Source organism: Pecten maximus, chromosome 19 (assembly GCF_902652985.1).
Source record: "Pecten maximus chromosome 19, xPecMax1.1, whole genome shotgun sequence".
NCBI lineage: Eukaryota > Metazoa > Mollusca > Bivalvia > Pectinida > Pectinidae > Pecten > Pecten maximus.
This window is the reverse complement of record NC_047033.1, coordinates 6,401,077-6,473,165: the sequence shown is the minus strand read 5'-3', so window position 1 is coordinate 6,473,165 and position 72,089 is coordinate 6,401,077. Positions and strand designations below refer to the sequence as shown.

General features: G+C 35.2%; 1 protein-coding gene across 1 annotated transcript; it reads left to right on the top strand.

Annotated features, from left to right (window-relative positions):
- The first annotated feature begins 15,295 nt into the window (after positions 1–15,295).
- LOC117317971 (cardioacceleratory peptide receptor-like) lies at positions 15,296–61,958 on the top strand. Its single transcript, XM_033872941.1, has 6 exons — positions 15,296–16,190; positions 28,639–28,780; positions 37,330–37,679; positions 42,044–42,185; positions 53,492–53,596; positions 60,142–61,958. Exons 1-6 carry the CDS (start codon positions 16,080–16,082, stop codon positions 60,414–60,416), a joined length of 1,125 nt encoding a protein of 374 aa, XP_033728832.1. The 5' UTR covers positions 15,296–16,079; the 3' UTR covers positions 60,417–61,958.
- The last annotated feature ends 10,131 nt before the right edge of the window (positions 61,959–72,089 follow it).

Below are 72,089 nucleotides of genomic sequence, written 5' to 3'. Positions count from 1 at the left end.
ACTTAAAACATAGTTGTGATATCATATATTGTTATAGCACGAAGTATAGTTGAAACATGTCTACTATTATCACCTACAGCTGTGGAATAGTTGGACTTTACTATGAAATAGTAACAAACTATTCAACAGTAATCCAAGAACTATTCCACAGTTGAAGATGATAAAAGTAGATCTGTCTCAACTCTATTCCACATTTTTCGGTGTTTCTCCAAAACATAGTGATATTGTAAAAAGTTTATTTACATAGATATCAGTTTATAATTTTAGAAATAACACTAAAACCATTCTTATAATAAAGACATATATACTATTGATAAAACATCAAGGAATATTAATCAGTGTACATTTACAAACATACGTATGGAAGTGCTTCCTGCATTTTCTATTTGTTGTTCACATTTAATCAGTATTTCAAACTATAATATTAAAAAAAAAAAAAAATCAAAATCAAATTCGTTCTCAGAACGTTTCGCACAGGATTATATAGAATTTTAGTTGGCCATTTCTCACCTGATTCCGATTCCTTTATAAGTTTTACTTATATCAATGAAAAGTAGGAACTCAGTATAAATCTTACAGTTGTACGTTGCGATTCCATTTTTCTTTTGAATAAGATATTAAAAGGTGATACCCACTCGTGTGTATTTTGTCAAATCCCTTGTAAGGATACTGGACAGTAATCAGTCCTAAATTTTTCACATGAAGAGTTTTGTAATATTTCATATGGAATTGCCCAATGTAAATGGAATTCTGTACTATAGGAATCAAATATAAATTCTATCATTAAAATTGCGAAATTAACATATAAAAATATTTGATTCCTAGAAATAGTTTGTTTGAAAACGTTTTCCTGAGTCATAGTCTGATTTGACACTTTTAAAATTGTTAGATGAATATCAATTGCATATAAATTCATGAAAGATAATGATTTCATTATTTAGTCAGGATATCCTCTGAATTTGTTTTTAATCAATACAGGTATACTTGGTAGGAATTATCACTATTACATGTAGTTATGATTTCTTGAGCAATATAGTATTTGAGCAATTCCTCTCGTTTTACTTTCATTTTTATGGATATTTTACAAGTATCCATGTAATCCGACGGGTGTAAATAGTTACGCCCATCAGTACTCCTTCTAGAATGTTTACCCGATCAAAAACATTGGCAGATTAGCCACAGGTATTGTGTTGGATCTACATAAAAACTAACAAATCTTCTATAGCTCAGTAAATACCAGTAGTGTCGCATGTTATCATGGACAACTGAATATTCTTCCGTTAATATAGTATACCAATCATCTCAATTGTTTATTTGCAGTTGTAATCAGTGCTGAAAAACAATAAAAAGGACTTTCTCTGTTTTTTCGAGAATGTTTCTATACGAAACCAAAGTCGGTCTGTTCAAGATAGCATGTTTTCATACGGTACGAAACAAACTGCATTGAAGCAATTATTTTTAATACGGCAAAATCAACTAAAACAAATAAAAACATAAAAAAATTCTTCATTATCTTGACTTGTGTTGAGAATATCAAATTCCTTTCAAACAGAAACCCTTGTTGACGCTATAACGTCATGGAGGAGATCGCCAATACGGCAAAATCAACTAAAACAAATAAAACATAAAAAAACATTCTTCATTCATCTTGACTTGTGTTGAGAATATCAAATTCCTTTCAAACAGAAACCCTTGTTGACGCTATAACGTCATGTAGGAGATCGCACAAAGTAATTAACGGAGCCTGACGGGCTTTATTTGTACCATGATGACAAAATACTCTCGCTGTATCAATATAAAACACGCACATATATAAGTACGTATATCAAGTCCAACAACCAGGAACTTTTCCCAAAAATACTAGATAAAGAGCATTAATACAAGCGATAACGGTTCCTTTATATGGAAGTGGTTCAGTGGAAGCTATGTCGAAAAAATATAACCAATACCTAGCCCTTGAGGACGCATTTTGCCCCCTCTGTGGTTCTGTCGAAAATTACTTTAAAGTCATCTGACAATTGCGCTATACGAAAACTATATCAAAAACATATTTCATTATACTTCATGCGCCTGGATTGGCCACAGTTTATGCATTGTTATGGTGGATGGGAAAGGGCATTATCAGAATAAATGTATTGAGATGGAATGAAATATTATTGCGTGGGAACGAAATATGTTTATGGAAATGTTTACATTGTATACATAGAGATTACCCCCGAGCTGAGAGACTGGAAATAGGTAAAACATTGATCTCAATATGCCGCTCCCCGGGAACACACGTAAAAAACCCCGGAGATGACTGTATTAGAGCAACGCGATCAAGAGAAAAGCGTAAAACAGGAGCAAACTCCATAACTGACGTTTGAAATGGAAGCTGTAAACTCTGTTTACAAATATGAGACGAACACACAGTGCGTTGAAATGTCGGTGGTGTCAGGACGAGTACTGTATCCAAAGATTAGATAAGGAAGAATACATGTATGAAGTACTACTATGGTCACTGTGGAAAAGAAAAGTCTTACTAAACTCGAGATTAGACAGAAATGCGAGGAAATTAATGAGCAGATCACAGAAAAGTACGAGAGGGTCTGCAGTCGCTCACAAGGAGTGTTTGCTCTAAATGCGACAACATATCCGCAGCATCATCAAGCAACACTATATATTTACATTTACACTGCAGCCCCACTATATAACTTTACCAAGCCCACTTGAAGGTTACGAGTCCATAACTTCCAAATCTCTATTATGACGTCATTATTATAGTGACGTCATAATTGTAACGTCGGCGATAACGAAAGATGGCTGTTGAAAAGGCTGTTCCGTCTTTGACGATAATATTGTGTTCATTCATCGTAGAAGCCAAATTCCTGGATGTAATCTTTAAAAGTCGTTGTCAAATGTAAATATAAGTATTGAACTGCTTTCAGTTGAAAGTTATGGGCTGATGAATGCCAACTGGACAAAAGCAAATTCAACATGAAGCGCTTCATTAAATTTGCCTTTGTCCAGTTGGCATTCATCAGGCCATAACTTCCAAGTGAAAGCAGTTCAATGCTTAAATAATCCCAAAAATATTCACTGACCGCCAAGACAAGAGCTGTTGCATTTGGTTTTAAAGAACAACCCCAAGCGGATAGCAAAGATATACAGATGGCTGATTAGGACGAAATTAAAGGCGTGCTTGCAACACGTAAGCTGCTGTATAACAGAACTGTCACAGAGGTCATAAGACTCAGAAACTACGAGATAACTAACAAACCTCGAGGAAAAGCTTGTCCCCTAATTGTATCTATTGATCTCCAGAAGGCAAAAACAAAATGTACTTTAAAAACATCAGTGAGCTTAAAGGCAAGGACATCAAGATAAATAACGACCTAACGATAAGAGAAAAACAAACTTAAGAGAAGAAGCAAAAGTAAAGAAAAGTAGAGAATCGGTGGAATGTATCTATCGAGTACGGGGACCACCGTGAAATCCGAAAATAGTATGACTTGTAGCGATAAAGGATATTAATGGAGTTTAATGATAAATAAGGAACCATGAAAATGGCGAAAAATTAATAAATAACTAAATAAATAAATAGATAAATAATAATAAAAAAAAACATCAATAAGATAAGGTGCGTGTTCACGAACCCAGATACACTTTTTCATAAAAAAGAGTAACTTGAATATATCCTCGGAGAATTGATCCAGAAAACCAAAAAAAGGGGGTGGAGGAGAGTGGGGTTTTAAATGTTAATATAGCACAGCATTTAAAAGATATGAAATATCCGTTGGAGAAAAATAAATAAACAATTACTGCATTATTTAACCTAATGGAGAACGTAGGGCAAAAAGCTACATCACATGTATTGATAATATGTGATTTTAATCGTAAGAATATAAACTTGAATCCCTTAAAGAGAAGCGAAGCTCTTGAAAGAAAAGTTTATTGAATCAATTTGGAGCTCATTCCGATTTCAACATGTCTTCGGTCCAACATGGATTCTAAGCGGAAACGAGCCTCATATATTGGTCACGATTTCCACAAATGAACAAGTGGACCGGGCGAAAGTGATCATGTTGCTATACTTTTCGAAGAGAGTATGAAAAAAACAAAGCAATCAAGTAAGATTCTGAAAAAAGGAAGTTTCCACCAAATCCGACTGATTTGTCAATTATTCAATTATTTGAAAGAAGGTTTTAAAAACTGCAAAAGGTGAAGAATAAAGGAACAAAGTGAAAATAGTGAGAAAATGCAAAAGAAACAATGAACGGTATACCGCTCATGAGGAAAAGAGTAATTTTGGAAATCTGCGGCCTCCAAAACTAAAACAAAAACTGGAATATCGGTTATTCATGTCAGGGGAGGAGAAATCACTGAAATAGCCGAAACAGATCAAGAAAATGTGTTGGTTAAGATCGTTTCTAGTGTATTTCTTACTGAGTCACAAACTGGTGTTCTCACTCTACAGGATTATGTTATATAATGAGGATTCACAAATACTAAGATAACAGAAGGAGGCTAAATTGAACCGAAAAAAAGTCCATCAATATGATGTCTTTCAACATCATGTCCATCAACATGATGTCCATCAGGCATTCGGCATTTCTGTGTGCAGCAATGTTTTACATAAGCTTGAGTATCGTTACACCCTTGACCTATTTCATCATTTATAAGAAATCAACTTTCAATGAGTATAAAATCAACAGTAATAATCGCTTTATTGGGTGAGAAATCTACAGTTATAGTCGCTTTGATGAGTACGAATTCAATAGTCGCTTTAATTAGAATAAAATATCCATCTAGAGTCTCTATATGAGTATGAACTCCACATGTATAATCGTCTTAATGAGTACGAAATCTACAGTTATAATCGCTCAAAGGTGTATGATATCAACAATAATCGTCGCTTTAATGAGCATGAAATCTACAGTTATAGCCGTTTTAACGAGTATGGAATCTTCTGTTATATTCGCTTTAAGGTGGGTATTATCAACAGTTATAGTCGCTTTCATGAGTATTAATTCTATGGTTATAGTCACTTTAATCAGTATGAAATCTTCGCTTATAATCATTTAAGGAGTACGAGATCAACAGTTAAAATATCTTAAAAGGTGTATGATACCAGCAGTTATATTCACTTTAATTAGTATGTAATCTACATTTATAGTCGCTTCAATGAGTACGAAATCTACAGTTAAAGTTGCTCTAACGTTTATGCTATTCTACTCCATTTGCACTAAAACTGATATAAACGAATCGATCGAAGATTACGAACAAGGTATAAAAATACATTTGCTTGACTCACAATAGGTAATCAAAAGCACGATTAACGTATTTCAGTACAAATTGTAAAAATGTCCGCCGATATTCGAGGCTAGATAGATGAAATGTCTACAAGTGCCGGAGTAAGAAATTTAATTGAAGTCAACATGTGCCATGAAAAAAAAACCCAACAAAACTTTGCGCTGGACAACTTCGACCTGGTCAATCGAAGATGTTTGGTAACGTTACCCGATATGACAATAGTATTCTGACTCCACGCATGACAAATCTACTTGTACCAAAGGCTTCGAAAATCTGATCGGTGAAACATGAAAGATTTGAAAAAAAGTACGCTTTTGGCATGAAACCATGTTGCTCAATGCTAATAGGCGTATTTATGAAATTTGAAAAAATGTACGTTAACAAGGTTTTCGAAAACATAACATAGATCGATGATTAAGATTCTGGCCTGAAATTAGAAACTTCATATGCGAATGATATAACCTCCTTTAAAACACTTGGAGAGATACCATCGTTTAATGAACGGTTAAAAACTTTACATAACGGCAGACATAACTCATTATCACACTCCTTCAACGCTACATCAGAAATGTTGTCTTAGCCACAAGCATTTTTGGATCTATTTGTGTGGGTGCTTTCTGAACATCAGTGCATTTCAAAGCAATTGCATTAGCGGACATTTCAGTTACATATATTTGTGGACAAACCGTCGTCTGTACAGAACACACTTTTGAAGAAAGCGTTAAACATTTCTGTCGATTCATATTGCTGGAAGACGACGAACTTTCAGCGAGACATACTCGGTAGAGTCACGTCGTTAACATTATCAAGATTAAGTTTATCTATTGGTATTAGATTTATTCTTTATAAGATATAATAATACCTTAACCTTAAAATGTATATATACTTAAAGGGTAGCATGAATGATTTTTGATATTTTAACTGTGAACTCATTCACTTTAACAACAGTACTAATAGACAACTACTTCTACAATAGTGTTATCTGTGTCGAGATATACGTCAGCAAAATTGAATAATTTTAAACGCCTTTTAACAGCCAATCAACACTGTAGCTGGTCCTCCTCGTACAAAGACAGACTCTGAACAGTGACGTCACAAGTTTTTAGTGTCGCCTAACGCCAGTATGGCGAGAATCGGCCATACAAGTGGCTGGCAATGACAGAAGTTGTTTTGTCTTTTTGGTTCGTTGCAATTTCCGTATGATAATGTGTAAAAACATTTTTCTCTAAATTCAGTATTTTCTATCTTTTCATAATACAATAGGTATGTGTTCGTAATGTAACTATTATATATTGTATTCATATATATCCGAATGTCTGTAGAGTGTTGGAATCGAGAGAAATGTGCACATCAATCAGACAAGGATGCTGATACCTTATCCGGAATGGATAAAAAAACCCAACACGCACGGAATATTAGCGCGTGCTATATTGGAACATCAAAGAATATCGACATAATAACGAACTCCTGATTACAACTGAAAATCGATAAAACGCAAAATATGAACAAAAAATAAGCACGGACATCCTTGATAAAGTACAAAGAGAATATGATCAAGTGCTCCGGCAGAGTGTCAAACCGTAAATAACCCAGTTATATATTATATATATATGGTAACAGTTGGAATAATGTACAAAAACAAACGTTATCTGTTTAGCCACATGTGCGAAACAAGTTATAACAACTTATATCAATCACTCTTGTCAGCCCGAAAGGAAGCGGACAGATGACCTAATCGTATCCCGGCCGCTTAGGTGAAAGGCGAATGTGTTATCAGCGTGCCAAGTGACCATCCGATCGGGATCTTCATTTGGAGGAAATGGATGTTGATGAATTTGTACAACAGTATATCTAGTAATGCGAATGATAATATAACCCATGACGGAACAAGGAACGATTATACCTGCTGTGCGTCGCTGCATTTCGTAAGAGGCGACTAATTTTGAGCCCACTGCAGGGTCGGAGTTTGTTTCTTTTCTTCAGTTGATATTGACAAACCTATGGATAAAGTCTACTGTATTCCATTGCATGTGATCGTAGACGATGACTAAAAGTATGCCCCTGAGTAAACTGGGATTTTCTTCCATTTCTTCTAATAAGTTAAATTGAAGAGACCAAAATAGATATTCTTCCCTTATGGTGACACTTTGGATCATAAATCTTTCCTATCATTTCTCACTACTCTGTCTTTTTGTTCGTTGTTTTCTTACACTAGGTGTTTACTTGACACCATTCCTCATATGGCCGGACTGTTTCGTTGAAATCCTCACAAAATAAAAACTTACAGGCTTAAAGATAAAATCACTATGCAAATCTTCCAGAAATGGACATTTAGAAATCCCGTTCATGTGAAAAAGAACTACATGTATGTCTAGTTTATGTAACGTTATTTCGATTTAGTACTTGGTCCTTATGCACCATGGCATTATTTGTAAAAGGAGGCTAAATTTGGAACATTTTTTCTCTTCTTTTAAAAACAACTTTCTTCATCACAATGTCCCTCTTAACACTGTATTTCTTTTGGCCTGTATCTGAACGTTCAGCCCTGAAAGAAAGGCTTGAGTTCTGTCCCTGGCCGAGATCCCCAGTGTATCTAAGATGATAGCTACAAATGTACTACTCTTTGCGCTTACCAGATTTTTGGATGTGGGACGAATATGTCACACATTATCAGTATAATAAAACCAGATGGGGTCTAAGCTTGGTGTTTTTGGAAGTTTGTGTCCGAATAGGGTGTCCAGCTGGGTGTCTTCAACAAAATGCTTTAGTGAGGTAGTACTATGACAAGGTTAGCAACACGGTTTTACTGTAGCCTCCAAAACCACACTCACCACAAGTATGCATCTCTGACGCAGACGCGGCATCCTTGAATTACCATAGACGTAGGACGTAGGACGTTAAAAAACACTTACCAATCAAGTCGCCATCCGTCCTTAAATGACTATAGGTGTTGATTAGACGTTAAACAGCACTAACCATTCCACTTCATACTTATAGGAAACAACCTATCTGGTGATGACGTTCACAATTTAATTATTTGTGCTGCCAAAGCGAACTAGAGGTGATTTCCTGTTGCTATCCCAGTGTTGCAAGCAATCAACATGTAATATCAATACAATTACATGGTCGCTTTGAGTATAGTAAATCTTCTTTCTCATGTTGACAAGATGTAGATTAGGATAGCGGTGGTTAGCCATGGATATTCTTTACAATTTGTCATTGAGTAAATCCTGACAGCTCTGATGATTCAATTTATTAGAGGTTATGGACATAGAGCAGCACGCCATGGTTGACTAATCCTATAAATATATATATAAGCAACGGCATGTAATCTGATAAGCTTGACCAGACAAACATTGTAAGGAAGTATTGAGCTCCTGGGCCTATCCATTACCAGCGACATCCGTCATTGTCCACGAGCGGTATATAATTAAATAACACGTACAAGAAAATAGCCTGTGCACCAATAGGTTAAAATGAGTGATAAGAGAGAAACATAAGAGCCTTATTCGATATATAAGAGAATGAACTGTTACAAAACTATTTTTTTCAAATAATTTGGTCCGGGCGATAACTTTTTAACCGTTTCAGACATATTGATGAATGTTACTGTATCTAAAAACAATTTATTTCAACTTATAATTGTCACTGTTTGCTTGCACAAATGAATATGCAAAAAGGTTCTTACTCTACGAAGAAGCTGAAGAACCCACGAGGTTATGTTGGTGACTTCGTTATCACTTGTGGTTTCGACCTTGGAGTAAGTGAAACTACAGTTATACTATTGTACCACGCGATAACTGTTTTATTTTCGTTTTGCGTCCGTGCGCGGAATGATCAGAGAAGATGATAAAAAGATTGTAAAAAAAATAGTAATTCTTATGCAATACGGCAGATGATGACTACCTCATCGAACAACCTATGGTAATCCATTCGCATGCCTGCTATCAAGAGCAATACGGGTAAAGTGTATTTCCCCATGGCACAACTACGATAGCAAAGGACAATTGAAGACTCAATCTGTTGATAAGGGGAACTCTCCTATGTATGTATGAAACGTTACACCAAGGGTCTTTATATCATGCTAAATCATCCCGATGCTCGTAAATATATCTATCGCAATCTTTGATATTTTGGGTAAGAAAAAAACAAAAATTCTTAGTAGTTGCAGTAAAGCAAATAAGGGCGATTTTTTTTTACCTCACACTATTGATTAATCGGCAGTAAATAATGTCGAAACAAATGCAAATCCACGAGTATTCAGAAATGAAAAAAGAACTTTATATCTCGAAAAATCTAGAGTTACCCAGGAACATGTGTTAGGAATAAGTGTAAGGGTAAAATAAAAAATAAAATAAAATATCGAAACATGAGATCATATCTGTTTTCGTTTCTTCAATGGATCCTACGTAATGGAAAAAAAAACAAAACAAAAGAAAGCCCTTTGATCCTATCAGGCGACATCATTCCCGACCAAGAGCCCATACGAAGTGACACAGGTCTCTAATCTATAGTGCATGGCATCAGAACAACTGAGATTCATCACGAGTTTAATGATGTTAGATAACGAAAACGCGAGTTGGAAATATATCAATATATCCCATTTCCTCTCCATCCTGTTTACACTTTCGTTCCTGTGATGTTTGATTTCTAACTGGCGCAACCGCATTTGACCACAGCTGTAGAGCGGGCGTTGAACCCGAAATAGCACAACGATTGTTTTTTCTGGTGCCTTTAGGACCCAATGATTGGAAGACACAAGGGAGATAGCCACCACAATAAGTCACCTCTAATGAATTTCACGAATTCCACGAAGTGTCATTAGCTGTAAAAGAAAGAGTTCATTACCAATTAGCATGAAGAACTGTCTAACACTGACTTGAAAATGAACGCCAATACCAAATTGACAACGCATATCGACACTGTTTAGTAATGCGACAATCAGAGTATCTCCCCACTGGGGCCTCGATATGTAGCGACGTTTAATTATAATTTTACATTTTTACACAAAAGTTCAATAATCAAATACCCTTAATACTACGCATGCTTTTACGATGCTGTAACATATCTAACTATGCTATTAAAAAGATAGGGCCACGTTGGCCGAGTGGTTAAGGTGTCCTGACACTTTATCACTGGCCCTCCATCTCCGGGCTACGAGTTTGAAACCCACATGGGGCAGTAGCCCGGTACTGACCGTAGGCCGGTGGTTTTTCTCCAGGTACTCCGGCTTTCCTCCACCTCCAAAACCAGGCACGTCCTTAAATGACCCTGGCTGTTAATTGGACGTTAAAAAAAGAAAAAAATTGCGTTATTAAGTCTTCCTTTGATATTTCAATATGAAACACGAGTGCTTATCAACTGAACCGTCTCTTGGTTATATCTTACTTCACCCACGCCTGCCGCAGAACAAAATTTGCCAATTTTGTAACTAGCGACCTCTTGCTCTGAAGGCCACCATCATTTTTTTTTTTTTTTTTTTTTTAAATATAGTCTAAATACAGCATACATGTCTAAATATATTTATGTAATTTTAAGAGGAATGATTACATAATACACACACTCTATGTCGGTACAATACATTTATTTAAGATATACATACACTTAACATATACACGCACTTACAATACCTATTCAGAACAAACATTAATCCTATACCCTATTTCACTTCTGAAAAAATACAATAGCTTAATAATCAAATTCATATATAATATATCATAGTGATATTTCCACCCAAGACCCAACGAAATGTGCACATTGGTATGAGTATTTAGTAAAGGGGACTTCCGCTTTGAGTGGTAGTAAGTCAAGATATCGTTAATATATTCAGGAAAGTCTTCACACCAATTAGACCCTCCAAACATCCTACCACTAGGCCAAAGGAACATTCCCGCTAGCCTGATCTAGTAAGGTGACCGTATACTGTCCACTTTTACACTTCTCCCTCTTTCACAACGTCTCTGCCCCTGAAGACAACCACAACCCAGGTTCTTAAGCTCCGCGGCAGCCACTCAATCTCCTAAATCTTCCATTTGGAACTGTCAATGGCACCAAATCTGTAATAAGAAGGAGTAATTAAAAATATCCTACTCGTGCCGAGCTTCAAAATAATGACGCTCTCAAGAGAACCATCCTATCACTTGGATAAATTGAAATCACCACTAGCCTGAACTAGTAAGGCGCTTTATACTTTCCACTTTTACATAAATGTATAAATATGACTTAATATGTAATACATCGGAATACACCCAAGCGTACAGTATAGAATAATAATCGATGAAAACGCACAAGTACATGGTACAATGTACGTTTGAAAATGAATTAAGTATTACGTGTACACACAGTAGGAGGGGTTTGTTTTGTTTTGCTTTTAACAGCCCAGGTCATGTGAGGACGCCCTTCCCTTTGTGTGGGATGCATGCGTAGGGTGAGTGGAATTTGTGTGTTTCTGGAGACTGGTATGTTCGTATATGTCTCCGTCCAATAGCTCGGAACTAATGCCGCTTTTAAAATGCTACCTCTCTGAAGCATACTGCCGGAGATACCTAGCAGGACATCCCACCCGGTCGCAATATACGGTTTACGGGCGAACTAGTCGCTCCACTCACAAATGCTGAGCGTTTAGCAGGAGTATTAACTACCATTTTATGGACTCTTGTACATTTTTTGTATTTTTCGGCCAGGCGACAGAATCCAAAAAAAGATGAGAAAATATCTCAAATTTAATCGCCACTTACGATAATGCTATGGACACAACAGGTTTGTGGTGTAATGATTATAAAAGTTCATTGTAAAGCCCGTTTCGTTCTTGTAGTGGTCAATGCCTAGGGTCAATGTTGGGATATCCAAAAGGGATATTAGGAAAATTATAATATTTGTGAAAAGTAATTACTTTAGAATATATATATGGAAAGGTAAACTCTCCGGTTTGCATCATTCTTTTTTTAGTATTGAATTAATTCATTTTCATCCCAAAAGTTCAACGAAACGGGGGATATTGATTTGAGTTTGGCCATCCGGTACCCGTCTGTCACGCTTCGTTTCCTTGCAATAACTACAAAAAATGTGAACGGGGTTCGGCCAACAGCAAATGCCATTTTTATGGCCCTTCCTTAAATAAAAACGTTTTCTGAATATGGCAGATTAGAAGAGCTTCTTATAAAATTGGTTTATTTTATCCCGTAATATATGTTCAATAAAACATCTACTTTCTGTGCAAGGGTTTACTTTTTTCTTCGAGGTTCAAGCGACACATTATAGCACAGCAGAATTTCTCATTCTGTCGAGCTCTAATGATATGCTCACCCTTTACCTCACAAATGTTATACCTACTGTATGTCAGGAAATCGAGGAATATAAATTCCAAGAAATAGCTTGTTTGTGCAAGTGTTTGAATTAATACAGACGGCAGACACCGCTGGTGGATATTTATGTCTCCGACCTTTATCGCAACCTGTTTGTCATTTTTAAGAATATTTTCGGGTTATACACATGTACTTAACTCTCCTTTTGAAATCCGATATTAAAAATCTTGTTACATTTGTTACTTTATTTGTCATTTACACCACAATCCTGATTTTGACATTTCTTTAAAGTGCCACCTAGCATCTCTGAGGAGTCCTAGAAGGACGCAACATCTGTAAAGTGTCACCTAGCATCACTGAGGAGTCCTAGAAGGACGCAACTTCAGTATAGTGTCATCTAGCATCGCTGAGGAGTCCTAGAAGGATGCAACCTATGAAAAGTGTCACCTTACATCGCTGAGGAGTCCTAGAAGGACGCAACCTATGTAAAGTGTCACCTAGCATCGCTGAGGAGTCCTAGAAGGACGCAACTTCAGTATAGTGTCATCTAGCATCGCTGAGGAGTCCTAGAAGGACGCAACCTCTGTATAGTGTCACCTAGCATCGCTGAGGAGTCATAGAAGGACGCAACCTCTGTAAAGGGTCACCTAGCATCTCTGAGGAGTCCTAGAAGGACGCAACTTCAGTATAGTGTCACCTAGCAACGCTGAGGAGTCCTAGAAGGAAGCAACCTCTGTAATGTGTCACCTAGCATCGCTGAGGAGTCCTAGAAGGACGCAACCTCTGTATAGTGTCACCTAGCATCGCTGAGGAGTCCTAGAAGGACGCAACCTCTGTAAAGGGTCACCTAGCATCGCTGAGGCGTCCTGGAAGGACGCATCCTATCTAAAGTGCCACCTAACATCGCTGAGGAGTCCTAGAAGGACGCAACCTCTGTATAGTGTCACCTAGCATCGCTGAGGAGTCCTAGAAGGATGCAACCTATGAAAAGTGTCACCTTGCATCGCTGAGGAGTCCGAGAAGGACGCAACCTATGTAAAGTGTCACCTAGCATCGCTGAGGAGTCCTAGAAGGACGCAACTTCAGTATAGTGTCATCTAGCATCGCTGAGGAGTCCTAGAAGGACACAACCTCTGTATAGTGTCACCTAGCATCGCTGAGGAGTCATAGAAGGACGCAACCTCTGTAAAGGGTCACCTAGCATCTCTGAGGAGTCCTAGAAGGACGCAACTTCAGTATAGTGTCACCTAGCAACGCTGAGGAGTCCTAGAAGGAAGCAACCTCTGTAATGTGTCACCTAGCATCGCTGAGGAGTCCTAGAAGGACGCAACCTCTGTATAGTGTCATCTAGCATCGCTGAGGAGTCCTAGAAGGACGCAACCTCTGTAAAGGGTCACCTAGCATCGCTGAGGATTCCTAGAAGGACGCATCCTCTCTAAAGTGCCACCTAGCATCGCTGAGGAGTCCTAGAAGGACGCAACCTCTGTATAGTGTCACCTAGCATCTCTGAGTAGTCCTAGAAGGACGCAACCTCTGTATAGTGTCACCTAGCATCTCTGAGGAGTCCTAGAAGGACGCAACCTCTGTAAAGGGTCACCTAGCATCACTGAGGATTCCTAGAAGGACGCAACCTCTGTAATGTGTCACCTAGTATCACTGAGGAGTCCTAGAAGGACACAACCTCTCTAAAGTGCCACCTAGCATCGCTGAGGAGTCCCAGAAGGACGCAACCTCTGTAAAGGGTCACCTAGCATCTCTGAGTAGTCCTAGAAGGACGCAACCTCTGTATAGCGTCACCTAGCATCGCCGAGGAGTCCTAGAACAACGAAACAGCTGTATGATGTCCCTTACACAACTGACCAGCCCTAGAAGGACTAAACAGCTTTATAATGTCCCTAACATCACTGACGAGTCCATGAATGGCTAAACAGCTGCATGATGTCCCTTACATCACTTACGAGTCCAAGAAGGACTAAATAGCTGTGCAGTATCCCTGAGCACCATCGCCGAGTGATGCAGTTTTATTCCTTTTGACTCTACTGTATCAAACTCGCAGTTTATTTTGATATGTACTAATACCTTGTGCGTCTTTTGTACAACCTTAAAAAAAGAAGAACAAATCGTTAAAATAACAAATGGTGTACACTGTAGAGGCAAATTTCGGGGACTTAAGTCCACTAGCAGCGGGCTGAAATTAGCAGCAGATTCGTAATTCGGTATTGGATATTCAAATAACGAATCCGTTGCCAGCAGCGTGAATAACGGGTCCGCTGCTAACTTGAGCCTGCTTCACCAAGTAGTCTCGACTTATGGTTCAAAGGAAAATAGACGTGAATAGTACATTTACATTACCTAAAATTACGTCCTTGACCGTATATCAACCTCTGTTTATGCTGAAAACTGAGAACATCTATTATCAGTACTTATACGTTGTTATTCCAATGAAGGTTCACCTCCTATCACTGGACTTATCACCGATATCCATAGACCGGTTAGTGAGTAAGGGATAAGCCGTGTGAGATCGAAAGTGAGCGAGGGATTAGCCTTGTGAGATCGATAGAACTGAGGCTGTATAATATTCACCTGTTGATGGGAAAGTCTCACTGTATCCTGACACACAGCTGTGATGATTGGCCGTCTTCCATTGATCAGTTACCCATGCTTCCTGCTGGATGTTCAATACTTGCAATTAAACGTTTTCGTCAGTGAAGGTGTTTTCGATTAACAGAAAGTTATATGGATTGATCAATTTGATTTTGGAATTGATGTGCTTATATGGATTACTTCTGAAAAAAATGTGTAAATATATGGCTTATGAATTCTAGAGTGATGCTTCATGTTGGGCGGTAAAAGAGAACATTTTAATTTGCATGTCTTCGCCTTTGATAGTTCATTATTTCATGAAAAACATTGTCCGTTATTTCACGAGCATTGTACAATTGTATAAAAGGACAACCTGTAGTTATGGAAAATGACACATTTCCATAATGACGACATCATCTTGGAAAGGAATCCTCTATCTGTGCGAGAATACAAGTTCAAGATATTTAAACCTCGGCTTTTATAGCATAAAGATATACAACAATGTCAGTTCTTATTCACATTTTTAAGAAACCATATGGATTTTAGGAGGATTTCCGACCTTGCTTGTAATTTGGAGATATGGTCTTGCAGCAAATTTGTGTTTTAAAACTTTTATTACCTTACGCTTTTTGGATGAATGCATAACGAAAACGGAAGACATTCGTTACAGACTTGTTCTGAGATAATTTATCGGATATTGGTAGACGAAATACAGGCTCTATCAACGGAAAAGGACAGAAGACACAAGTCGGCGATTGATTTTCATATATATATATATCTTTTATTTTTCCACGTTAAAAGATAGATTGTTTTCGCTCATCATTAAAAAGATATTGTTGGCGGAGGATACTTTCCGAACGGATAAATGGTTTACCTCTGGTGAAATAAATACTTTTCGAAATGACCTCGACAATGAATCAGTCTGATCACACAGACAATACTGGCATGGATGTCACCACGAACATGACAGGGGATAGTCCAAATGGTCGCGAGACTTACTCTGACCACAAGGTATGTAAACTAATGCTTATCAATATTTCATAGAAATCCCGCAATTCTATTCGTTGCTTCCAATCTCGGCTAATAGGCACACCTCGGCATTTGTGTCAGAGCTGTACCTCTTAATCCGATTAACGACGTAAGTAAAAGGCCAACAACAAAGCCCTGCTATGCTGGTCCTTGATCAATGATAAAATATCCCTCCACAACAATATACCTCTATGAATTAGTCTGGTTCCGTAGAATATAATTTAGAAAAATATTCTTATTAATCTGCCGTATCGAAATAATTTAATTTGCCTATGTATAAATACATACATAAAGATGATGCCACCTACATGCTAATGATTGGAAATTATAATCTAGACAACTCGTTTAATACGTGATTGTGCTCAATGTTTTCGTGCGGGTCTTTCTGTGATCGAAATTTGATCGATTTTGGATCGAATTTCCTTGTATATCAAATTCTGGGGCATTCTAGAATATAAAGAAATTTATGACCAGTTTTCTACATCATTTACATATCCTTTTAGCTCTATCTATATTATACCACCCGCCAGATTGAATTGGTTACATATGATTACATATTATTTTATACAACTCTTTTGCATTTTTCACATCTAAAACATCAAGGTATTTTTCAAAACACAGTTCTTCTTTCGGTACAGGTAGTTTTTGAACAGTCTTCAACATCAGATTTCCATTTTTGTATAACTCTTTCACATTATTTTTTAAAACATAATTACATACCCATAAAGGATCAATATTATGATAAAACATTTTGTCAGGTAGCTGACATTATCAGAGAGCCACATAAGACATATTTAATGGTGTAAACCTTAAAACCCCCGGACAATACACAGGAGCGTACGGTACTGATATAACAGAACATGAAAATATTCCTCAAACACTTCCTGGAGTTATGTCGCCCTGGAATTTGTCATTCAGTCAATACCAAATCAAGACTTTATTGTTCTGAAGCGAAAATCAATCTGCTCTCGTGTTATTCAGCTAAAGTCTATTAAATCAGGAATCTGGGATGTTCAGAACAAGAGCGAAATAATGAATTGGTGTTGTAAAGTCGCAACCAAATCAATTTGTATGTTGGGTAGTCAATATATATAACACACACGAATTAGCGTTGTATGAAAAAGTTACGTAGTGTAACTCCTTATAAACTGTCAACTATACAATGAAACTTTCGTAGAAATTAATAGCGTTCTTTAACGAAATACGTCACTGGTCATGACATTATGCGTCACTTCCGGCAAAAAAGTCGTAGATCATAAAAGAACGATGACATGATGGTCCCTGATGATCTTGAGGTTTATGGGTAGGGATCATATTACGACCGTTCGTTATATCGCCAGGTACTTCAAGTCAATGATCTACCGGAAAACGATGAGCGGACAATTAAACCATAAACATACGAAGCGAATATAGATGGACATGGTAACTTAATGTGATTGATAGTTTCTATGGAGGGCTAGAATGGTTATGACAGGTTGATTATTGGTTTTATTTACTTTATTACTGTTTGACGTCCTTTCAACAGCTAAGGTCACATAAGGACGGCCTCCCGTGCGTTCGACATGCATGTATGTCGTGAGTGCAGGTTGTGTGGTATGTATGTTTTTGGAGGCTGCGGTGTTAAGTCTATTTGTTATAGTCCGGAACTTTTCCGATTTATAGTGCTACCCCACTGAAGCGTACTGGTTTTCAAGTGTTATCAGACTGAACAATTTCGAGTCTTTGTATTACTGTTAAATATTCAAGGTGGACCTACCACATGTTGAGGTGATTGAGATGGAGACTAGTAAGAATATTGGTTGCATTTGTTTTTAATTTCTTTTGTTCTTTTCAAATCCACGGTTTATGCGCGCAAGAACAATAAACGTTAACGTATATACAGTATATTGCAGGCTTGCAATGTCATGAATTATTTGAGTATTATCTGAGTATTTCTCCTGACTAATGCAAATGATTGCGGTTTAACATAGAACATCTATTATTTCCAATAAAAAGGTTCAATATTGCCAAAAATAAATAAAAAATAAAAGATAAAAAAAAGATAAAAAAAAAAGATAAAAAAAAAAAAAATAAAAAATAAAATAATAATGAGTTTTGGCTGAGTATAGAATATCAATCTTCTTAACAAAGACTTTAATCAGTAAATTAGAGGATTTGTTCCAGTACAAATGCGGTATAGGTTTGTCCAGAACATGTTATTACATTTACTGGTAGCTAAAGAGTGCTTCTGTAATGAGAACTCTTATTGCCCTACATTCTTTAAAACTTTCAACTCTTGCGTTGGCCATATTGTGTTCGTGATGCTTGCCAACTTCAGACAACGTGATCCCTTACTGTCTTCAGAATGTTGATTAATTAATAAGAATTTGAATTTACCTGTTTATTATCATTGATGCAGTCGTGGTGCGTGTTAGCGGGAATGTCGCTGCAATGTATTAATACATTTTTAATAAACCTCAGATGAAATTTACATAGCGTTTTAAAGTTCTGCTGAAACCGTTGAAATAAATCAAAATCCACAACAAAAAGTATGGGACTTTTTGTATCGTGTTGCAAGATGATATATAATAAACAATCACATTCTCTTAAGGAAGACATACTGCGAAATACTTAAAACTTCACTTAACATATCAGGATTTTGGTATAAATATTGATCCTAAAATTAATTTATATCAATTGTATCTGAATAAGGATATGTTGTGTCCTTTAAAATCCACGTGCCTTTTACTATCCTTAAGGATCGTTTGAAAACAGGTGTTGTTTACGCCCTATGTAGAACAGCACGTGCTCTCTACGGTTCTTACTGTACATTTACCTGTTATGGTCCGTTGCACAGCATGTACCCTGCCGACGTTCTTTAAAGTACATATGTCGTTTACAGTTCTTTAAGATACACGTGCTCTTTAAGGTCCATTAAGGTACATGTAACCTTCACGATTCTTAAAGTACATGTGTTCTTTACAGTCCTTTAAAGTGCATGTGATCATTACGATCCTAGGTGTTAAGAATTCTAAATAAAATAGAGAGTTAAATACAGTAGAACCAAAATGAATTAAGTTGCAGAAAACAGATATTTCATCCCTCTAGGACTGGCAGTAATAGGTAACAAGGAAATACTTTGGATGGGGAAGTGAATAAAGATAAATAATTTCAATAAATTTCATAATATGAGTATACAAACTCAGTGTAAAAGAATACAGATACAGTATTGATCATTTAGAATAAAAGTATTAACCAATCAAACCAAAGGATTAACCACTCAGAATTAAAGGAAAAGTCACTCAGAATTAATGGATTAACCACTCAGAATTAAAGGATTAGCCACTCAGAATTAAATGATTAGCCACTCAGAATTAAAGGATAAGCCACTCAGAATTAAAGGATTAGCCAATCAGAATTAAAGGATTAGCCACTCAGAATTGAAGGATTAGCCACTCAGAATTAAAGGATTAGCCACTCAGAATTAAAGGATTAGTTACTCAGCATTAAGGGATAAATCACTCAGAATAAAAGGATTAATCACTCAAACCAAAGGATTAATCACTCAAACCAAAGGATTAATCACTCAAACCAAATGATAAATCACCCAGAATAAAAGGTTTAAACACTCAGAATAAAAGGTTTAACCACTCAGAATAAAATGATTAGCCACTCTAAATAAAATGATTAACCACTCTAAATAAAAGGATAAAGATATGTTTGAATTTTGTTAGGATGCTTTCACGATGCCAATATTTCTATCAAATTCATCAGGAAGCAAGTGTAGAGAAGAAATGTTTAAATGCATGGTGACATATCCATGTGTTACTATTTTGGTGTATAGGCATGGTAACATATCCCTGTGTTACAATTTTGGTGTAAAGGTATGGTAACATGTCAAAGCCTCTTTTTCATGTGAGAGAGGATATTGACTGCTCAGAAAGACAAGTGACAGCGGATCTCAGTGGTGGCTGGATATTTAGCCATCTTCCACCCTCGCTCCATATCACATAAAGGATATGTATAATATGTCACTGAGGCTACCTGATGTTCCATCTCTGAAAACAGTGTTAATAAATTATATATTATATTTAACGTGATAAATTTAAATAAAACGTCATGATCATCATCATCGTGATCATGATCATGATAATGATCATCATCAAATGAATTGACATATGTTATATCAATATACAAATTTACATGCTTAACATCACTCTTATTAGCCTCAAATATATATCTAGAGAGAAACCGGGTAAAGTCAAAATGGGAAATTTGGTGGCTACAACGGAACCACAAGGTATTACGGAATAGGATAGTCTGAATAGAACTCACATCGCTCAAGGAAATATATAGGGTGGGGGACAGAAACCGTTGAAATAAATCTAAATCCACACCACAAAGTATGGGACTTTTTTGTATCGTGTTACAAGATGATATATAATAAACAATAACATTCTCTTAAGGAAGACATACTGCGAAATACTTAAAACTTCACTTAACATATCAGGATTTTGGTGTAAATATTGATCCTAAAATTGATTTATATCAATTGTATCTGAAGAAGGATATGTTGTGTCCTTTAAAATCCACGTGCCTTTTACGATCCTTAAGGATCATTTGAAAACAGGTGTTGTTTACTGTCCTATGTAGAACAGCACGTGCCCTCTACGGTTCTTACTGTACATTTACCTGTTATGGTCCGTTGCACAGTATGTACCCTGCCGACGTTCTTTAAAGTACATATGTCGTTTACGGTTATTTAAGATACACGTGCTCTTTAAGAACCTTTAAGGTACATGTAACCTTCACGATTCTTAAAGTACATGTGTTCGTCTTCTCTTATTGGTGAGACCTCCGTCAAAAATGACGATTACGGTCACTTGATGGTTGGATGCTGTTAAAAGAAAAAAAAGTGAGGGGATTTGGGTACAGTGAGAGTTTTTTTTTTTTTATTAATTTTTTTTAGTGGAAACTATAAGATAAAAACATGAGGGTGTGTTTACGGTGTATGTTTGAGATCATCAAGGGCTGCATTGTGTATATGTGCCTTGAAGATCTCTAGTGTAGTGCATTGTACTGCTGCCACCGGGAGGAGGTTCCATTGTGTTATTGTGTGTGGGAAAAAGGAGTATTTGTATGTGTCATTGGTGGCAGATAGGTGTCTGAAGGTGTAGGGGTGTGTTTGCCTTGTCCTAGGGTCTGCTGGGTGCATGATGCCGTGTGGGTCTATTGCGACATGATGGTGAATGATTTTGTATAATAGTATAAGTCTGGTCTTGAGTCTGCGTGTTTGAAGTGTGGACCAGTTGAGTTTGTCCATCATGTCTTGTACTGAACTTGTGTTGTGGTATCTGTTTTGTACGTATCGTGCTGCTCTGCGTTGAATTTTTTCTATTTGGTTGATTTGGTTTGTGTTGTGCGGGTCCCATATGGAAGAGCAGTATTCCAGTTTGGGTCTCACTAGGGCTTTGTATGCGTGTTCTTTTATATGTTGTGAGTTTATTTTCAGGTTGCGTTTTAGGAAGCCTAGTGATCTGTTGGCGTTTGCAGTGATGTTGTTGATGTGTGTGTCCCATTTGAGATTTTTCTGTAATGTGAGTCCTAGATATTTGCTGGCGTCGACTTGTTGCAGTGTGTGGTCGTGCAGTTGGTAGTTGTATGTTGTTTTGGAGCGTTTGTTTGAAGTGGATATGATGTTGCATTTGTTTGGGTGAAATTTCATGAGCCAGTCTTGTTCCCACTGTCCTGCTGAGTTTATGTCTTGTTGTAATTTGTGTGCGTCGTCTATGTTGTGGATTGTCTTGTAGATGATGCTATCGTCGGCGAAGAGTCTGAGAGTGCTGTGTTTGATGTAGTCTGGTAGGTCGTTGATGTATATGAGGAAGAGTATGGGGCCCAAGCAGGTTCCTTGAGGTACTCCTGAAGTGACTTGGACTTTGTCCGATTGTTTCCCTTCAAGTAATACTGTTTGGGTGCGGTGTGTTAGAAAGTCTGTAATCCATGTCAGTGTGTTCCCTGTAATCCCTAGTATTTGAGTTTGTACTGGAGGCGTTTGTGTGGGACTTTGTCAAATGCTTTGGCAAAGTCCATTATGACAATGTCTGTCTGTTTGTTTGTATTGTTATTTAGTGTTAGGTCGTGTATGAATGTGGCGAGTTGTGTTTCGCATGATCTTGAGGAGCGGAAGCCGTGTTCTACGTTGTAGAGTATGTTATCGTCATCTAGATGTTTCATTGTTGCGCTTGTGATGATGTGTTCCATGATTTTGCATGCGATGCAAGTGAGTGAGATTGGGCGGTAGTTAGTGGGGTTGTGTTTGTCTCCTTTCTTGTATATTGGGTTTACATTTGCGTGTTTCCAGTCGTGTGGTAGTGTCCCTGTGCTGAGTGAAGTGTTGAAGATTTTTGTGAGTATGGGTGCTATGGGGTCTTTGAGCTGTTTAAGAATTTTGCCGTGTATTTGGTCATGTCCTGTCGCTTTGTGGGGATTTATGTTTCCTAGTAATTTGTCTACTCCGTTGCGTGTAATGTGGATTTGTGGCATGGTGGGGTGTGGCGATGGTCCTTTGTCTGGTATATTGTTGTTCTGTTCTGTTGTGAATGCGGCTTGAAATTCATGATTGAGGATGTTTGCTTTTATGGTTGGGTCTGTAGTGAGATGTCCGTCTTTGCGAAGGGATGTGATGTCAGTATTTTCTTTTCTTGTGGTTTTGATGTAAGAGAATAGTTTTTTGGGGTTGTATTTTCGGTTAGAGTGTGGGGAGTCTGGTTCGTTTATGGGTATGTCTTTGATCATTTTTTCTATGTAGTTTAGGTATGCGTTGCGTGTTTGTTTCTGTACTTCTGCTTTTATGGTTTTGTATTTTTGTGTGAGATGGTGGTTAGTGCGGCTTTTGGAGTGTAGACGTTTGGACTGCTTTATGAGGCAGCGTATGGGGTGTGTCATCCATGGAAGTCGGTGTTTGTAGGTCAGGAGTTTTTGAGGTATGTTTTTGCTTACTGATTCGTGGAGTGTTGATTTAAATGTGTTCCACATGTCATTTGCTGTTTTGTCAGTCTGTTCGTTAAGTGTAATATCAAGTTTGGCGAGGTCTTCTTTTATGTTGTCCCAATTGGCTTTGTGGTAGGTGTTCTTTACAGTCGTTTAAAGTGCATGTGATCATTACGATCCTTCAAAGAACATGTGTCAGTTATGATCTTTATAGTACATTTGACCTTTACGATCCTTTAAAGTACATGTGACCTTTACAGCCCTTCCTTTAGAGTACACTTGCCCTTTGCGGTCCTTTAAAGTACATGTGACCTTTACGTCCCTTTAAAGTACACGTGATCATTCGGGTCCTTTAGAGTACACTTGCCCTTGGCAGTCCTTTAAAGTACATGTGACCTTTACGTCCCTTTAAAGTACACGTGATCATTCGGGTCCTTTAGAGTACACTTGCCCTTTGCAGTCCTTTAAAGTACATGTTACCTACGTATCATATATGTTATGAATACAAATTCGTTATGAATACAATAACCAATAACAAATAAGATAATCATATATTGATAAATTCAATAACTTGATAAATAAATGGTATAATCTTTAACATTCCTTTTGGCGAAAATTCGGTACTGTATTGTGTGTGTGTATAATCAAAGGACAATAAAGGACATTCTAGGTGTTAAGAATTCTAAATACAAATAGAGAGTTAAATACAGTAGAACCAAAATGAATTAACTTGCAGAAAACAGATATTTCATCCCTCTAGGACTGGCAGTAATAGGTAACAAGGAAATACTTTGGATGGGGAAGTGAATAAAGATCAATAATTTCAATAAATTTCATAATATGAGTAAAAAAACTCCGTATAAGAGATTTAATATACAGTATTGATCACTCAGAATAAAAGGATTAACCAATCAAACCAAAGGATTAACCACTCAGAATTAAAGGATAAGTCACTCAGAATTAAAGGATTAGCCACTAAGAATTAAAGGATTAGCCACTAAGAATTAAGGGATAAATCACTCAGAATTAAAGGATTAGCCACTAAGAATTAAAGGATAAATCACTCAGAATTAAAGGATTAGCCACTCAGAATTAAAGGATTAACCACTCAGAATTAAAGGATTAGCCACTCAGAATTAAAGGATTAGTTACTCAGAATTAAGGGATAAATCACTCAGAAAAAAAGGATTAATCACTCAAACCAAATGATAAATCACTCAAACCAAATGATAAATCACTCAAACAAAATGATAAATCCCCCAGAATAAAAGGTTTAACCACCCAGAATAAAAGGTTTAACCACTCAGAATAAAATGATTAACCACTCGGAATAAAATGATTAACCACTCTAAATAAAAGGATAAAGATATGTTTGAATTTTGTTAGGATGCTTTCACGATGCCCATATTTTTATCAAATTCAGCAGGAAGCAAGTGTAGAGAAGAAATGTTTAAATGCATGGTAACATATCCGTGTGTTATTATTTTGGTGTATAGGTATGGTAACATATCCCTGTGTTACTATTTTGGTGTATAGGTATGGCAACATATCTCAGTGTTACTATTTTGGTGTAAAGGTATGGTAACATATCCCTGTGTTACTATTTTGGTGTATAGGTATGGTAACATATCTCAGTGTTACTATTTTGGTGTATAGGTATGGTAACATATCTCAGTGTTACTATTTTGGTGTATAGGTATGGTAACATATCCCTGTGTTACTATTTTGGTGTATAGGTCAGGTAACATATCCCTGTGTTACTATTTTGGTGTATAGGTATGGTAACATATCAATGTGTTACTATTTTGGTGTATAGGTATGGTAACATATCCCTGTGGTACTATTTTGGTGTATAGGTATGGTAACATATCCCTGCGTTACTATTTTGGTGTATAGGTATGGTAACATATCCCTGTGTTACTATGTTGGTGTATAGGTATGGTAACTGTCCCGGTGTTACTATTTTGGTGTATAGGTATGGTAACATATCCCTGTGTTACTATTGTGGTATATAAGTATGGTAACATATCCCTGTGTTACTATTTTGGGGTATAGGTATGGTAACATATCCCTGTGTTACTATTTTGGGGTATAGGTATGGTCACATATCCCTGTGTTACTATTGTGGTATATAAGTATGGTAACATATCCCTGTGTTACTATTTTGGGGTATAGGTATGGTAACATATCCCTGTGTTACTATTTTGGGGTATAAGTATGGTAACATATCCCAGTGTTACTATTTTGGTGTATAGGTATGGTAACATATCCCTGTGGTACTATTTTGGTGTATAGGTATGGTAACATATCCCTGTGGTACTATTTTGGTGTATAGGTATGGTAACATATCCCTGTATTACTATTTTGGTGTTTGGGTATGGTAACATATCCCAGTGTTACTATTTTGGTGTATAGGTATGGTAACATATCCCTGTGTTACTATTTTGGTGTATAGGTATGGTAACATATCCCAGTGGTTCTATTTTGGTGTATAGGTATGGTAACATATCCCAGTGTTACTATTTTGGTGTATAGGTATGGTAACATATCCCAGTGTTACTATTTTGGTGTATAGGTATGGTAACATATCCCTGTGGTACTATTTTGGTGTATAGGTATGGTAACACATCCCAGTGTTACTATTTTGGTGTATAGGTATGGTAACATATCCCAATATTACTATTTTTTTGTATAGGTATGGTAACATACCCCTGTGTTACTATTTTGGTGTATAGGTATGGTAACATATCCCAGTGGTACTATTTTGTTGTATAGGTATGGTAACATATCACGGTACTACTAACTTGGTGTAAAAATATAAAAATATAAAAAAAAAAGATATTCCAGTGCTGCTGTTTCGGTGTATACCGCTTAATTATTAAAATTGATATAGGAAATTATGATAAAAATAACAATATAAAATAAACCTTCATCACACATCGTTACAGATGTTAATTTTTTTTGTCAAAGAGTTTATGGTTCTAATAGGCCCATACATAGAGAACCAGTATTTTTATGTTTGGAGTGAGAGTAATGTGTTTGTGAATACCCCGCTTAGGTCCTAACAGCAATGTAATGAATAAAGAATTGACCGATTATTTGGGACTGCAACGGAATAACAGGCTACTTTATTGGTTTGTTTACATTACAATCAGATTTAAGGACAACAAGAGCCATTATGTCGCGTTATTTCAGTCCTTCTTTCTCTTGTTTTATTTAAGTCAACACAAATGTACGGTTCTGATCTGTACCAAAGAATAAACCACAGTGCTTCACAGCTCCTATAACAGAATTATTCTTGTTAGGCGGCAGACAACGCACTTACGAATCTAATAACGTTCCTTTGATTTTGATTATTGCTGATGCGATGATTTTACTTCCTTTCCATTGGCAGGATAATGTTTACTGACAGCAAATATTCAAGCTTAATTTATGTTACAACAATTACGAATCAAGTTATATCAACTGATATTAATAACGCTTGTTAGCCCGGATGGAAGCTCACGAGGGGTCATTCTGTGAGAGAAAACCGGAATACTCAGAGAAAACCCACGTGATCGGGCAGGTGACACCATTTCAAAAGATTTAAATCCGATCGGGGATTCGAACCCCAGCCGCCTAGGTGAAAGGCAAGTTTGTTACTTCTGTCCATTGAACCACCCATACACATAATAGTACAGCCTTGATGTTTTATAATTCAAATATTTGTTATGCTTACCCATATTAACCTCGGCATATCTGTTCATGCTGTTTCAAAAGCAAAACACAAGTTCAATGCTCTATGAGACACAGTGGTCTATTGGTAGGATAATGGCTTGATGGTCAATAAGACGGTTGTTCATATCCAGGTAAGGTCATTGTGTAATTTTAACACCATTATTTACTCCGTTTCTCAGCGAATGAGTAGGTGGTAGGACAGTGTTTGATATATTGTGTGCAAGCCGTTATAGTCGAATAGAAGCTCGAGATGGACCCTCTCCAGACAGTTGAGGTGATGACCGGTAGTTTAAGGCCCGATGACCGTGGATAATAAATTGTGAGCTAGCAGATGCTTATGTTACTTATATGAAACATCATATATAAATAATAATTAAAGTTATGATGGTTTGGTATTTTCTCTTAAACCCCAGACAAAATAGCAAGTTTAATTGTAGTCCAGCCACGGTTCTTCAAACATTTTTATATTACACTTTTACATTTTAATGTCTTGCCTGTGTCATTAAATGGAAACTGTTAATTGATCAATGACTGACCGTTTCTAATAAGACACTATCATGGTTCTCGTGATAGTACATTCCTTCGTTTGTATTAAGTGTATGTCGCCAAAATGAAACTTAATGGGAAATGTGTATTTCCCCCAAGTAGTCAAAGTTATAATCTTTAAAATAATACGGCGATTTTACTCTCTAGGGAAACCAAAGTGCTTCATGTATGTATCATACAAATTCTCAATTCGACCCGAAGTATCATTTATTAACGCAAAGGCATTTGTGACGGTATTTGTGTGAAAAACGTCCTGTTTCTGTACATTTTAACGTTGCTTTCATTACTGGTAGACACAGAAACTCATATAATCCCCATTCGGGCATAGATTGTGTTAATAGAAATGCACGTTGCTGATGTCTGAACGAATCAATGTCCCTTTAACATTGTGAGGTTTCCACTGTATCGACATTACAATGCAAGATCTTGATATTGTAGGTGGTAACTGATATATCTAGTGATTTCTATGTAACCATACATGAGTTCTAACATTTTCCAAAGCATGGTTTTTGTATCCCTGCGCATGCATTCTTCAACTAAATTAAAGCATGTCTTACAGGTTAAAGGCAAACCTCCTCCACCATGTCTATCACCGCTTAAAATCTCAGAAGGATTTAATTATCAATACAAATGGAGATCGAGTTAAATCGAGAGCAGCACAAATGAAACAACTGTTTAGTCATTTCAGGACTATTCAGTGATGCTGCTGGCGAAAAGGGGTTGATTTATTAGAGGCGACTAAAATGGGCTGAACGAAATGTCGAAATCCTGGCTGGGAGGGGCAATAGCCTGATTTATTTTCAAATTAATGTAAAGTTGTCAAATGAGGACGTATATCCTTTCGAAACATGTGGTCTTAATTTTGGCCTACTTTTCTTTTAAAGTCTTCATTAAAAAGTTATATTGTATTCCCGTCGTCTTAACAATTTGGAGAGAGAATGATTTATAGTTATGTTTGTGCATTGCGTTATGGTAGTATTCTTTATCGTTAAGAAAGATACTTGCACCCACCGTGGCACGAGCAATGACAAATTACCAGCTTGAGGCCATAATATTAATCACATTGGTAAATGAAACGTTCAAAGCGAATTTCGGATAAGTGGATCAAGGCGCTCGTTCCCGTATTATTGATGTTTTCCAAATATTGTTTATTCCGTAAAATATGTACCTAATTCCATTGTATATCCTCTTTCAGCTTCTTTGGAACATAGCCACGGGTATTGTCTGTGTAGAGTTCGTGCTTGCCTTCGTTCTAAACGCTATTGTAATAGGACTCCTGATGAGGAACAAGAAGAGGAACCGAATGTCCTTCTTTGTTCTCCATTTAGCAATCTCAGGTAAGACTAATGTACCTTGTCAGCAAACTAATCCTTTAAGATTAAGGTAAATTTTTCAAATGGAATGTCTCCCGTTTGGGTGACATGGAATATTTGTCTGTCACTCAAATTGTATTCATATCGACTGTATACTACCATTAAGTAACAGTTCAATGCTTATATTTATATTCATAAAGATTTGTTATTTACTGTAGGTTATGATGCGTTTAAATTTGCCGCTAACCATATCAACAGCTTAGAATTTCAGGAGAAATAATATAGTACCTAATGTCGTTATTAACAGCAAACACGTTAAATCATTTTTGCTCAAAGTTTGCTTTATTATATATTTCGTATAAGTTTGCTGATATCGTAAAATTGTTCTTAATTGCATGATTACTGATTGTTTAAAATTAAAGCCGTTTTTCTGCGCAGTGATACGATATCATTTAGAAGTGGTGCGGTATTGAATGGGTATTGCACCGGTAAGACTCGATTCCTCGGAAACACTTATGTTACCATCAAATGGATTTATGTTATTTTCAGAAGAATATTAGCTCTTAATTTCTAATTGATAGTCGTATTGACAGTAGGTGAATACTATTCCAAGGATATTTTGTTCGAAACAGATTCCAGTCTAACCGGTCACATCAGTGTCGCTAATTATAACTAGCAGACGATGTTGAACTTCACAGGGGCTCGAATTAGGAGTAAGGTAGGCCTTTGACATCAGTGAATAACCATAACACTAAAATCCTGTATACATAAAAATCCGGAAACCAGGTCGATAATCCCCATTTTCCCAAGATTTTTTTCTTATGTTTTTTTACCATGTTTTTATTATTATAAATGCTAGACTTTTCATGTTGCAGTATCTTGCATTTCTCAAAATTCCGAAACGAGCCCCTGTGTGTGTGACGACATGGACAATTTGGTAACGTCGTATAGATCAAGAATAGCGCTTATAATAAGTTTGTGATGACTTCCTTTTTAAAAATAACATTTTACTGTCAAAACTTGTGAAGTTGCCTTCTTTCTTGTGGTGGCTTATGTAAATGAATGCTAACATTCGAAAGCTCTCTTGGCCGAAAGTAACTGGAGGTCATTGTTTTAACCTACAGCACCTCGAGCTGACACTGACCGAATCACTGTTAATTGTAGTATACAGTCTCATAAATACCATATGGTTTACTACCGACGTATTAAGCAAATGCGATACAGAATGTAAATACAGCCGCATAACTACAATTTGGTTAACTAACGATATATAGGCAAATGCGATATAGAATGTAAATACAGGCTCATAACTACAATTTTGTTTGCTAACGACATATAGGCAAAGGCGACAAGGAACGTAAATACAGCCTCATAACAACAATTTGGTTTACTACCGACGTATTAAGCAAATGCGATACAGAATGTAAATATAGTCTCATAATTACAATTTGGTTTGCTAACGACATAATGGCAAATTCGACAAGGAATGTAAATACAGCTTCATAACTACAATTTGGATTAACTAAGGATATATAGGCAAATGCGACATAGAATGTAAATATAGTCTGTAGATTCAATTTGGTTAACTAACGATACATGTATATAGGAAAATGCGACATAGAATGTAAATATAGTCCCATAACTACAACTTGGTTAACTAACGATACATAGGCCAATGCGACATAGAATGTAAATACAGATGTTCTACACGTTAGCCTATACGTGTACTTATTCGGTTTACACTGGAACACATTAAGTGTAACATATATCGATTCCCTGAAAACTAAACGGAGATGTATTGGCCAATATATTTTTATCACTATAACAATTACTTAAACAATAACATTAACTGTCTGATAAATGCAACATGTGTCTGGCACCTTTATCCGTTACGAAACACTAACATCACTTTACAATTAACAGTATCACATGAATTCGATATTTTGCCTTTGCGAGTCGATACTTACTGCAAAAAGAACCGAAACCTGTCGCATGTATACCGCCGATTAGTTACGCTGAATTGCACATTTGGCAATATAAATACTCGTAAAATAGATATCCTGTAAGTCAGAAACCTTGAAAAAAAAATACTAGTTAACGATTATGTTGCAACTAAAACAATGACACAATGTGTTGTTCTAGATCAAAGAGCAGCGAAAGCTACAATGAAACAGGCCGTGACATCAACTGCATGGACAAATCCAGCTGTGTTTTCGGTTTGTTATGACAAGTTTTGGTACTATGCTCAAGAGTTTTACAATGCATATAAATGACACGTTTCCCATTATATGTCTGGGTTGATAATCTAATTGTTTCTTTTATGTTTTCTATAAATTTGGGTGTCAGTTCGCGTTCGGAATAAAGATACAACGACTGAAGTTCAAACTCCGGCGAGAAGGAACAGCCGTGAGATCTATACTCCCCATATACTAGACAGAACATTTTATCCCTAATGGTTACGTATTCTTTACAAGACAACACGACTACAAGGCGGTGTATTTGATAGAATCCCCATGTACCCCCACACACTGAATGCAAGGACATCGAGATAACCACTGGCAAACCATGTCATATATCACGTATTACACTCCTGTTTGTACAAATTAGAGTTTTTATCCTGAGATAATATAATATCGCTTACAGCATGAAACTATAAACATAAGTAATGTTTTAGCAAATGGTGTTATGGTCCTATAACATGCATTGCTATTTATGAAAAGATTGCAAAGCCATGTTTGATTTTATCAATTTTATCAGCAAACTGTATTGGATGTTAAGGATTTAAACGTCATTTGTTCAATAGGCTATTGCTTAAATAATACAATATTACAAAATACCATGACAGCTATACTGACACTAATAAGATGCATAACAAAATACCATGGCAGCTATACTGATATATACAAGATGTATTACAAAATACCATGGCAGCTATACTGATATATACAAGATGTATTACAAAATACCATGACAGCTATACTGATACTAACAAGATGTATTACAAAATACCGTGACAGCTAACTGATACGTGCAAGATGCATTACAAAATACCATGACAGCTATAGTGATGCGTACAAGATGTATTACAAAATACCATGACAGTTATACTGATACGTACAAGATGTATTACAAAATACCATGACAACTGTAATGATACATACAATGTATACTACAAAATAACATCGGAAAGACATATCAATGTACTAGACAATCTACGATTAGTATTAAGGATTAAGCTCAAAGACTGTTAATTATTTAGGTAATTAACCATAGCGCTAATGTGTAGTTGAACCAGCGTCTGACATTCCCTTCGTGAATTTAAAATTAAATAGACACCTATGACGTATGAGTTTTCTGTTGATAAGGTTTTTGTCAGAATTACGGCCATTCCTACCTTAATAGATCATGTTTTATCACATGATTTGACGTTGTTGCTCCGAGCACTCTAAAACATACATACGGAAACAGATCCAATCAATACGTCGGCGGACGCAAGGATATAGATCCATAAGTCTTTATCAAGGATTCGGAAATACCACGTGGGATCTTACTGAAGCTATTGTGTATAGACAGTGGCGAATTTTAAGGAAGGCCTAACACACACACACACCTGCATATTAATTATATTTGATATAGTATTATCAAAATGTATCATAAAGGTGTTCCTAAATCAATGAAGCTAGTAGCCGAACACGTGGAAGTGTGCAGAAGAGCAATACATATACTTGAAAATGAATCAGCGTCTCATCAAATCAGGATATTGGGATAAGTTTAAAAGAAATCTCAAATAAAACCAAAGCAAATAGATTCAAAACTGTATTAGTTAACGAACCAGTAGCGATTTACTATTGATACAAATATTACGGTGCCGCTAATGCTAAATCTGTCTCAAGATCAGCTACTTCATCACCCCAATGAAATCGACCAAAGCAAGATTATAAGTTTCAGTTATCACGTATTTTCCAAGTAATTTGAATTTGTACAAGCCTAATGACTAAATAGCCCGTCGTTAGAGGAATATAACAAAATATCATTACGCAAAAATACAAATATGGATGGGTTTAGAAATTATTCTAAAAACATTTGGCAGTTGTGGGTAAGAATTATGTATAAACTGAGTTCTGCGGTAATTTTCAAGTGCGACTCCAACTGCCAGGACGGCAGCTATCTTTATCGTATCGGAGTTAGTTGTGACCCTAATGAGAGTTCTACAGTGTATTAATGGTGAAGCTACATTTTACTGATAGTTCTGTTTGATCGTTAAAAACATTTATTTTTTATATAGCTGCTAACGGTGGATTCGTTTTAACCGCCTGATACAAAGAGACTTGGCACACAATCTACGGTCCCTGTCTCGATTTGTTTGCGTTCGAGTTGATAAATCTAATCAGGCTTCGGTTTCATCAAGGTTCCTTCAATGGAACTCATTAACGTAAAAAAGGTATACAGGAAAGCATTTTTAGATTTAATGATAACGTCTAAGCTATAGATATTTCTATGGATAACATAACGTTAACGAATTATTTCCTTAAGTAAAGGAATAATGACGAAACTGGGCCAAGGTAAAATTCACGGACAAATGAAACAGAATAGATTTTGGTAGACTTATTGAGTCCGGTTTCAGTAGATATTGAAAGATATAATATTATCATTTTAAGATTGAAAATTGTGCTCAGTATCAATTATCAATGACATTAACAAGCATCTCTATAGAGATATTAGACATAGCATGCAGACTTGTGTATACGTAAAAGAGCTTATTTTCTGCAACACAATTATCAATGAATGGAAGGAAATAAAATGGTATTAAAATGCAGCAACAATTCAGATTTGACGAATTTCCCAGCAAAATGATTAAGGCAAAAACTTAAGACAGATGTCCCGGAAGGATAAACAAACTATACTTTGTCATATTGATGAGTAAGCTTCCACTTAGATGTGAAAAAAGTAAATAAAAAATAATAATGATGATAAAAAAACCAACACAAAACCAAATTTCACAAACATTAACGTTCTACCAGCTTTAAAACATATCATACTAGTCCAAATACATGTAAATGTCCAACTTCAATACTGGAATAGAATTTGAAAATAACAAAAAAAAAATAGAAAAAAAGTGACATGACGTTTGTTTTTTAAAATTAAAATTACATATTACAATAACCTATACTATTGTGACAGAGACGATTCCATGGCGATTAACATCTTAGTTGCTATGAACAGTGGTATCAATATCTGTTACTCAAGTCTGAGGCAGTCACTGGTCACTTGACTGAACTTCCTTCTCGCTCTTACGGGCGAAATCGGTCAGTCATAAAACGAACGTTGACAACATGCTTCCGGTAGGCGAGTAAGAAGCGGAATGTATATACATGTAAACATTATGGTAAAAAAAAAACCATCCAGATCAAAAGATTGGAAAACTGGTAAATGGTTTAATTTCATAATTCATCTTGATTGCCTTGGCATTAGCATTTACTAATAAAATGATATATCTAAATGTGGCTTATCATGTAATGTTTTCCTTTGATTTTGGTACGACCTGAATATCATATATATTATATAACTCAATTTTAATAACAACTTTTCCTTTTATTTCAACCTTATCGAAAAAGGTGCTATTGTTCAGAAAGTGCATGCTTTTAACTTGGTTCAAACCTCAAGTCATTTCTATCATGTATATAAATTTCTCTAACATTTATAAATGGCCAGGATTTAGTGCGAACAACGATACCAGTGTCAAATAGATATTGGATGTCTGACATTTACAAATGGTCAATTGGGCGCTACCAAACAGATATTTGATTAATGTTTTTTTTTTTACAATTTCATCGTGTGCCTTTTCGTTTGTCTTATACTTGTCAAATTAAAGAAAAAAATGAGGTAGTTTAGGTAATATCAACGCACGTGTAACACACTACATATCCTTTTGTAGCATCGCATGACCTATCCGTTGACAAATGGTTATAGACACGCATCAACATAAAGAAACGAATACTATTCCATGACGATGAGATTGGTTATATATGTACCGTCAGTATTAATTGTTAGATACAACTCAGCCCGCTGATAACTAGTGGTCTAGACCCAGATCATCTCGTTTGTAACCTGACAAGAATTTCCCATTGCCATCAGCGCCATTTGTGTTATCCGCTGGTATTATCCTTTCCAGACGGAAGTTAAATAATGACGGCTGAACATGTAGACTTTTTATTATTTGGGGAATAATATGTTTGTTTTATAATGCTAAAATATTTAGGGTTTAATGGGTTATGTATTTCGTATTTCGTATTTCGTATTATTTATTTAAGGATTAAATACACCACATATGTACTGAAAGAAAATCTGAAGAGCGTCATGGCTGTGGCGTAAAACCCTAATATAGGCTCATTGGCATCGCTTTATACATTTCCATTTCGTTATCGATCAAATTCTTTGTCAATCCATGGATTGTACAAAACGAACAGGATTGAGAAAACATCAATTAAATTTAAGGTATCGTTCAAATTTTATTAATAAAATAGTGAACATTATTAGACAAAATCAATTGAATGTATTTTGTTTCTTTGGTAAAAAAGAATAACCAGTATGTTATCTAAATCTCAAGCATTGTGAAAAGATCGTGTCGAAAAGTGAAATGTAGTGTATCTGAATTTACATTAATTATATATCAATGTAGAAACAGATAATGAGGCTACATAAAAACAAACAATTAGCAAATTTTCCGCCAAAACGAGATATTCATGACATTATTAAAGAGGCTTGCCCGCAGAGAGATCAGAAAAATTGGCTAATAGAAAAAGATTTTTTATACATGACAGATTGTTGGAATTGTTGAGTTTTTCATTTTATTTTCCTTATAAAACGCTGAAAAGTGATAGTAAAACCTCCCTTTTTAAATATTATTTTATATAATCGCAACCCGCAATAAGTCCCCGCTATAAAGTGGAGTCTAATTTGATTGACACATCAAAGAAACAAGCACGTGCACAGTGCCGCACAGTGCCGCAGAGTGATAACTTCAAAGGCAGCGGCGATTTACAAAGAAGATTTGCCGTTATATTCCATACATTTCCCTCTCAGGTTGAGTTTTAAAACGTCTTTTAAATACATATTCTGTAATTGTTTTCAAGAAATAAAGTCGGAAAGCCTCTAATTTTGTCACATAGAAACGTGTACTGAAGTTTATTTAGTGATCGGAGATGTGCCGTTTACCGGTCCGTCTGCGGGTAAGCCTCTTTAACCGTTAAGCACGAGATAAATGACAGCAAATAGAAAAAATTAACTGTTTACAACACAGTCGTAAAGACGTGTAATGTGAATGTTGTAAGTCGACATCTAGATGATGCCATTTCTATTTAATGTTTCATTCGTTAAATGTCTTTTTCATTTGAGGACATCGCTAATTGATCAAGAATGACGTGAGATACAGTCGTAGAAGTTTACACACTTCTCAAGCTGAATGAGTACTTGATGGGCAAATACAGTAATATACTACCCTGAAATGACTGTAAAAACAAAATGGAGACATATTAGAATTATAATTTTTCCCTCGAAGCTAATCGTTTTGCCATTACGTGGAAATAAATACGTCATCGCAAAGTAAATCTACTGAGGAAAGAAGCTGCAGTCACGATTATGACCAGTTCTTGTGAAGATAATATCCCAACCTAATAGTGATGTTGACATAACACGCAATGTGTTGTTGATATGACCTCTAATTTAAAATAAGATTTAAATATGGGGGACGCGATGGCCAAGTGGTTAAGGTGTATCGACACTTTATCACTAGCCCTCCACCTCTGGGTTGCGAGTTCGAAACCCACGTGGGGGCAGTTGCCTGATACGGACTGTAGACCAGTGGGTTTTTTTCCAGATACTCCGGCTTTCGTATACCTCCAAAATCTGGCACGCCCTTAAATGACCCTGGCTGTTAATATGACGTTTGACAAAACTAAACTAAATGAACTACTCTTAAACATGTAATATATATTCTTATAGATCATTGTATGTGGTTACACCTTATTATTGGAAATTACTTATAATTATATCTTTTCCGAGTCAAATATTTGTTGATATGGCCTCGTTGCAAGCTGATTGGTTAAAACGATAATTTGAGATGACGTTTAAATGAGAGGCTTATCAAATATAATGGAAGAAAAATATAATAGTATTAATAGTAAGGAAGAGCTATTAAAACCAATTATATGACAGCTTCCCTCCTTGATAAAATATCAAACATGGTACACAAATTCACCAAATTATATATGTATATAGATTTATCACCTTACTTCAAATAAACGGATTTGTGTTATTTTAACTTAACATTTGGGTTCATTACTATCTTTGGTGGTTTGAATGTCAGCATCCTGGTCCTCTTTTTGGGAACGTGACGTGAGATATGATGACATAACATCCTACGTTGATTCCGGCTTATTGATTTTAATTTTGAGCTTAAGTATATTAAAATCCACCATTATACCATTACTGTTGCTTATGTCAATATTTCCTCATGGCATGCTCAGTTGTAAAAGCATAATATTAATTAAGACTTTATTTCATTGGTTTTACAGACTTTTTAATGGCGGTATTCTACATCTTCCCTGCTGTGATAGACAGACTCCTAGATGCTTGGCTCGCTGGTCTGGTTATGTGTAAACTCATCAAGTACCTGAGTTTGGTCGTGTGTTTCGCCTCGACCTATATGTTAGTTGTTTTAAGTGTTGATAGACTATATGCCATCGCTCGGCCACTGTCCGCCACCAGGAGAGGAATAGTCTACAAGTGGACACTGGTCAGTTTCGCATGGGTTATCGCCGCTATTCTTGGAGTTTATGATCCTGTATACGCGCAAATTCTCACCGGAATACCAACGCCGCAACACGACATACCATTCTGTGAAATAACCTACCCGGAAAACATGGTAAGATGCATTACAAGTAATTTTCACTTAGATGAAAAATAATACGTTCTGAGAAACACCAAGAAGAACAAACAGATATTACGTCTGAAATTCATTCAACAATTGATGGGTACTGCATGTTCAACGCTCCCACCCACCAACACTATAAAACCTTCGACCTTGATGTAAGGCAAAGCTCTTTGAAGAGGAAGAAATTCCAGAAAGAAATATGTTAATTAATACCACTTCCTGGCATGTGGTGAAAACAACAAATTTACTATAGATATTGTTTTATTTAAAAGGGAATGTTGTAACAACAATATCATCAAGTTACCAGGTAAAATTACCATTTGAGAGCTTATCGCAATTTTGATCTTCAAGGGAAGACAAAGCTTTTCTGGATAAAGGTTTACAATCGTAAATACATTATTCTAACAGCTTGATTGTTTTTGTGGGTAATGTAAAGTAGTGACCAGTTTTCTTATAAACATTTGGTATAAAACTGAAAAAAAATCAATTCTAACGGATAACAAATGAGACAACAGTCAGAACATTTACGTCGTGTTTTGTAACGGTAAAAAGGCAGTTCTTGGATCTGTGTTCCCTACGGTTTCCTATCCCATTTTTAATTGTTTTTCGTGACTGATATTTCAGGAGCACACAATTATTTTATGTCACCAATTATATTCTGGATACAGTAAAGTGCATCATGATATCGAATGCGAAATTGAAAGAATTGCTTATACGAAAAAAAAAAAAAAAATAAAAAAAAAAATAAAATAAAATAATAAAAACAAAAACAAACACTGTATCAATAATAATGCTACTCTTAACAAATATATCAGTATTTGGAACCAATTCATAACCTTTTCTACTGAACTGTGAGCATAGACATCATACTGATTTAAGGCGGATGCTATAGGCAGTCTTTATATGACAATGAAACAAACATAATGATGTTTTGATAATTCAATATGAGAAAAAAACTCCCGGTAAATGATGCCGAATTTAACAGGCTGTCCAATTTTGGGAAGGATTCAAAGATTGTTTTTGAACTAAACAACAGCGGATAAATTCGCCACATTAATTCTTATTATAAAGTTAGAAACTCTGTCTCTTTTAAGTGTACTTAAAAAGTGATTTTGTAACTAAAACTACACACCTATTTTCCTTGCCAGTTAACAGTCAAAATTAATGACCTGTCCACAGTCAAAAACACCTCATTTACATTAACATAGAGTCAGGTAACAAAAAATAACCATTGTATGGTGAATATTGGAGGTAGAATAGCGTGTCTAGATGGCACACTGCACGATGTATATCGTTCTAGTCGTCCTTTTATAAAAAAAATATATTGATTGTGACGAGGAAATACAAAAGAAAACTTTATAACTGACTGCATTAAAATGTGTGACATAATGTTGCGAATATTTTTAGGCCTTAATCCCCTTGCTTGCTTTTTTTCATGGATTTTCATGGAAATATATATTGTAAAAAAGTATGCCTTTCTTTTTTTCAATTTTGAGTACAAACTACCATTACATTGAATGATTGTGATAATTTACTTGTTTAATAAAAAGTATATAAAAGGGCCTGATCAGTGTCATTAAAATGTTTGGTTTTAATTGAGAATATTGATCGTCAGTCCAAAAAGGAGCTTTTACGAACTTAAGGTAAGATAGATTAAGGCGTTTAACCTCAAGTCGTTTTGTTTATTTCCTCTGAGTTATTCCTTTGTGAATTCTCTCTGACATACTCTTTACACTGTACAAGTAAAGTGATTAATCACTGTTCATTAGTTAATGACTTGCTATCTTACAAAGGGTATTGGTTGTTTTAATCAATATTGATCTTGACAAGCAAGATATCGTCAAAAGAAAAAAGTAATAATAGTACGGCCACCGATAATATTTTACTAAGATGGATTACTCACAAAATGATTCAAATTGATGTCTCAGTGGAGTGCGTTACGTAAGATGTAATCAAAAATACCCTTTGTTCTAAAATATCTTATCCGGCTTAATACACGTCGCATTAAACAAAACAGGATTTTGGTGCTTGATGATAATAGTTAAAAAAGGAAGCAAAAAGATAATGAACAGTTTTATTCGGCTGGCTTTTAATTACCTTTACTTCATTTACCATATTTTCTGGAAAATCCTATGCTTGCGTCAAAATATAAGACCCACACTGAAATATGTACGTTATGGAAAAAGCATTAAAATACACTTAGTTAGTGCATATGTTTTGATATAGTATATATATCAATCTGGTACTGTTAAAGCAGCATTATTAATTTATAGGCAACGAGAAATATTGTTGAACTAAAGATATGCCCAACATATACAGATAATCAAAAATGAATTATTTGCGAAGAAATACACAAAACAAAAAGACATTTCTGCCTTCATAAGCTTTCTCAGTCTTGCCATTAATATAATAATTCGATCTTCAACTGAGGGGAAAATTCAACCCATTGAATACAAAAACTTCTACACTACTAGTGGATGTCAAACTTCGTATACGTGTTTACGCGAGCTTTCGTCAATCCACATCATTGATATGCTTCTTCGATTTCATGATGTAATATCCGTTCCAATTTCAAACATTTTCCTTGGAGCAAGACAGATGACATGATTGATACATATTACTATTTAAACCACGCCGTCATTCAAAACGTTTTACTACAAACTGATACAATAAGTGTGTACGTGTATATTGAGAACCGAGATCGGTAGTAGAAGTTAACTTACGCCAACTAATATAAATGATTTTGATACTGGATCATTGCCAATAACACGTTCGTCTTTGTCTTTGTACAGTCTATATATTTTAGGATGAAAGTTATAGGTTACTTTCTTGTATTTTTAACGCCAGGGACCTTTCAGGTTTTAGTCGTCAATGAGAAAAGTTCTGGGGGACTGAGGCTGATCCGGCCAATCACAGCTATCCCAAGTTATTCAAAACTTTGATCAGCCATACGAGCTGTATATTTTGATAAGATTAATATAAAAACTTATAAAATACACACCAGCACCAATGCTGCTCTTGAAATTGAATTTGCTATATTTATGGAAATTGTGCTTAATTTCATTTCACAATTTCCCGACCCTGACGTTTTCAGGGACTTTGGCCCTTTGATTTTTGTTTTTACGAAATACCGGTGGCATATTTCAATTCCCATCCTTTTGATCGTATTATGTTTGTTACATGTAGAAGAATATTCCCCTTTTGAGTTCTAGAAATTATAATTTAATAGTCATCATAACATCATAAATGCTTAATTCACAAATCCTTTATTATATGAACGGTAATCTATTCCCATGCGTGATTCCTCTCTTCTTACAAGAAGCTCATTCAACGAACGCCTTATATTTCGCAATAAGTAAGGTCCACTACGCTGCATGTGTTCCTAAGATAATCTTTATTCTGGTATAATACGATAATAAATCATAGATTTATAAGTGGAGTACTTCTTTATATTAAATGGTAATATAATATTTCATCAAAACAATGTTGCCCGAGTTATGGCGAGTGTTGAGAAGCAGAAGACGATTTCTCTATCGTATCCCCTGGTCGTACTCACAATGCTTTGTCAATGATCTCCATACAAATCTAAACTTTAATCATATTGTAGCGTCGTTTTAACGATTCTGAGTTAGGAATACGAGTTTTTAGAAGTATGTCGGTATTCTTTATTGATTTGTTAAGTTCTGAATAAACAGCTTTCCAAACTTTTGCGATACAATTCCAGTTTACAAACCATAATAGTTGAATATGGTAAAAATGCAAAATAACTTCGTTTCTGCACAAAATTTTGTTTTAAGAGTTATTGATCTATATTAAGGTATATGTAAATGTCATATGCATAGAAATTCTAGGACGTAGTAATTCATGGCACATTGGGTGCACATTCTTGTTTATCTTAACACAACTCTGAGATGATGAATTGGGTTCATGACATTTATCTTAAGTCTGTTTCATTTCATTACCATCCTGTGTGCAAATGTTTGAAAAAAACACCAGATCTACCAACGAAAAGAAATAATTCACTAACGCTGACACAGTTATATTACATGTTTCCTTTTTAATACAAAGAAATCTGTATATAATGAACGATTGAAGTTGTCCTGTAATTAATTATTTAGCTTTATCATTTTCAGAAGACAATGCTTTTACTTTTACCTTAAAACAATATGACTCTTTTATTGGTAATGATAGTCATCGCGTCCATTCAACGATTTAAATTTAGATTGTTTTCAGAAAAAGCTGATGATTATGCCTTTCTTCATGAAACCATATGGTTCCATCATTGTTACTGATTTTAACCGCTTCCAATCAACGATTCAAATTGTCTTGAAATTGATTCATTTTTTCATTTTCAGAAAAAGCCAATGATTTTGTTTTTTGCCATAATAAATATGGTTCTGCCAGTGATGCTGATTGGTCTCTGTTATTCGACGATAGTGGCAATGATATGGAGGCGAGGAAGAAAAGGGATACCTTTAACGAAGCACGAACACACAAGTTAGTATTTCCCACGTACCTCCCGTCATAAAGCATGTCATCATGTTCTAATATTCAGTTAGCTGGTAAAGATGTAGTCATATAATTTTATATAACTTGCTTTGTGACAATGTGTGTATATGAATCATGGAAATGACATTTTTGAGTCTTGGCGGAAAGCTTTCTTAAAATTAAACAAATCGTTTGAACACAGTACGAAGAAAATATGTTGTTAACTTTTGCAACCGTGGTTGGTAAGATAATATATTTCTAGAGAATCTACGTAAAGACACCAGTATTGTTAACAAAATTAAAAGAAACAACCCAACATATTTGTTTAATAACTTTACAGTTTTTTTTAGTTAATTGATATATTCAAAATCCACAATTTCCGTCTCAAATAAGCAATGGTTGTCAAGCACAGCGTATAATGACACAGATTTAGTAGTGACGTGGTCACATGTTCTGCATGAACTGCACGCTTCAGCCATTTGCTGTTAGCTTATCTCGTGGGGAGGTTAAATATACCCTCATTTCCGCAATATTCAAGTTGACGTGTGCAGAGATCATCGGGTAACAGGAGAACACGCTAAAATTGCGTTGATCAGTCCTTTGAAAATGACGCCGTCTAGTCGTCGTTCCGGTAACGTCACAATAAGACGACGTCATAATTATGGTACCGATTCCCGTGTTCATTGATCCGTTGAACCTTTTTTTTCACTGCATATACGCTAATTTATTCGCAGGACGAGTTTACTAAGCTAAAGAAGGGGGATATGTTAATATTGTGATATGACTCCATTAGCATGTTCACAGCAGTGTGCATATCATATATTTCTGCATGTAGTATATGTAAGGTTCTTAATCATGACCAGCCAAATTATGATTTTATACAAAATGACAAGTAACTTTGTTGTGTTGTTTAATGCATTAAATGTACATTTAGTTTCAATCAGAGCAAGAAATATTTAGGTTGATGAACAAAGTGACTTCGCAATGCAATCAAAGCCTATTTTTAAGCGAAAACTAGATTATTAAATTTTACTCGTAGGTAACAAAATTCGTGCGACGCAATACTTTCAATAGAAACACATCATCATAGTTTGCCAGTCATACCACCTAAGTTGATAATATTGTTCAAAATTGTATTGTTAAAACACCTTAAACTTTATATTTACAAATTCAATCCGCCGACTAGTTCCTAGTTCAGACAAACTCATTCAACATTTTGTATATGATTGAACATATGCACATAAAACAAATTTAGATATTTTCAAATACAGATCAGATCATTTAAATGCCAATATATATGTATATAACACTTAACGAGACCATCACGTTATGTCTGATTGAAATCGTTGGTATCATAAAGAAGAAAAATGCTTATAAGGGGGTGATAAGTATCCATTTTATTGATGACCAGTAAGTCTTTTAAGATATTTAGCGATTGCTGCAAAATCATTGAAAAATAGGTTATTTATCCGTCTGCAGAAATTGAACAGCTAGGACATATTACAAAAATGACAAATCGCCTTTCCGATATAGAGACACAATATTTAATAAACACATATGAAAATATAACACAGTTTAACTAAACAAAATCGATTTCGAAAATCAAGAATTTCATCTTAAGTACCATTTTATCATCTTAAGTTTTAAATGCCAACGTTGTAAATGGTCCAAGTTACGCTGCAGTTCGCCTTCTGATGTCGTTTTGCTGATATGTTGAGAATCAATCTTCCGCGCAGGGAGTGAGGAGTAACGTTATTTATTAGCAAGCCACCATGTAATTCCCAACAGTGGAAGCAAACCCTCATGAAAGTGATTTAAGATATAAGAATACTGATGATTCAGCGACAGTCCTTATAAAATATACTGAAGATTTAAGAATGGTGAACACTCAGAGATTAATCTTAACATGGTGTATGTCACTGTGCAATATACACAATGAGTCAGTATGTTAGTTGAAATAAAGTGCTAGCGTACCAAAGTGTGGAAGTTCTATACCAAACAATAAAGAATAAGTTTTGAGAATTTTACTCATACTGTCAAGACTTTCGCCACCAGGATCAATAGCAGTAGTTAGTAATCTGGAGGTTATATATATTTCAAGCCATTGTATAAATGTCGCGACTATTAGATAAATATATGTTACTAGTGGAATATGACCTTCCGGTCTTTTGATTGGTCAATAATTCCAACTTTGACCCGAGCTGCCATTGTTATTGACGTCATCAATGATCGAATGACGTCACATCACCGCGTCCCGGCCGTCACCGGTACACCTTATTTGTATACGCGAAATAAGACTTTTCCCACGTTTCCCCTTTGGTTCAAGCCGATATACTTGTGGTAGAAACAGGTCACACTACTTGTGATTTTTGGATATGGAATTTATTTTCTAAAAGGTTCAAAATACACTCGCTAGAGCTCGCTTCATTTGTAACTTTTAGAAAATAACTTACGAGTGTGAAATAAATTCCATATCCATCAACCACTCGTTGTGTAATCTCTCTCTCTCTATATATATGCTGTCAACGCTGTATGTAATAACTAAGTGGTAGAATGTTTTAAGTGATAAAAGCGGCTGAAATTTATGGTGACAGTGTCTGCTGAAAAGCTTTTGATTTAATTGTTAATGTTTACTACAAATAGACTTAAAACGTCAATATATCTTACATCTAGGAGACTTAAAATACATTTCATTACGATTAAAAGAAAATTGATGACTTCTCGTTTATTAATACTGAAGTTTCAGTGACCACTCCCATAAAATATTTTTAAGATTTAATAATGTTATTGCTTTCGTAATCATAATACATTATCATTCCTTCTGTTATTTTTATGAACACAATCCGTGTTTAGTAATTTATCAAAAGCAACTTAGATAGATTAGAATCAAATTACGAAATTTTGAAGACATAGAAATCCTACCTTGTCGGAGATGTAACGAAAGTTTTCATTGGTCAATAACCAAGATCTTGCTAAACCTAGCCTTGTTTTAACTGTTTATCATATCGCACCCACACACGTCCATGTTACCAGCGGCAGAACGTCTATCAAATATGTCAGCTTTTAAGTAGAATATAGAAAAATGCAAATGTTTGCATTGTAAAGATAACTCATGTTGATGTTGTCGTAAGGCTTCAGGTGGACACGGAGGTACATTCTGATTTTTCGCATTTTGATTTTCGATACATGACCGACATGGTAGGATATCTTCTCTGTTCCCTTGTTTGGTTTGATGTATGTTTCCTCTGTTCCCTTGTTTTGTTTGATGTATATCTTGTCTCTTCCCTTGTTTGGTTTGATGTATATCTTTTCTGTTCCCTTGTTTTGTTTGATGTATATCTTGTCTGTTCCCTTGTTTGGTTTGATGTATATCTTTTCTCTTCCCTTGTTTGGTTTGATGTATATCTTTTCTGTTCCCTTGTTTTGTTTGATGTATATCTTGTCTGTTCCCTTGTTTGGTTTGATGTATATCTTGTCTGTTCCCTTGTTTGGTTTGATGTATATCTTGTCTGTTCCCTTGTTTTGTTTGATGTATATCTTGTCTGTTCCCTTGTTTGGTTTGATGTATATCTTCTCTGTTCCTTTGTTTGGTTTGATGTATATCTTCTCTGTTCCCTTGTTTGGTTTGATGTATATCTTCTCTGTTCCCTTGTTTGGTTTGATGTATATCTTCTCTCTTCCCTTGTTTTGTTTGATGTATATCTTCCCTCTTCCCTTGTTTTGTTTGATGTATATCTTGTCTGTTCCCTTGTTTGGTTTGAAGTATATCTTCTCTCTTCCCTTGTTTGGTTTGAAGTATATCTTGTCTCTTCCCTTGTTTGGTTTGATGTATATCTTGTCTGTTCCCTTGTTTGGTTTGATGTATATCTTGTCTGTTCCCTTGTTTGGTTTGATGTATATCTTTTCTCTTCCCTTGTTTGGTTTGATGTATATCTTGTCTGTTCCCTTGTTTTGTTTGATGTATATCTTGTCTGTTCCCTTGTTTTGTTTGATGTATATCTTGTCTGTTCCCTTGTTTGGTTTGAAGTATATCTTCTCTCTTCCCTTGTTTGGTTTGATGTATATCTTGTCTGTTCCCTTGTTTTGTTTGATGTATATCTTGTCTGTTCCCTTGTTTGGTTTGAAGTATATCTTCTCTCTTCCCTTGTTAGGTTTGAAGTATATCTTCTCTGTTCCCTTTTTTAGTTTGATATATATCTTTTCTGTTCCCTTGTTTTGTTTGAAGTATGTTTTCTGTGTTCCCTTGTTTTGTTTGAAGTATACCTTCTCTCTTCTCCTGTTTGGTTTGGTATTGTTTTAATGGATGTTTGTTCAATTTCCTTATTTGTGGTGACGTCCTATTTGCTATCCGTACTTTCATTCCTTTTTATAATTCAAGCAGAATCGATAAAACATATACCCAGACTAAATAATCTGCGGTCAACAGTTATCTGCTACGTAGCCAATGTCCATTATGGTCAGTTTAAGTTTTGGGAAAGCCCACGTCAAATATAGTTATGCTCCAAATATAGTGCAACTTGTTGCTCCCTCTGGCAGGAACAGAGTTGGTTGTAAGTGACGACACGCGTACGGTAGATCCGACGTATACTTATTTCTTTGGATTTCGATTTAACAACATGCGTGGCAAACAGTTGTTACATGTATCATAATTGATAGATTCAATAATGATTTATTGTTTTGACAATTCAAATCGACCAAGCACAGGTTTATTCCAGGGTCACCGAACGGGAATTCGTGTTCAAGTAATTGTTTACACACATGCATGTATACGGCCGATACGTATGCAGAAAAAGATTGTATTTTCATTTATGTACGAATGCAAACAAACACTAACACCAATCTAAGTGATTTATTTCATCCATGATGTAATCAGAACAATACTTATAACAAGTGGAAGTTGTACAGAACAAAAATATTGCACTCAACATAACTCCGTAGGCCGATCTAGGTCAAGTCTCGGCAAACTCGCTCGCAACTGTATGAACTTCTTCAGTGTTGTCGCAACCGTTCGAAAAACTGACATTTGTTATATTCATGACCTAACAGTAATTCTCCATATATTTTGTTCATCCATTCACTGTCTACGTTTGGTACGAGACCTGCAACCTATAGTTAAAATATCCGTTAACAGCTTCAAATGCAAACTAATGTTGTTTACAGTCACGAGACGGGACTGTCCTTGCACACATGTATACAAAGTGTGTAGAGAGACTAGAGACGACTTGCTCATTTGCATATAAATCGTATGGTTATACGATTAGGATCCCCCTTACAATTAATTAAAAACACGCATGGAAAACATAAACTTGTATCAATATATGACCAAGGATAGTTCATAAGGAGAACTGAAGTACACTATCATGAAATAATGTGTGAAATGATAAAAAGGTAAACAAACTTGACTAAATTGTCCCTTTAAGTGATTTGTACATTCATAATTAGCATATGATTCTTTCTTGTTTTCTTGATTTGTACTTCCTATTGTTTTTTGATGATTACATAATGGTGTGTGTTTCAATTGCACTTACATGGATATTTTCGTGCTTCGGTCATATGCCAATATTTTCATTGCGTTAAGATATATGTTTGCATGTTAAAAAACACATCAAACGCACGACAAGTCCCGTCGTTAATAAATCTATCTTTTCTCGGTTAATTGTGTAGTGACATAGAGGATATCTAACAGTGTCTTCAGTAATACCAAATATATATTCACGAGTGTGGCTAATATTTTGATATTTTATTACCTACCCCGTATGCTAACTAGGCCTACAGCGAAAGTTTGCATAGAAAAAAAGTAGTTCCCCCTGTCCAGGTGCTGACATATATGTCGGGCTTTCTGATTGGTCAATTATTTTGGTATTTTCTAATCATTAATTTGATTGGTCAAATCAGCAAAAGTGATATTTTTCACTAGTGATAAATATGATATTTATAGAATGATTCATTTTTGATATTTCACTGATAGAAATGTAATAAATTGGTATCAACTAATGATTAGATGATTTAGCCATGGCAGATCCATTGTGAGTGAACAGAATGGCAATAAACTCGTTTGACCTGTTTCCGTCAAATCTGTGCATCTTACGCATGACACGTGTCAAAGAGCGCTCTTCCGTCGTTGGTGATTCCAATTAGCGTTCGTAATGTATGGCTTTCCTGACAATGCCGGAATGGCACTAGCGTCCATTAGCCGCCACCTGTTTTTTTTTCTAGAGGAGCCAGTGATTCTAGATTTACTCAATCATACCAGAACATGACCTACAACCCTGTCAGACATACACTATGTTTCGGTATGTTAGTTGAAATACAGTACTCGTGTACCAAAATGTATTTTTATATCGCAACTTACCAAACAGACATTTTCCGGATATTTGGGTCCGGTCCCATATCTTAATGTATAAAGCTATTCTTACCTCCTGGTATTTTGATATTGCAGGTTATATACCAAACACTAGAGAGTTTTAAGATAAATACTTTAATTGACAGGGATTATACCGCTAAAACCAATAACAAGTATATTGTTTATTAAAGATAATATGATGTCAAAACCGTATGCAATATTCACATCGGTTATAACAACGCCTGATATTTATAGTGGCATTGTCTGTTGACATTTGTTTATTTTGTGATTAATGTTTTTTTGTTTTTTTACAAAAATGGACTAAAACTGTCACAATATATTACATTTTCAAGACTTGACAACATGCTATAATGAAAAAATTGATGACTCTGCGTTATATTAAATGCTTTTGATTAGAAATAATTATTTTTGTTATATCTGATATATGCACCTTTCAGAATAGAAGAGATTAAGTACAACTAGAATGTATATTAAATAATGCAGTTATCAAAGAAAATATTATTGTCGTATTACTGATTTTTCCGTTCATACAGACATTTCCCGGATGTTTTGGCCCGGTCCCATATCTTATTGTATAAATCTGTTGTCACTTCCTGGTTCATTTGTTTTTGTAGCAATGAAAGTTAGTCACTCAACTCGAAAATATATGCATCATTTCTGACTTGGAAGTAAATTATCCTGACACAACATTGTTTCGAGGAAAAGTACAGAAAATGCTTGCGGTATCAAAACCAGCCTGGTAACATCAGTACTTGATTTAACTCAATTCAATAATATATTGTTAAAATCATATTATGGAAATTTTATCAATAATGTATAATCAGTTACATTTTCGTTTTGTGTAACGGTCTCCTGCTGCTCAGGATTGATTTCCCTGGGCTGTACATTATTCTATATAACAATAGGATTTTATCGTTTTGTCGCCATAGTGATCGACGCTACTTTGACGTTTGGCATCTCGAATCAGGTGACACGGATTATTTATTTGCATCAATGATTTCAATGTCAAAATGGGAGATTTGTATCATCTGGTAATACATTTCGAAAATTTTAAGAAATAATTCCTTAATGGAAATATGACGATTTAAAAGTTTCAAGATAATAGCTTATGTCAATATTTAAGATTTAATATTTTTATCTGTCACCCAGAGATGGTATTCATATCGACGATAAATACAACTTAAAGATGAACATTTGCGCTAGAGAGTGGTGATTTACTTCTGATAAAGTATTCGTAATACACGTAGGATGACACAACACATCGGAAAATAAAAGTACAGTTCAATAATGCAAGGCAACACACATAAAGAGTGGCATGGCGATTTATCTGGAGTCATCATTTTCTCTAACGTCATTTTCACTGGAATATCTGCTTTCCTTTTAAAACTCGTATTTATAGACATCATATGTGTCTTGCAGCATCAACGTTACGATATCTGATCCAGATGACAGGGATGCGAGGTAAATCTAGTTTTGTTTGCTTTTACAGTATTTTCGAAAACTAATGAATGTGACGTCACAAAAACCTAAAACCGTGCATGTAGCTTGCCTTAGCAAACAGAAATCAAGAGTGCTTCACGCATGCCAAAACTAAATGTAAATTTTTGCTTATCTTAAATATTTGTTAAAAAAAGGGAAAGATGAAAAAGTAAGCACGCTGCATGCTATCAACAAGACAAGAGGCCCAAATAGGCCTGCACCGCTAACCTGTTACTATTGTAATTTAAAGTAAATACATGTCATTAATGTGAATGTAAAGCTTGATACCTCTTCCTTTCAATGTACGAGCAAAATATAAGTGTATTCTTTTCGATATTTTTGTAGTCTCTATGCCTCTTTGGTATCGAGAAGAAGATTGGAAACGACTTTAGGACGAGGTCAATGACATTCATTGTAATAAACTAGGTAGTCCTTCATCACAGCATGCTGCAGGCCCAATATTAGGTTTATAGGTTATTGATTATTGAGAATAAATTGTTTAAATTGACACCGATCGGACGACATTACGCTGGATTACCTCATCGACTATGGTAGGTGAATTTAACAACAGAGAAAATGCATATTGTTGATGTTGTGTTGTGCCGCAGCTCGAGCTGCACGTATACTTCGCCTCGCACGGTAGCTTTAGTTGACATTGTTCTGTACCGGTTTCGAGCTTTTGGAGGACAATTCAGTCAAGCATGTTTTTAAAATTCGAGCAGAATCGATAAAATGTGTATCAAGACAAAAAACATCCGCAGTTAATAGTATATATGTGTGGGTTAAGGGAAAGCCCACACCAAATATAGCGATAATACACAATAAATTGCAACGTGTCGCGCCCTCTGGTGGGAAACGTATCCACGCGATCGACGCATATAGTGACGACACAGTAGATCTGATTTTACGTATTCTTATTTCTTTGGATTTTGATTAAAACATGCGTGGCAAACAATTGTTATATGTATCACAATTAATAAATTGAATGATGAATGATTGTTTTAATGATTCAAATCGACCCCACACAGGGTTTATTTGCAACAAAGCGACACCAAAGGGGAATATTCGTGTTGATGGAATTGTGTGAACATATACGACCTTTATGTTCCTACTTTCACCTAACGCAGACAGTACGTTAAATACGGAAATATATGACCCAGAAATGCAATGAAAGAGGTTATTTAACACTCGACAAAAATAGTTGATATATGCCGCTGACACGAACCGTTTAAAAAATGAATTCGAGAATAACAAAGAAAAAACAAAACAAAACTTGTTACTTTTAATCAATATAATTTTACAATCTATATCATTTACAGAACACGTACATTTTGTCTATACTATTAGTACTATTGCTCTGTATATTATTGAGTCCGCTGAGGACGATTGAACAAATAATGAAATGAAAAAAAAAAAAAAAACCCTAAAAAACCTAATATTCTAATATGACCAGGTTTTAACTCGAAATCCTGTCCACAGTCGTTACATCTTACAAATGAAAAATGTATATGAAGATATGTGTGTATATGATGTTTACATCGATAAAAACCACATGATCAACATTCAGGACAATAAACTTAAATCATGGGTTTACAAATTTGTTCCTCAGCCCTATGTTTTTAATCATATTTCACACCTCCTAGGACATTCCTTTTAAGTTTTAGTCCTCTCGTGAATGTCAGATATCAATATACCACGGAAACTGTAAACCCGTGAACTCCATGCGTTTTCATCTGTACTTATAACTTACACTTTACTACACTGTAACGAAATAATACCTATGCTTATCTGTTTCTGACCACGTCCACGTCTAGGTGGCGATGAAAAAAGTTCGGCTTAATATATTCCGATGTACATGTTGTGTGCATTCGTGTTCAACGGGCCGCAAGTATAATTGTGGGCAGAGGTCTTTTTGTATGTGAAACATTGAAAAATAAAATTCTCATTAAAGTAGTATTCTACAAGAAGTATATTTACAATTACGTTGAAAACCAAATTGATGTCATTCTGCACATGTTCTTTTTAAGTTTTATGGTCTTTTACTACCCCGGCCAGGAGCCAATTTTCACTTACAGTGCAGCATCACCATACAAGCATTGTTATGTTTAACACAACGATGATGGAAAAACAAAACACATTAGGCAGACTACCGTGTCTCATTTATTTATTATGCTCATGACAAAATATAGATCTTATGGCAGGTTAATTAATGAAAACTGAAAATTTTAAGATCAAAAATAATATGTATCAATTATTGAATAAATTTTTAATTCCATATCTAAGCCTGTATATACACAAAATATATGTCGGTACATTCTCGAGTGATTTCAGTTTCAGAATATACATCAAATATATGACGGTACATTCTCGAGTAATTTCAGTTTCAGAATATACACCAAATATATGGCGGTACAGTCTCGAGTAATTCTAGTGTTAGTATATACAGATGTATACACCAAATTTATGACGGTAAACATTTTGTCGTATGGCCAGTGTCAATAATTATAAAAAAAATTAATTGTTTTAATTTTTGATGGATGTTGCGTTGCAAGTTACAATGTCGCCATTTTTTTTTTTTTTATAATTTTGCCTTAAAGTGTCATTTCTGTCTCTTTAAAGCAATACCTTTATCTTCTTGTAGCCTCACAATTCCATATTGGTTCTGTAATTTCTGAATGGTAATTTAAAGAATTAAGAGTGACATTCTAATTTTACACTTCTGATGAATATAAGGTTTATGAATTCATTGCATCAATAGATATGATATCAACAGGAATTGTTTTGCATGATGTGTCTCACATCAATTATTGTCCCCATGATAAATACAGGTAATATATTTTTGTTGATGCGTTGGTATAAACCATATTTACGTTTTAAAGGTTTTCAAAGAAGACACAACAATAAATAAATAAATAGAAAAGATATTGAATATTATCATTGGTCATTATCCTTGTAAGACCGTCAGTATCGGTATATCCCGTAATAATATACACAAAGGATCTAGTATGTATGTTAGCTTTAATGTCAACATGTCTTATTGTGTCCCAATGCACCCTGCAATCGTCATCGGTGGTATACTATTTGATTATTTTTGTAATCTGTGTACATCTTCTAAACGTTCTAGGAATATTATGATACTATTATTAGGATAGTTGTTTAGTTATATATAAAAGAGTAAGAAAAACAAAATATGAAAAGGAATGAATGTGTTATGAACGTTATTTTAATTTTCATTTCCGCAGAACATTAAGTGATGATATAAAAGCAAAAATTTTTCTTTATTCCTTTTTTTTCTCGTTTTTCCTCATTTTTAGTTGATCGTATCTCTGTAGTCGGTGTAAGTGTGGTGAGAGTAGGTCATATTGCAGGTACAAATGTACCTGTATTATAGATCATAGCAGTTATTGTCAATACGAAAGTTGACTATATATAAGTGACTCCCATTTAAATATAGTGTGTTTCTCCATTTCAGCGAATTGTAATATATACACTGCCAACAGTCGACTGAACCCAAACTCGGGCATCATTCACAGAGCAAAGGTCAAGACCATCAAAATTACATTCGTCGTTGTCTCGGGTACGTACATCAGTAAATCTCATAAAATGGTGTTCATGAGTTAAATCTAATTCCCTATTTCGGAATGGCCGTACCAACCTCTGAGGCTACACAATTGAGCTTATGGGACAGGTATTATACGGAATAAATTTGATTCGTAACATCATTTATTTTGTCGCAGGTAATGACGCTAGTGTAAAAGGGTGTCATTGATCAAATAAAGACAGTAGGGGAATTCCGAAAACAATTCAATTAACAATTTCGAATTATGGCTCAAGCGTTGCTTTTTCTTTCCAATAGCTTTCATGTGACGTCATTTATATTTGACGTGACGTTATATATTCATATAAGTCGGTAGTGCTATATCACATGTCATTGTTAACATGGTCATATCAATTGTAATTTCTAGGATAACTAGGTAAATGGGGAAATGGTTCAACATGTATCCCCGCATTCATATGGAAATTAGGTTTGTTTGTTTTTTTTTAACGTCCTATTAACAGCCAGGGTCATTTAAGGACGTGTCAGGTTTTGGAGGTGGAGGAAAGCCGGAGTACCCGGAGAAAAACCACCGGCCTACGGTCAGTGCCTGGCAACTGCCCCACGCAGGTTTCGAACTCGCAACCAAGTGGTGGAGGGCTAGTGATAAAGTGTCGGTACACCTTAACCACTCGGCCACCGCGGCCCCTCATATGGACAAGTTTTAATGTTTTGAATAAACTTCTCAGGCTTTACTGTAGGAAGATCATGTCGAAGTTCCGAGGTTCGCTGTCACGGTGTTTTAACCATGCCTTTAAGTCAGACTACGTACATACATGGCAATCATTGTAAATTACTGCCCCCATTTAGAATGAAGAGCATTTTAAGAGCTTATCTCGCCTTTAAAGGCATATTGCTTTTAAAACTCCTAATTAAATGCCAACAGAAGCGCCAGATGAGTTGGATCTTATTATCGTGGTGCTATTGTCTCTTACGTTTTATTTTTGATAAGTTCGAATATTTCCATAAAGTTACTCTGTAATACTATTGGAGAACTACATTATTGGTTAGCAGCACATGAACAAGGAAAAAAAAAAAAAAAAAAAAATCCAGCGATTTACAGATTCATGTATTTTACGTTCATTTCTAAAGTTGATGCTGCTGAATCTTTCCAATTGAAAATGATGTTTATTCATGCCAGACTAACATCCATTAATTTTTTGTTTGATTGTGGTTTCTTTCCTCGCCAAGCCAGTGCCATATAAGAACGGATGTCTAGACAGAAACAAACAAAGAAGGAAAGTTTTAGACTAAACATGGAGGAAAGGCCGAGATAGGAATCACAAAATCAAACTAATAGAAAAGATTTGACAGTCTTCAAGAATTGTCCTCTTATAAAAAAAAAAAAAAAAAAAAAATATAAAAAAACAACAACAAACAAGAAAAAAACCCAAACACGTACAAAACAATGATGTTACGATTCCTGTGATCAACATGAAGCATACAAACAGGTTCATATTTAGTCTCCCTATTGATCTCTAAATAGACAGCATTAACATAATCCACATCCTGTCAGACCCCTCACAATTAGTTCGTCTCCTCCTACGACTGGAAGTGCGGTACACCACTCATATCCGTTCCTTCTTAGCGCAGGTTTAATTCAAATGAAATCTTTATTCTGCATAAAAATAAAAAAGATGTTAAGGGTTTTTGTCTCTGTATGGTATTTTTTCGTGTCTATATATCCTGTTTTCGTAGTTAGCCTGTTGTATCTAATCAATACGTGTGTTGCTTACTTGTTCAGTCGAATCACCGACACATTGCTTCAATTATTTCTACAAAACTGCATTTGGAACCTGGAAACGTAATCTTTCACACAGCCAAGCGCTAAATGGTAAACCATTCAATACATGCATGCTGTCGCCACGTTATGACGATATTAAGTAACTGTTATGTATTCATCCACAAACATTACATTTGTCGCTCAACAAAGTGGGAATGTGGGCTTGATAACCAAGCTGTATATGCGTTCTAATGGTAAAGTTTACAAACCATCATTAGAGGTTATAAACATGTAATTTAATCCAATATGATCTTGTTTATTAGCTTTTATGATCGACTAGGCTCTAGGTTATTGTATCGAGCTCCTAACAACTTCAACATAATTCTCAACTGATTCCTGGTAATGGCGTTTCCATAACTCCACATTTTCACATACTAATTGTATGTCGAATAGATCTACGTCGACTCTACAGTGTTATTTACTACTGGAATATCTCGATTATTGTTATATAAGATTTGTATTTCACATGGTTTTGCTTGTCAATGTGTATTACTTTAAGTGCTTTGCTCTTTGAAATTTATCATAGAGAGGATATGGTTGAGTAGAACAGCTTGATGCGTGTGAAAGGCAAGGAATCTTTAGGAATATCCTCATCAAATATGAATTTAGTAATTAATACAATGTTTGGGAAATACTGAATATCCCTTCGTCATATAGCTGATTTGACAATCGATGTTGGGTACGTACTACAAAGCCATATTCATGCCAGTTTTCAGAAGAGAAAAACAAATAAAATTACGTTCTCGAACGAGATTAACGCTAACTATGGAATAAGTGCATTATTAAAACATAACTTGACCGTGTTACTGACAAGAAATAGCTAGTCAAATCGCTACAACTTTTATTCCGTTCATACATCTTTTTATATCGTTTGTGTGTTTTTTCACTGGTTCATAATACTTATATCTCGTTCGTACGACTTTTTATTTCTTTCGTTTCATGTCTTAACTCGTTCATAAGACTTGTTATCTTGCTCGCACTACTTTTAATCGCATTCATACGACTTTTTAACTTGTTCATAAGACAATTGCTATGTTTCTCGTACGACATTTTATTATATTACTTAATTACATAAATTTTCGTTCTCGAACGTTGCAAAAATAATCGTTCCTAATTCAGTGATATTATGGGCTGAAAGTGTGGAATAAAGAAGATGTATCGGAAAAATGAATGTTGGCCGAAAATATCAAAATATTGAAGAAAAGCATGGCGTACTAAAGTAAAAATGAGATCATAATCGGCACGTCCCGTATGCAACGATACTTCTATTCGTGTTTTTGAATTGAGAGAACAAATGTATGATTCATTATTTTATTAAACTCGTATTGTATTTGCGTAATATTTACTGATTCACATTTCTAATATGAAATCTTTATGATAGAACACCAATGAAAACACTGAGTAAACTTTTAACCGATTTTGTTGAGGCAATTTGATGAAAAAACAAAACAAACAGAAAAAAACATTGGAACATTTTTAAACATCAAACCCATAAATATATTCTGAAGCGTTGCTGTCGCTACAGGCAAAAGTTCTGATAATAAGTAAGGAGATATCCCACAATAAACAGGATTTGAAAATAGCTAATTTACTTTAGAGTGTTACATGTGTTATGCTAATTCCTTGTCTCAAACTAGGATGCGAATATCACACAGTTCAAAGTACGTATATACCGGACCATGTTTTATATGCCTCTGAACCCCTAGCAATCCTAGGTTAGACATTTTAATATCAATCTCATGACCAAATGCGGGTTAAGACCTCACCACATGTTGTATGTTAGGAAAATGTAATGCAGATCGATTCAATACGCACTTGCCATCTGAAACAGTAACATATATGATACGATCTTACTCTATTTTGTCGAATGTCCAAAGTACAGATGGTAACACCATTGCGGACCAGTGCCAGTTTTATATTTGATGATATAACCGATGATATATCCGTCAGCCGTCACCCAATACATAATACATGTTTAACGACATACTAAATCTAATAGGAAGAAGCATGATTAATTCTGATTTTTATATTTCCTAATTTTGTCCAGGAAAGTATTGATTTGTAAACATAGGGTAAATGATTGTTTGTCTCTTTACACAAGACAGCGGATATAAAACACTAATACCGGTATGTGCCATGTTTAATCCTATGAAATTCAAGATACCAGATGCTATCAATCCTACGCTCACTGCGTCATATACAAAAATATCTGGTCGATCACCGCGGATTGGAATTCATCAATGGTCCTTCGTGCACTTTATGCTAACATTTGTTTTACACAAATATGGTGTTATATGACATTATTGTGTACATCGCAGCAGACCTTTTATATTCACTTAAGTATTCAATAATAGTTCAGGAGTATTCCGAAAGTTTACAGGTAAACCAGTTCAATGACAATGAACTATGGATTTATCCTTTACATGTATATTCATTCAAGTTATGCTTTCAATTAAACATAGTTATATAATTAATTTTTCTTGGTAAATACTCAAATGTGATTTGTCGAAAAATTCTTTTTATTCTTCTATGAAAGAAATTCCGAGAATGGCGCGAAAAATGTCACGTCACAATACGACAATTGACGTTGCGTATTGATTTGAGAAAATAGTCCCATTTAAAACCAGTAAAATTGTACGTAAAACATCTTTTAAATTAGAAAATCATTTTCAAAAATTAATTATAAGCGTTGATGTCAATTATTTTTTAATTTCATCGGGGTATGAAACAAATTTTGTTTGCAAACTTCTGTAAGATTCCGCTACGCGGATTCATACAGTTTGCAAACAAAATTTGTTTCATACCCCAATGAAACTAAAAAAAATGACATCAATGCTTAAATATAGTCAAAATAGCCATCATCTTCATTTGACCATCTGTCAAAGTATTGAACAAAAGATAAAAAGTGGTAGCACCTTTTAATATGTATTATTTTCTTTTTCATGTGTCTACATGCTTATCTATATGTTTTGTTCATATTTTAGCTTCGTTTTATTGATTTAGCGTTAGATTTCGATTTCGTTATTTTGTCGATATTCGCTGTTGCGATTTTACGCAATGCGCGTCCAAACATCTTGGTTGTTGAACAATTCCATTAAAAAAATCAATTCCGTCTGAAAATAACCCTAATAAATTGCGTTTCTGCAGCGTCGGTCCGCAATGATTATGGTATTAAATGCTAATAATAGGTCAATCATAGCACGTCCTGTTATTTTGTAACGAGCAATGAATGATACCTACATGAACAACGGACAAGAGGCGTGTAATGATTAACTTGATTGGTTTAAAAAAGGTCATGATCGTATTGATACCTTCATTAATGCTGTACATTTTTCATTAAGCCGATTATAAACGACACATGAACGTTCGTATCCAATTAACTTAATCTTATGTCTCTTTTTCATCCTCCATATATTCCAGGATAGAGGTAGATTAGTTGCATTTGTATCCCTGTCTAATTAGTATAAAGAAATTCGTCTTCTTTGTGATCGGCCTTCTACGAAGGCTTCATTCTGAATTTTAAAGTATTTTTGGTTAGTTTTCATATCTTCTTCGCCGCGATTGCAGCTCTAGACGGCTGCCATTGCAACGACAAGGACGGTGGCTTTAAAGAGTGTTCGCACCACAATCTTGAATGTAGAACCAAACACTTCTAAACCATAAATTATACCTTTAGAAATCGTCATGTAAATAATTAATTGAACTAAAACCGATCCATTACATCATTTCTACGCAGACCTCGATATTTTAGATACTGACAAGTTCCAATTACAAAGTATGAACATCAACACTTGCTCTACAGATCGTGCTAGCGAGCCCCATTTCCCCAAATCCATACTTATGAAAAAGATAAGAGCGAGATGTTTGAAAAAAAAGAAGCAAAATCAAACAAAAACCCAAAGCAAAACAAAACAAAAAAAAAGACAGAAAAAAAAATTCTTTGGTACGTATAGTTACTTCCGTGCCATGTGACCTTGCCAAAAACTTTTTTATTTCCTCCTGAATGAATATCTCTTGAAAAGGCTACTTCTCGGTCACTTGACGAGTTTCTGTAAGGACGTGATATTTGCTTGAGTGAAACTCCTTCTGCTGTTGTATTTTGAAATGTTTGCTGTTAACCCTGATGTCATGGCGAATAGATTTACACTTATTTGTTCAAAATAAAGCCATATATTTGATGTTTAGATTAAGCGAATTAACTGATATTGAAAATATTAAAATTGAATAAATGATAAGGCCGACCTGTTTTTTTTCCAGAACTCCCAATGTTCCTCATTTGGCCTACATAAGCTCTCAGAAATTCATCAGACGTGAAATTGGTCCTTCTCCATTCAATAGATCATCGTAGTGCACGTATCTCTGTAATGCAGGAACTTGATAATTTCAAGCTACAGCAAGTAGTCAGCATACAACTTGTTTTCTAGGTTCCGCACTGCAATAATGCATTGACGTAATTCCTTCTTTGAACTAGACAATGTCATTATAAAACATAATTTTCAAATGAAATAAAAGAAAGTTTCATGGTATACGAAAATAACCCATTTCATTTGCTTAACAACTGGAACCATACTTTACACTGCACGAAATACTACCTTCTTCCCCTCACAAAATAGTAGAATTATTTCGGCTCGAAAACCACTGAAATTAGACAACCGTTAAGATATGTATACCTACATCATTACATTTTAGACTTCCGCAAGTATGATTAAATAATTTCACAGATTTATTCTGATTTTCGTTTTAGTTTTCCTAATGTCGTGGGGACCATTCACGATCTATACAATCATGGTGGTGTATAACGTGGTGGACCTGAACGGATCCTTCTTCATTCTTATGGCACTTGCTCCACTGAACAGTGTGGCCAACCCGATCGTGTTCCTCTTCTTCAACCACAGGCTTCTGCGGAAGGGAAAACAACACGGAGAAGCGAACGGGATCAGTCTCAAAGCAACGTTTACAACCCATATTAGACGTGACTCGGAATGGTCCAAAACAATGCAGACTTCAAGAATTACCTGATTTTTACCAATAGATTTGACATTTATTGATCTCCGCCCACGTCTTGTATATTTTTCGATTGTGTAAAAAGAACATTATTCTAACATATGCCTTATGAATTGTCATCCATTTTTTTTTCGTCGTTGCTCGTTTCATTGGAAAAAAGTAATCCGTAATAAAGAGACATTTCCTTTGATAAGCATTATGCCACATACAGTACAGTTTTTTGTTGTTTATAGTGATTTGGAATCCTCATATCGCTGCACAATCATCATGATCTATCTTGCTGTTTCAAAATTAAATCTCCTTGATAAACGTTGCAAAAGTGATCACATTAGATGTATGATTGGACATTATGAATATTCCTCAACATTCCTGAGCATGCGCGCGCACGTGTGCGCATGTGTGTGTCGTACAATATTCCAGATTGATATGTACATTTCTACACCAAGAACTTGCTATTGATATCTACTTCATTGATGCCTTTAATCATTCTACACTTTGTACAATTATGTTACGATACGAATTTCATGTAAATTTCAATAAAAGTGGAGACTGGGCTTCTAAGATTAGGCCAACCTTATGTCTATTATAATAAGGATTTTGTATAATCGATGGCCCGCATTAAGTTATACATATGTAGACCTGTAATGTACTTACATGTATTTTATAGATGTATTACAACTAGAAACGCATAGATTGAAAAACATTATCATCTTAAATTTTGCTCGAAAGCTGTAAAGTATGTACAGTGTCCGTCGATGCTCTGCTAAACTCACAGGACTTTAAATGTAGGTTGTATAAAAGGGGATATGGTGCTACTGTATAGTGGTTAAATTTCACAGGACTAATATTTTACGGATTCACCTAGTTGGACCTAGCTCTTGGGCATCCTTGTAAACATCCTGCAGTAAACTCCTACTACGGGATATTTCTAATACTGCTAACTTCTCAATAGTAGACGTTTACATTGATATAAGAAAATCTTATTTAAAACAGCTGTTACATGGCTGCATTACAACTTTCTACGCCTCGATATCTTAAGGTGCTCCGATCACTGTTACGTTCAGGTAACCTTTCGATTAGCACATCACATTGCCGCTGGTAAAATCTGTCCACCGCTTCGATATTCATCGTGACATAGTCATGATAAGATCCGAAAGAAACCGAACAGAGCTCAGGGATGTAAAACAATATGGCAGTGACGGTGACGCTCGGGAAATAGCACGGATTTTGTAATTTGTGTTTACTTTGCGGTTTTGCCTTTGTTCAACATTGACACAAGCAGATGGAACAACGTCAGTTCAAACGTTTTATGAAAAATTAAATTTTTCCTTCGCTTCATTTAAATCTCCAATCTTTTATTGATAACCAAAATTCAACCAAAGTATTTGGAAAGCTCATCTCTGATTTGCTTATATATAATGAACATTCATTGTCCACGGGGTCATCTGAACGTGACCCTGATCGGTGAACCTTCAGACAGGGGTGCGAACATGTGTGATGAAACATATTTTCCACATATATCATTAGTTCTCTGGCGGATATGTAAAAGTTATCTAACTGGCGATATGGTAAAGAAATAAAAATGTAACAATGGTTATGTTTTGTTTTGGTATTGTTTTACGTCTGATACTTGGTGTAAATAATCAAGTTATTCAAGGACAATGTCCAAAAAGGACGGGGTTCACTCTACTTGATATCTGTGAGTGTTATAACTTTTATATTGTGATCACGCGGAAATACCAGGCTAGCGTGAGATTCAATCCTGACATATTATACTGACAGTCGGTGAACCAGTCATTACCGTCAACGCTTTCATAATGAAGTCTCAATATTGTTGTCAGGCTTTTAAAACTGAAGACAGAAGTCATTAGCTTCCTTATAACGTGCAAATGTGCAACTTAAGACAAAAGTAGTGGTAAAGAAGACATTAGAAGAGAAAATATTGATCGTGAATGAAGTGATGCCTTACAAATCATGCAATAAGGGATAAAGCTATTTTGAAATATACTTATACCACCATAGGTTTTGAGAAAAAAAATCAATTAAGTTCGATGTTAAACAATGCTGTGACGCATGTTCTTATTTGTTAGGCCTTCGTATTTCACTTATAGTATAATTTTATCAATCAAATTCAATATGACTTAATTAGTATTCGTGATACAGAAATTAAAACACACGCGGAGTCAGAATTTGGAATACTGGCGAAAGGGAGGTAAGTGATATTTGCTTTTGTGTAAGTAAATAATATATTGAAGGCATTATCTTTCTTTGTCATGTATTCTCCTATTTTTGTGTGTGTTTTTGACGTGTACATGTATATATGAACGACATGCTGTTGCCAAGACGTTCTCATTTCTCATTTGATATGTATTTGTTAATGCAGCAGTTGATTTTCGATGTGCTGTCTAATATAATTTCTTCGTTACAGCGGAAAGGGCTGTTAAGTTTAATTGATACCCAGTGTTGTTAATGTATCAAAGAAAAAGACCTATTATATTTGTAGATTATAAAGTCAATAAATAGAAAAGTGTACCCGAAAAGTGCAGGACAGCTCTTTTGACATGAAACAGTATTTTTCTAAAGCTTACTATACTTTGAAATTTCAATTTTAAACTTTAAATACGAATATCATATTTGTATCTAAATATACCTATGCTTGATAATTCATGGCGTTTGTGTATTATCTTGAATGAATTTTCAAATAACATGGTGTGTTGTTGTTGTTGTTTTTTTGTTGTTTTTTTTTTTTTTTTTTTTTACAAATAATCAATATTTTGTTTTCTTAATTAAAAAAAAGCGAAAATAGTTTCGTTAAATAATTTTCTGAATGCACACAAAACCCTTATAAGTTACGGTATACGGAGAAAATAATTTTGTTACACCATCTTAAATTCAAGACGTTGAACAAAGCAAGAGGAGGGGTGGCAATACATTTAATGTCCAGCTCAACAGTTTACTTCAGGCAGTTGGACTAGAATTTTCGATGTTTCATGAATTACTAGTCATTGAATTACATGGCAACAATACGTGTTGGTCGGCGAAGGTTTGAAGATTTAAACATAGGGACTAGCGACAGAGTACACACAAATTAAAATTTTTTAATTCAAAATTGGGTAAAACATAAACTAAACGAGTTCTCACAGGCAGTGTTGAAAAAACGTCATTACACTAGAGCAACCGACGGAGTCAACACAGATTAAAATTATTAAATAAAAATAGTGTGTAAAACAGGAAAAGCGAGGTTTGCATAAGGGCATTAGGTGACAGAAAAAAAACTATACAATTATGAAAAATAACAAATCTATACGTTAAGAATGTATTCATTGTATTAAGCATTGCAAACTGACTACACTATTTAAAAAGAGTCCACATGAATAATGTCGATATTTTAGACAAATGTATGTCTACAGCGCGATTTCACACAGGAATGGTTTGCGTGAAAATCCACTAGCGTTATCCCATGTAAAGTTGTCAGCCTTCTTCATTTTGATTGCGAGTTCGCCGTCCGGGCTATCAGGATTCCATTGGAAGAAGGTCAAGGGTGAACCATCCTCATACGAAAACATGTCGTCTTTGTTTTTAGAAACACCTCCTATATACACTGATTTTGAAGAAATTGATGCTGAAAAATAAAATGAAAGTCACGATTTTCGAAATTTTTAAAGGGACTTTATCTACTGTAAACGTGGCGATTTCGATATGCAAACTATACGTGGGGGATTTTTCGAGATCGATCTACCCATTTGCAGTTTGAGATTACGCCAAATGAAATCCAAATAATAAGCGTTGGGACAATTATCGCAATTGATGGACTCTTGTGATAGCTTAAATTTCCCGCTCGCTTAAATTTCCACGTTTACAGTATACAGTATTAGCATTAAACGAGAATATAGCATATCTATTAAAAAGATAGATATACATAAATATGATATAAACTTGCTTTTAGGAAATTGACATTAAAAAAACATCTTGAAGAAATTCTTACAAGTAATGAAAAATAATTGTTTCCAGACGCAAAATGAATATAGCATGTCGATTATCATAAATACTTCCTGCATACACTGACTTTGACTTTGAGGAAATTGGTGCAAAACAATATATAATGTCGTGATATGAAATAAATCATTGAAATTGCGAGACGGTTCACAAGAGAATAAGAATATCAGTATTCTATAATTTACATTAATCTTCAATTATTGATATCCAACGATTCTCAAATAAATATTTTAGCGGAATCACAGAATCGACAGCTTTATATTGTTACCTTCTATTTCTAGCGGTAGTGCTTAAACAATTAGCATCCCATAGATTAATTTTATATCCGAAGAAAAAAAATATGATTTATTTTCATGATTGTTTCTTTCAATATTATCATCTAATATCTCTCACGACGAAAACGACATTTAGAATTCTCCAAAATTCTATATAATATACACAAGCTCAACATTAAGCTCATTTATATGCTTTTATGGTCAGAAAATAGCTACACTCACATAGTAATTCAGCTATAAACACTTGCTTCTCATTTGTGTTGATTCGAAGCATACGACCATTCATAGAGGAGCAAAACAGTATTGCATCAGTTGCATTCATCACTTTTTCTGACTCTAAATGGTAACACATATTCATATCTCGTTTGTAAATGAAGCCAAGGAGAGATGGACACATTTCTGTGGAAAGAACAATATTATAGCAAATAATGTTAAACAGAATAATTTAAACAGATTCTAGACCAATTCTGATTAAGTCTGTCAGTTCATTTTAACACAGAGGCTTAATTGTAATCAAGCCTTGTGACATATACGTAACAAACAAGGTGCAATTTTCAGGTAGGTATGACGCTAAGAAATAGCAATGATCTGTCTATATTAAGTTATTACACCTATTATCAATTAAAGCCTCAATATTTACGCAAAATGCATCGAAAAAGAACATGGAAATTAGGCGGAGTGAAACAAATCTTATCTAAATTCAATTTTCATTTGATTTCAAACATCTGAACCTCAGAAATTTGGTGAATGTATTTGATCAATTTTAGTTTCAAGGTACTGAAGTTTTATTACAAATGAATAGCCAAAATATCCTCAAAAGTGAAGAAGAATAAAATTCCATGGAAATACCAACCTTAACAGTAGATGTTTTACTACTCTTCTTTCAATTTTTCAAAATAATAATAAGAAAATGCAATACGTACCACTCCTTATATCATAAGACGTCCATCCTTGTTCACTGATTTCCTCAATCGTGTCCACCGTGGAAAGAACTGAATAAAGCACACATGTATTGTAACCAGAGTGGTATGAGAAGGACATGCAAGAATGGGCTGTGGCACATTCTATAGCACAAGAGACGGCAGAAGGTGTTTGAGATACACTTATGTTTGTTGGTAGTCGACGATATTCCATGTCTGAATTCGCCGTCCAGGTCATAGTAGTATGTGCCCATGAATGATGCATGTATATTACCAAGAATAGCATATACATGTACATATACGAGGACACTCCAGACAGCATCATTCATACGAATATGTGATAAATTATTATGATGCCGACGATAAAACTGTATCGTTGACGACCTACCCGACCTACACTGGGTAATTCATTTCTCATTGCTTATATTACCGCTGCGAACATGCCAAGTGGTTGATTTTGCACGATGAATGCTACATGCTTTGAAAAGAAGTATTTGAATACACCTTATTCAATTGTATAGAAAAAGAGGAAACCGACCATTCTTTTAGAATTTATGGCCCTGTTAAACAGACTATGTTTTATTACTGGTTTTGTGATTGTTTTAAGTACATTATTGCTAGAAGCATATAGATGCAATATATATATTTGCATTCGCATATTATCTGCAAAGTAAGTAGTGATCGGATTGTTGATAGATATTGATTTTATGCCAGGTATTGTTGGCTAATCTTCAATAAAATAAATATGTATAAAAAACATTTTTAAACGATGCATCAGAGTATCATTTAAATGGGTATGCATCCAACAAAGTTGAGTCCAACAATTTAAAAGAGTACTTCACATTATTTTTAGTGCAATGTATTTACATCGGGTCCATTTTCAAATAACATGAAGTGCCACGATTGCGCAAGAATTTAATCACAACGCTTTTAAAAAATGAATTGTTAATCATTTAAATAGCGATTCACATTAAATTTGAATGGGCTATATTGACATATGTTGAAGTTTGCATTCGCTGCAGATTAATCAATACAGGCATAAATGTATGTTGACGGCATCTAGCATCTCAACAGTTTCCAATTCAACGGATGAAAGCTAATCTGAACTTGGAGTAGGTTCAAAATACGGATGTATGCAGTCAATATTCTGCCCATGTTAAAATAAAAAAAAGAAAGAAACAGTTTCAGACTCTACACTGATGTGTCCCAATTGCGCAGGAGAACCATAATAAAGTTTCTACAACAAAAATATTTGTATATAGAACGCCATTCAGTTGGTAATATACACTGGTAATATAGTTTCTCCGCCTTTGCGGTCTTCAAAGGTTTTCCTGAAAAAGAACCTACAAAATAGTACAATTCCTGTAATATTATCTCTATGACAAAAACAAAAAAATATCATCCACAGTAAAACTTTTGACCCCATAACAGAAAACGATAGCATCCAAAATGGTGTTTAGAAGTATGCGTCATGATTTGTCGCTCCAATTAAAGTGTATGCAGTTACTTCGTTATTTGGTTTAGGTTGAGATATTATCAAAGCGAAAAATAACTTAAATCGTAAACGTAAAACATAAGCCAATACGAAGCAATATTCAATATAGGTGTATCATTATTATTTTTTTAAGATTACTATTTCTTCTAGTTATTTTTAATTGAGACGCATGCTACACCATTACATGGATAAAATACGTCTGTCATATATTCTGAGGAACTGATCAACAACCATATTTAGCATGTTTTCCTTTTTGGCAAATAATAAACTGGTCTGTGAAAATAGATGCGACCGGAAAAAGAAGTTTTGGATATTGGTATGAGTAAATATATAACATTTTATTTGACATCCCACAGGAACGGTAAATGGGGAGGCGAACTCCCTTTAGGCAGGAAACGCTTAACTTACGGAGTTCCTTCCCCTTCCATCCGACCGACCGACCCCCCCCCCCCCCCCCCCCGTCCCGTTCTTTGCATTAATATGACGTAATTAAGGGACTTGTACAGCCTGATTTGGAGCCAAACCTGATTCCAACAATGTCTCTACACGCCATTCGGAGCCGGGGTCACTCCTTCATAAGGTAACTCCCACCTATGACAGAAACTTGGACGTAATCGGCCCAAATCTCGATGTCGATTATTATGTGAGTCAGAACCCTAAAACAATGTAAAAACATATCCAGACAGCGAGTGATACAGGTTTAACCAGACGCGTGCATTATACACATTTAGGGTGATGACCTCGGCGATACGATAAACTAGCAAACCATGCTTTAGCATATTTCGAGTTTTTTGCCAATGGCCTTGATGAAAAATGGATGCTTGTCTGCCAAACATTACAAAGAAACGAACCCGCCATATCCTGGTTGAACTTTATAATGAGATTAGAAAAAGTGGTTGAGACCAACAAAGCTCTGAAAGCTGTTTGTCATGATGTTGTCTCAATCAAATATTACTGATTGTTTGGCCTAGAAAATAGTCAGAAAATAAATCATCATATTAAAATATTGATCTAGTAGTACATTTTGTATATTACAGTTAAATGGTAATACAAATCAGGTTGGAAATAAACTGAACTTATATTTGATCAGGGAAGCCCGAACATTTTGGATTAAATCACAACTACATGTACTTGACTGATAAGAGAAACAGGGTTTCAACTAATCAATTTTCAATACCTATACATATCATAGCTAGGCTATAGTTGTGTTTCCTCAACTTTTTGCTTTTTGATTTAGCTCGGATTTGATATAGAAAAAATATTGATTACCGACAGCATAACCCTTATAAATGCAAACTTATCTGAAAGTGATCGTTCACCCTCCCAATGGATACATTGAAAGTGTATTTGTGTCTGTGTATTGGGAGGTTGCGTTATGTTTGCGTTTTATCCTTGTGGTAGCACACAATATATGTCAAATTTATAGTGCTAACTCACACACAGAAGTATAATGTCGAAGACACGCAGACGGATACCGACCTTAAATTTGATCGCCCGATGAAATGAAGGCGGCGGTTGAAATTTATTCGGTTACTTGATTTAAGCTTTTAACAATTACTTAGTAATGCAGGTATATGGATATGCTTTTGTAATGTGTTCATTCGTAACAAAAAAAATAACTTCGATTTTCATTTCATTTTATGATGTGATGATTGTTCCTTGAAAAGCATCGTCAAATTATATGCATTTTCCTTTATTAGATATTCAGAATACATTAAGTTCAATGTGAAAACAAACAAAAAGAAACCATCGTATTACCACAAAAAGTAAATAAAAAGAGGTCACTAAAGGGAGAAAGGGATTTACATGTGCAATATGCAATTCGGAAAATATTTGAATAATGATTTATCAAGGACAGAAGCCATGCAAATACAGTTTATGCCAATAAAGCAATATCCTTAAAATGATAATTCTGGAAGTGAAATTGTAGCCTTCATATATACGAAGGTCGAATACGCCGAATTAATGGGATGGAGATTACGGAATACTCAGCATATCATTGTATTGAAATAGATCCAAAATCGTTAATGAAAGTACACAGTATGATTTTAAGGACAACATGGTACGATAGTTTGTCGACATGATTTTAGGAACATTTTATAGACGCAGCGTGATATTTCTGATTAGAGCGTATAATCATAGGTGAAAAATAGTACGAAAGTACAATTTGTTATAAAAAAAATATCCTACGCGTGTTAAGATGACTCTGTTTAAATGAAAGTGTAAAATATATGGGAACATTGATAAGTTTCTGATTGAATTACTGCAATTGAAAATGTTTCAACTGACTACATTTTCTATTTTGCAAATGGTGATTTACACAGTAATTTCACACAGAAATGATCTCTTTTGGTTTCCTTTGGCATTACCCCATTTATGCTCAAAATTCTTCTTCAATTTGATTGTTGTTTCTCCGTTCGGATTGTCAGGATACCAGGCGAAAAAAGTCAGGGGCGTGCCATCCTCATACAAGAAAATGTCATTCCGGCTTTCAGAGAAACCTCCTATATACACGGATCTAGGTATAAGAGGCACTGAAACATAAAATAAATTTCCATGGAAACAGTCAGTCTAGCGGAACGGATCAATTAAATATAAAACAAGGTGTGTGATTTGTGAGGCTGTGCTTTGTTCGCATGACTCCTTGGGATGGCATGCAGCTGCTATCAACTTAATAGTGCTACATCATTGAAGCGTACTGCCGTATATACCAAATGGGACACATCACCCGCTAATATTTACACTGACAACAGGCGAACCAGTCATCCAACTCCTGAAATAGTGAGCGATATGTACGAGTAGGAGTAGCAACTACAATGTTAGAAACTGCGAAGAGTTTCAGCCAGAGGACAGAACACAAGGCACTACTCAAAGAGGCAAACTTTCAACTAAAGGTCAATCGTGAGGAAGTGTCAAAGACAAAATTAAGAAGAAGGACGCTGTCTTACGCCCTACCTGCAGTGTAGACCTAATTGGAAAGCGATCGATGCCATTAACCTGTCCTTTTATTTTTGCTTCAGGCTAGTTAATGATACATCGATTTTTAATTGGCCGATATTTATTCCATTGATACTTACTTAGTAATGCAACTATATGTATCTGTTTTTGTAATGTGTTGATTCTCAACATATGTCCGGTAAAGGAGGAGCAAAACAGTATTGCATCAGTAATGTTCTTTGCGTCTGTCTCTAAACGGTAGCACATATTCAGGTTTCGGTTGTACCAGTAACCAAGGGCACTTGGACAAATGTCTGAAAAAAAAGTAATAGCAGTATCCTCGAATATTTAATGAAAAACCAGATAAAAAAAAAACCCAAAAAAAACAAAAAACGAAAAAAACACTGCAATGCATGTTTGCGACAAAGGGCTTCCTTTGTGTCTTTTTGTTTGAAATGCACTGGGGACTTGTATTTACATTTCTTCCTTATTGACCCTAATTTGCCATAAATGTACACCCATACGTCGAAACGTCCGCTCTCGTCTTCCGTCATCTCAATCGCATTTACAAAAAAAATATTTTCCTGCATGTTCAGTACTCTTGAACATGTGCCTTGCCACCCGGTAATGCAATAATGGATGCACCTATTCGACCAAGCGGTCCCCGATTAACATTCGTTCAGTCTCCCGAGCCAACCTCTCGCACAACCATGTTTTTGCTCCAGCAGCCCTACCAATTAACGAGATATCGTCTGCCTTCCGGCTCAAAGTTGATGTCTGATACAGATGTAAATAAATTAGTCAATCATGAAGCCAGGAAGCCAGGGGATCGTCAGTAAACCTTAAATCAGATGACTTAAAGTCAGTATCGTGTGAAAGTCAGACATTTTTAAAGCCTTGCTAAATAGTCGCCAGTTAATCTTTTCTGCCATCTATCATCGGTATCTTGAACCCATTGTCAGACACATTAAGAACCATCCCTCTTTTTATAAGCACAGAACCCATCTTCGTGAACCAGCTCACAAAATTCCAGGTTTTTACTACAGTGAGTCCAGACTGAGTCAGGTACTCCACGCGTTATTAATAATGAAGTTTGGTTCTCTAAAGTTTGATATGTACCGGGGAAATCTTATTGATAGTTGTCTGTCTACGAGTACAGAAGCAAGCGAAAATTATGGACAGTCTCTCTCCAGATTTCGGTTCCAATAATTACACATCCAATCACCAATGATTTTTACTCACGAAGTATAAGGTTATGAACAAAATTTCATTTTCTTTAATAGTTAAAATTGCATCATACATTCTAAGAGGTTCGACTTAAGTTTAGTCCATGTTATACAGTACGTGATCTGATGCTTCACGCGGTATATTTCATTAATTTTCCTTTTTCGTTTGAAAATACAAGTAACTTCCTTTCTGCGCCTCCCTTCCTGTCTACCCCGATTCAATATTTGTTTTCCATATTCCTTCAAACATCATTAAAAGTAAGGTACTGCATTTAATTATATTTCCATGGATATCAACAAATATGCAATTATGCGTACGGTATGATATTTTGCCCTTTGTCTGTTTTGCCATGCGATTGATATTAGCATTCATTAACAGTGTCTTAAAAACTGCTATGAAAAAACATTATGAAACATGGAAATACCCTCAGTTTTAAGAGTTATCTATCTTCTAACACAAAAAGGGAACACCAGTGTCCAAAAAAAAAAAACAACAACATAAAAGCAAGAATGTTTTCATGTATTTTCATTTACACGTTTGAAAAGATAAAGACATCACTGGAAGGGTAAGCTCTTTTGCTCTGTCAATTGTATACGCCATATAAGTCTACAGATCTTGTAAGTATCATTAACGCAGTATGAGAAACGGATTTTCGACAACAATGTATCTCCCGTCGTCAAATCAACACCAAACAGCACACTTCATATATTTGAAACTCACGTCCTTACTTTCATTCTAAGACGAGATCGCATCAAGATTAGAATAATGAATTGGGATCCTAAAATAGTACTGGAAGATTACAAATAAGAATGAGATTTGCTCAGGAGTAATAAATGTA

Coding starts and splice junctions, on each gene's coding strand:
- LOC117317971 (XM_033872941.1), top strand. CDS start 16,080: ATGACCTCGACAATGAATCAGTCTGATCACACAGACAATACTGGCATG. Junction 37,680..42,043: donor TAACCTACCCGGAAAACATG/GTAAGATGCATT, acceptor TTTCATTTTCAG/AAAAAGCCAATGATTTTGTT. Junction 53,597..60,141: donor TACATTCGTCGTTGTCTCGG/GTACGTACATCA, acceptor TTTTCGTTTTAG/TTTTCCTAATGTCGTGGGGA.